At 64.7% G+C, this 59,876-nt stretch overlaps 2 protein-coding genes across 6 annotated transcripts; both read left to right on the top strand.

The window, feature by feature from the left end:
- The first annotated feature begins 509 nt into the window (after nucleotides 1-509).
- SDK2 (sidekick cell adhesion molecule 2) lies at nucleotides 510-45,004 on the top strand. Of its 3 annotated transcripts, none has more exons than XM_048323584.1 (45): nucleotides 510-1,134; nucleotides 18,806-18,965; nucleotides 26,582-26,688; nucleotides 27,671-27,818; nucleotides 28,508-28,641; nucleotides 29,580-29,691; nucleotides 29,914-30,104; nucleotides 30,966-31,049; nucleotides 31,119-31,313; nucleotides 31,476-31,592; nucleotides 31,695-31,862; nucleotides 32,055-32,157; nucleotides 32,388-32,564; nucleotides 32,647-32,783; nucleotides 32,953-33,100; nucleotides 33,169-33,309; nucleotides 33,392-33,573; nucleotides 33,811-33,926; nucleotides 34,565-34,760; nucleotides 34,940-35,038; nucleotides 35,328-35,519; nucleotides 35,609-35,730; nucleotides 35,801-35,910; nucleotides 36,034-36,184; nucleotides 36,282-36,519; nucleotides 36,597-36,712; nucleotides 36,855-37,044; nucleotides 37,220-37,318; nucleotides 37,586-37,780; nucleotides 37,858-38,059; nucleotides 38,243-38,346; nucleotides 38,468-38,538; nucleotides 38,660-38,795; nucleotides 38,974-39,030; nucleotides 39,257-39,358; nucleotides 39,472-39,587; nucleotides 40,210-40,396; nucleotides 40,783-40,920; nucleotides 40,972-41,148; nucleotides 41,260-41,385; nucleotides 41,636-41,800; nucleotides 42,077-42,217; nucleotides 42,753-42,891; nucleotides 43,189-43,315; nucleotides 44,571-45,004. In XM_048323584.1, the coding sequence occupies exons 1-45, from the start codon at nucleotides 1,056-1,058 to the stop codon at nucleotides 44,925-44,927; spliced, it is 6,552 nt and encodes a 2,183-aa protein (XP_048179541.1). In that variant the 5' UTR covers nucleotides 510-1,055; the 3' UTR covers nucleotides 44,928-45,004. The 3 variants fall into 3 exon arrangements, with proteins under 3 accessions (XP_048179541.1, XP_048179542.1, XP_048179543.1); XM_048323585.1 differs by having other exon boundaries at nucleotides 511-1,134; nucleotides 40,987-41,148; XM_048323586.1 differs by lacking the exons at nucleotides 510-1,134; nucleotides 18,806-18,965; nucleotides 26,582-26,688; ... (2 more) ...; nucleotides 29,580-29,691; nucleotides 29,914-30,104 and adding an exon at nucleotides 30,588-30,592.
- Nucleotides 45,005-50,326: 5,322 nt separating this feature from the next.
- Nucleotides 50,327-57,681, top strand: CDC42EP4 (CDC42 effector protein 4). Of its 3 annotated transcripts, none has more exons than XM_048323589.1 (2): nucleotides 50,327-50,349; nucleotides 55,821-57,681. In XM_048323589.1, exon 2 carries the CDS (start codon nucleotides 55,923-55,925, stop codon nucleotides 56,859-56,861), a length of 939 nt encoding a protein of 312 aa, XP_048179546.1. In that variant the 5' UTR covers nucleotides 50,327-50,349; nucleotides 55,821-55,922; the 3' UTR covers nucleotides 56,862-57,681. The 3 variants fall into 3 exon arrangements, with proteins under 3 accessions (XP_048179546.1, XP_048179544.1, XP_048179545.1); XM_048323587.1 differs by lacking the exon at nucleotides 50,327-50,349 and adding an exon at nucleotides 50,726-50,781; XM_048323588.1 differs by lacking the exon at nucleotides 50,327-50,349 and adding an exon at nucleotides 52,028-52,443.
- The last annotated feature ends 2,195 nt before the right edge of the window (nucleotides 57,682-59,876 follow it).

A 59,876-nucleotide genomic window follows, 5' to 3' on the forward strand; every position in this document is an offset into this window, starting at 1 on the left:
GCCTGATGTGGTGGTGTGTTGTCAGGGAGGTGCCGCTGGGTCATCTCTGGGGTTAAACGTTTTGTTGGGTTTTTTTCTGAGAAGCCTAAAATGTTTCCTTTGGTAATCCTGTGTCATTGAGTTCTGCCTTAGAGCTACCTGGGGGATGTGCTGTGTCCTCTTCGCTGGGGTCGAGCGCTGATGCTCTGAGCGCTGTTGGGGGGACTGGAGCAACGAGGGTTTAGGGTGGGAGCTGCAGACAGGAGCCGCTGCTTCTACAGCGGGGGCACCGGGGGCGGGGGGGACCCGCCCGCTCCGCACGAACCGGGGGCGGCCGGTGGGGACGCGCCCGCTCCCTCCGCGGCCGCTGGGTAGCGCTCGGGGCCGCGCCGTCTCCCCGCCTCCCCTGTTCGGGCTGCCCCCGGCTCCGCCGAGCCCCGCCGCCGCCGCTCACTCCGCCGCCGCACCGCGCAGGAGGAGCAGCAGCGGCCGGAGCGCCGAGAGGGGTCGGCGCGGCGCCGCCAGTCCGCCCGCGGCGCACCGCCGGCGGCTCCGAGCGGGACCCCGCGCCGCCGCCCGCCGCTGCCGCACTTTCCCCCATTCCTGCCGGGGACGAACCCTCCCCCTGTCGCCCGGAGCCACCGAGGAGGGGATGTCCCTAGGCAAAAGCTGAGCGCTGGGGAGGGGCCGCCCCCCGCCCCCAAACTTTTCGCTCGGCCCCGGAGCGACGGGGACCCGGCCCCCATGGAGACCGGGCGGGCAGGAGGGGCCGGGGGCGCGGCGCCCTGCGCTTCCCGTCCCCTTCCCTGACGCGGGGGCGCAGCGCTCGGGGAGGGGCTCGGCTGCCGGCTCCGCTCCGGATTTGGTGGTCCCGGCTCCGCACGTCCCTGGGGAAGCTGCCGATGGTGGGGAGCTGCCTGCGGACCGCCCCCAGCCCCACGAGGAGCCCTTCACCCCGGCGCCTTCGCCTCCCCCTGAGCAGCGCTGCTGCGGGGGTCCCTGCGCCAGAGCCGCCCGGATTATAAAGTCGGGGAAGTTCTCCCCCCGCAACCCCCCCAGCTTGTCTCGGCGGAGCCATGGCCCGGCTCCGGAGCTGGGGGCTGCTCTGCTTCGCCGTGCTCGCCCTGCCCGGCCCCCCGGGAGCCGGCGCCCAAGGTAAGGAGATGAGAGGGGCGGCGGGAGATGGACTACGGAGAGATGGAGGGTCCCCGCGCTGCACCCCTCGACCGAGCCTTCTGCTACCCCGGGCTGGGAGATCGGTGTGCCAGCCGGGGGCTGGGAAGGAGGCGGCTCCGGAGCTCCTGCCGGGGGAAGAGCAGCATCCGTGATATTCGCAAAGCCTCCCCGGAGCCAGGACTCGGGGCCCGCCGGTGCCGGGTGCAGCGCGGTGTCCGGGGGGGTTCAGGGGGACGAGCAGCATGGCTCTGCTCTGCCTCCTCTTCCCCATAACTGCCCTCAGGCAGGAGATGGGGGGAACGTGTTGCACTGAGCATGAAGTAGAGTCTGTGCTGGACCACACTGGGAAGGTGAGCAACCGCGGGGGTAGCGTCGCTCATTCTCCCCCACCCCCTCCCCGGGGACCCCATTGTACCCCAAAATCCGGGGTGCAAGTTTGGGGGATTCCCAGGGAGCAGCTCCTACCCTGATGTTGGTCCATCGACTTCCAGCTGCTGGTACGAGCTAGCAGGGGGCTGGGGGAGTCTGCACCCCCGAGCCCCTGTGGGTGCCTGGGGCTCCCACTGCACCTCAACAACCCTTGGGGGCTGCAGGGCTGCTGGGCAGGGTGAGCCCCTCTCTGCTCCTCGCCCTTGGGGCTCGGGCACAGCACAGGCTGGTTTTAGCTGCTCCACTACCCCACAGGGATATAAAAATAGTTTGTGGCCCTTTGGGGTGCAGCTGGGGTTCAGAGGGGCCGGGGGGACCCTGTGGTCCCCTTCCTGGCTGTGAGGGTACCTGCGGGCCTGGAGAGGAGGCTCCCGGCTGGCAGGGCTGCAGCGTGGCTGCCTCTGTCCCTGCGCTTGGACTGAGCAGATCCAGACTGGAAACGGGGGGGGCACAGCTGAGCGCAGCGCCGGGGGTCCTCACCCACGACATTTCTTGCCCTTGTTTGTGGCAGCAAGTGGAGCCAGAAGTCCCTGTGCGCTCCCGTGCTCCCGCTCCCCCTGAGCCTCCCCCAGCACTGCTATAATTTCTCAGTAATTAAGTTCAGAACATAACATCTAAAGCGGCAGTATATTATCCGGGCAGGCCCTGTGTGGGGAGCTCTGAAGGTCTCTTTGATTGATTCACTCCCTTGCCGAGTTTCTCTTCTCCTGGCTGGCGTCTCCGGCTGGCGGGTCCCCTGTGATCCGTTTGTTCCCTGCCTGCGGGACGGGCTCCCGGGGTGACCCAATCTCCTTCCATTCATGCGTGGGGCTCCGGGGTCTCGCTGTGGGGTGGATGATATGGGGCTGCCTGTGCCCCAGCCCTCTGGAGGGGTGGGGAAGGGGCTTTGCTCTGCTCTCCTGGCGCAGGAGCCGAGCTTTGCGGCTCTGGCTCTCTGCGGCGCCTGTCACGTCCTCGCGGGCGCTGTGACATTGCTCGGTGCTCGGCCCCGGCGTGGCAGCGGCCACGAGCGAGCTGGATCTGCTGGAGGGATCATTCCCAAAGCCTGGCACGTGCCCGCCTCCCCTGCCGCGGGTGGCACTGGGGACGCGCCAGCAGGGTCACCTCCCGGCTGCGGTGCCCGTGGGGTGCCGGCGCTCTCCGCTGCATCCCGCTGGGATGGACAGGGAGTGGGATGATGGGGCTGGGAACAGCCCGGCACAGGGCTCCAGGCTCCGGTTTGTCCCCACTGCGGTGGGGCAGGCAGGGCTGGCAGCGAGGGGCAGCAGCGCTTTGTGCCGGGGCTATTGATTCTGGCAGCCAAAGAGAACGGGATCAATCGGGAAGGGAAGGAGGAGGCGACGGCGCGAGACCTCCCCGGCCGGGGCGCAGGGGCTGCCCGGGCACGGGGTGAGGCACCTCCATACCTGTGGTTGGTAGAAAAAAGGCCCCTCGCTGCCCGTGAGAGAGGGGATGGAAGTTTAATTACAGCCCGTCTGTGCTGTGTGATTATTAATTACCCGTGGCAAAAAATAACTTATTGATTAGGGGCCTCGTGCTAATTACCCGGAGCCCAATGCGGAGCCGGGGGAAGGCTCAGCCGGCAGCGCTGCCCGGGTGGGAGCTGTCGCAGTGCGACCTGTGCCGGGCCCGGGGGCTGTGCCAGGGCTGGGGGCACGGGCAGCCCACCCTGCCAGCAAAGGCTCCTCTGGCTGAACAAGGCAATAAAGGGCTCCCCAAGAGCTGGGGGGAGCCTGGGGGTCCCTAGCCCCCTCCTGCTCACTGTTTGTAGATTTCCTGACACCCAGAGATGTGGTTTCCCCACATCCGGTGCTGGGGGCACAGCCCGGGACCCCCCGTGCTGGCACAGCACCTCTAATGGGATTGAGAAGGCTGCGGCCAGTCCCAGGAGGGATTTGGGAGGCTTAAGGTTCCAGACGGGATTTGGGGCAGGGGCCTGCCATGGGCAGCTTCCACCAAAGAGGCTTATTAGAGGTGGCAGCAGGGGAGTTCCAGCATCTTCTCTCCCCGTGTGTGGGGCCTGGGCACGTCTGCACACACGGTTCCCTGTGGGGCTGGGCGGGAGGGGGACAAGGACAAGTCCCTGCCCTTCCTGGGAACGTGATGCTGGTGCCGGGCTCACGCCGGGACTTCGGTGACAAGAGCTGCTGGTTCCTCTGTGCTGATGGCATCAGGGCAGGAGGGGATGGCTGAGCCCAGGGTTTTCTTCCCTGGCTCGCTCGTCCCTGCCAGCGCTGCCACATTTGCTGGTGGCCTCGTGCAAGGCTCCGGCTCGGGAAGGAGAGTGGCTTTTAGGGGAGAGGAAGGGAAGATTAAAATTTGATGCTGCTTGGGAAGCCATTAGTGCTTGGGCACAGAGATGATGAAATTTTGATGACCTGATAACGATAAGGGAGGGGAATACAGTCCTGTCCCAGGCAGGCGGTGTCACTGTGCCCTGTCACTGCGCTGGTCCCCAAAGGTTTGGGGTGCCAGCTGAGGAGAACAGGCAGGATGAGAGCTGCCAGTGGGATGGTGATGGGAGCTCGTACTCACCTCCAGCTGGCAGCGCCGGTGGGAAGGGAGAGCTGGCGGCGGCTGAACAGCTCCTGCCCCGATGCCATCCGGGGACCAGGGTGAGTGACAACGTCGAGTGCTGCTCGTCCCTTAGTGACGGGGACTGGGCTGCGGTGGCATTTCCGCTCAGCAGGAGCACACGCAGGAGCTGGAGGAGAGCGGGAAGGAGGGAGCAGGCGGATGCTCGGCTGCTTGAGAACCTGGGAAAACGCTGATAATTAAACCGGGAGGAGGGAGGCTGGCGGGTGCTGTGACGAGGGGTGACCCTGCCCCCGCCACTCCGTGAGCCGTGTCCTTGTCCCCAGCCCGTGCCTGTGTCTGGTTCCTGCCTGGGGATGAGCTCCAGCCACACACGCATTACTGTAGGCCCTACACAAACTGGTTTGGGGCTGTGTTGGTGTTTGCAGCAGCGGCACAGGCAGTGCCTGGGGAGAAATGGTCCCGTGGGGCAGCGCCGTGTGGGAGCAGAACCCGCTGGGTGCTGGGAGGGTGGGTGAGCGGAGGGTGCCCTCCTCTCTGAGCCCTCGTTACTGCCCCGAGCTCATTAGCGAGTGGCTGGCGTGTGGCTGGGTGAGAAACGGCCGGGGAGAAATATGCTGCTGTCAGAGGTGATGTGATTGTGCTAACGAAGGGCGAGCTGAGCCCCCGCCGTGCCCGCGGTTGTGCCAGGGCTGGTGGCTCTGGTGCTCCACTGGTGCCCCATGGCACTGCGCCTTGGGCTTCCAAAGCACCCGAGGGGATCCAGGAGCCCTGGGGGGATCCAGCAGCCCTGTGGAGCTGGGATGGCCCAGGGTGGGGGGCACTGGGGTGTCCTGGGAGCTTCTCTGCCAGTGTAGCGGAGCGTGGCATGGAGCTGATGGATAGGACATGGGGTCAGGATCACTCAGATGTGGTGGTGATGCCAGGGACCACCCTCATCCCCACGGCTGCTGCTCTGTTTTGGGGTTCCCCCATCCAGGGAGGTGGATCCAGCCTCAGGACCTGTTTCTGTCACTCCACCCCGCCGGCAAGCAGGAACGTGCTGGCAGCAGCTCCCTGCTCTGCTGGCCACGCTTGGCATCCCTCACATCCTGGGCATGCTGGCGACGCCACTGGCATGGGCACTGCCCTCAGCACCCTCCATGGGTTTGGAGACTGGCTCTTGGGGTGCATGTCCCACTCCCAGCTTTGGGGATACATCCTGCACCCCCCTCCCAGTGCTGCCTCACCTTCCGGTGCCTCTCCCCAGCCTGACTCCCAGCACCTGCCAGTGCCCGGGGCAGGCAGTGGCCCCCTTGGAGGCCCCCTCCCCACCCTCCCCTCGCCCCCAGCCCCGGGGGTGCAGGAATGCCTGCCTGGAAAGCCATGCCGGGCTCGGGTTGCCTGGGAACTGGGAAACCTGATCCCTGGGAACGGGGGCCGAGGGCAGGGGACATTCCCGGGCTGCAGCTGGTCCCCGGCCCCCTTTGTCTCTCTGCTCTGATGGGGCCCCCAGGAATGGAGACTTGGGGCGTGGGGGCTCTCGGCCTGGAGCAGGGCCATCCCTGGGGACGCTGCGACTGGATGTTCTGGGCTGTCACCTTCCCGTGTGGATCGGTGTCACCACCATGGGCTGGGGAAGGGGACCAAGGCCAGGCTCGACGGGGCTTGGAGGAACCTGGTCTATGCAAGGTGTCCCTGCCCATGGCAGGGGTGGGACAAGATGAGCTCTAAGCCTCTTCCAACCCGAACCATTCCATGACTCCCTGAACGCCCTGGGATCAGCTGCTGCTGCGTGCCAGCAGCTAGGCATCCCGGCTGGCCCTGGGATGGCATGGTGGCGATTCCAGGAATGCTGGGGTCCCCTGTGCTGAAGCCACTCTCCCTCCCTGCCGGCCATCATTGTCTCCACCACCCACCCTGACACGTGGCAGCTCCTGAGCATGCCAGGAGCTTCCCTCCAGCCTGGGCAGTGAGGGGAAACCGAGGCACAGGGCAGGGGTGGTGGTGGGGACGGTGGCAAGGGGACTGTGGGGCTGGCTGGTGTCCTGATGCCTGATGGCGCTGGGTACAGTGGGAAGGGGACCCAGGAATGCGTGAGCTGCTCCCATGCCTCCCTCCCTGTCTGTGCCGAGGCCCCGGGTGCAGGGAAGCCTTGATGAGTTTGACCATTAGCAGGAGAAGCCGCTGAACTAATTTTAGCCCTGGTAGCTAATTGCTTTCTGCACTGCTGGGTGAGCCCACAACCTGCGAGTCCTCAGCTGTAACCTTGAGCCCTCCTGGCTCCGTGCACGGCAGCACCGGGGTCCTGCCAGGGCAGAGAGTGGGATGGGGATTTGTCTGTGGGATCGCTGGGCCCTGGAGGGACTTTGGGGTGTACAAAGCTGGGAGGGGTTGGGGTGCCTGGCAGGGTCCTGCTACCCCTGGCTTGGATCGGCGTCCCTTGTGCCTTGCATGGAATGGGCACAGGTGGTGTGGGAGGACTCTGGCCATCCCCTGGGCCAGCAGAGGTGGCCATGGGATGTGGACCCCCCAGTGGTGGGTCTCCTTCATCAGCTTGGTGAAAGGAAGTGCTGGATTTGGACCCCCTTAACCGGGAATTGCTGGATCCAGGGGGCATTTCCCCAGGGCAAGAGGGAGGCTGGGGACACACGCGCTCCCTGTTCCTGCCTGCGGGGATGGAGTTCTTCCTGGGATCCCCAGCTCCTGGCAGTCCATGAAAGGCTGGTTGGGGATGGAGCGGGATGCGGACACGCTTGCCGGCCCCCGGCCCAGCGTGAGGCCGGGATGGATGGGTGGATGGATGGATGGATGGATGGATGGATGGGTGGATGGATGGCCGGCCGGAGGGGGCTGGGACCGGCGGACACAATAGCTCCGGTTTCAGCACCCCGCCTCCTGCATGCCTGAAAAACAGCTGATGGCCGTGAAGGGGGATGAAATGGGATTAGCTGCTGCTTCCAAAGGGAGCGCGTCCTGTGGAGCCGGACAATGCGCCCGCTGCGCCCCCGCGTCCCACCACAGCCCTGCCCAGAGGGGCTCGGCGCTGCCTCCTGCCCTGGCTGGCCCCAGGGGGACCTGCCGACCCTCCGGTGCTCCAGCACTGGGTGCCGCACAGGCTCCCGGGGGTGCTGGAGACTCCGGGCTGGCCTGGGGGCTTCTCGGTGCTGCTTCCAGCGCCGAGCAGCTCCCAGGGGACCTGTTGGGGTGGCAAGGGCTCGGAGCTGTCCCACCCCAGCGAGCTCTGGGTGCCCAGCCTGGAACCCCGCAGTGAAAGGGAGAAGGGAACCTCGTGGCACAAGGGGCTTGGCAGGGTGGGCACCTCTGCCCTGGCCCCCCTGGTCGGTGCCGGGGCACGAGGGGGACCCGCGGGGTGTCCCGGGGCGGGAGCCACGCGCGGCCGCAGCTGCGGCGCTGCCGGGGCGTGCGGTGCCGTGCTCGGTGGAGTGAACTGATGTTTATTTTGATAACGAGTTCCCAATGCATTCGCAAACTAATAAAATCAACTCATTAGGGTGGGATGTTTCATTCCGAGCTCTGCCGCCGTCGGAAGAGCCCTCCCCGCCGGCTGAGCACCGGGAAGCGCTCGGCACCCGGCCCCGGCGCGGAGGGAGGTGATGGGTGCCTTCATCGCCTCCTTGTCTCCGTTCTCCTCGCTGGCAGGGTGGGCAGAGGGGCTGTGCAGGGCGGTGGAAGCAAAGACGCGTGCGGCGAGCAGGGCACGGAGCTGCCGGAGCCCTTCCCCCGGGGCGCCGGGGGAGTCTCGCTCGCTTGGCTTCTCCCCATAAGCTTCACGTCAGGCTGGAATCGCTGGCGCGGCGTTGGCTGGAAAAGCCCCTCTGGCTGCGAGAGCCACAAGTGTGTGAATAAATGCGATGACCAGAGTTTGCTGCGCTGCCATGGAAATTCAGGGCTGGCTGGGGGGGGGGGATGCCAGGCTGCCAGTTCTTCCCCCACCCGAGATCAGGGTTGTCTGGGAAGGAAAAGCTTTGGAAAAAAAGCTTTTCCAAGCAAAACTCATGTTCGCTGTCATGCTACAGCTATTTCTGTTTCAAGTGAGCAATGCAATGACTAATTAATACTTAGGAAAAAGGATGTCTGGGCAACACCCCAGTAAATGGGCGAGTGCCCGGTGCCCGCTGGCTCGGGGCCGTGCCGTGGGGAGGGGGACTGTGGCCGCCAGCGCCTTCATCCCGCCTGGCACGGGCAGGGTGGGAGCTGGCAGAGCATTTTCCATCCCGCGGGGCTGGTGACTCGATTGCGTCAGTGCCCTGGGAAGGGCTGAGTGGGGTTTTTCTTGTGGTTTCTCTCTCCTGTTTTTCTTTCCCCGCCGGTTTTTCGGTTGGGAACGCCGCCTCGTTGGGATTCTCTGGGAAGCGGCTGTTGTGTGTTTGTCTGTCCGTCTGCTGAGCATCCTGCGGGGCCGGGGGTGGCGGGACACGGGTGCCCCTGGCAGGAGGGACATCTCAGGTGCTGCTGTGGCTCCCGCAGGGCAGGTCTGTGGTGGCTTTGCTTTCCCACCCCCTTACGGCCGCTGTGACCCCAGGAGCTGCCACAACTCAGGGCTGTGGTGTCCTTCCAGGAATTCCTCGAGGATACACTCAGCGTGTTCCGTGGGGCCAAACCCAGCCCTGAGCTGTGCTGGCTGCCCCGGGCTTGTGCGTCACTCGGTGGGGTGGGTGGCAGGGGATGACCCCCTGGGGACGGGGTCCGGGCTCTTGGGACCCCCACCTCGCTTGGCAGCTGGGTGCGGAGCCTGCTCCTGCCAAATCCTCGTGGGGAAGCGCCGGGCTCGGCTGGGAAGGGCTGGGAAGGGCTGGGAAGGGCTGAAGTGCAGGAAGGGGGATGCACTTTGACCCCCTCTCGTGCCCGGGGAGCGTCCGGCTGGTGGCCGGTGGGGGGGCGGTGTGGAGGTGATGTCCGTCGATCCTTCCCTTCCTCAGTGTTTTGGAGCCTCTCCCGGGAAAATCAGCCGCAGGATCCGGCCCCTCTAATAGCGTTGAGTCACTCTCCGGGTGTCCGTGACTCACAGCAGTGACCCAGATACGGCGGAGCTGCGTAATCGCGGGCTTCGGAGGATTTCTGCCGTCGGAAGGAGTTTGCTGGGGAATGAGTTTTTGTCCAGGGCCTGGAGCTTGTTAAACGTCCCCAGCTGGGGACGGGGCTGTGCCTTTTGTGGGGACAGGCTCAGCAGGACAATGTCTGTCTGTGCCACCCGCAGCAGGGCAGCCCTGGGGATGTCCCTGGGCTGGGGGGACTCCTGTCCCCTGTCCCCTTTGCTGCAGGTCCCTTCCAGCTCCTGGCAGCGTTTGAGTTTGGAGCTGCGTGCCCTGGGGCCGGGGCTGGGATCAGACTCCGGGGTCCGTGTGCTCGGAGCCGGGTGTGGGGGTCCGTGGGGGCTGCCCGGTGCCTCGGAGCACAAAGCTCTGCTTGTCGGCCCCCCGGGCTCGGGGCTGGGCACGCACAACGGGGCCGTGTGTGTGTGACTGTTTGGGGTTTCCCGGGAGGGAAATGTTGGTTTTTCCAGCGGCAGGGATGGGCAGGCACACAGCCTCGCTCTGTTCCCAGCCACGGTGCTGAATAAATCCCTGTTTCCCGGCCAGGGCTGATGCTTCTCCGTTGGCTCTGGGAGCATTTCAAGCCTTACCTTACCCACGTTGTCACCGGGGTGCACCTCGCTGGGTCCCCAGTGCCACCGGGCTGGCTACTGAGGGCTGTCCCGGGCTGTGCTCCGGGGGAGTCCTGAGAGGATAACGCTGGCACAGCCCTGGCTCTGCTGTGGTGGGCAGAGGAGGGTCTGTCACCAGGTTTGAGACCCCTGATGGCCGGGGACATGGGCTGGGAGCTGCTGAGGCGTTGGGGAAGGGATTGCCGGGGTGAGAGTGCAGGGGAAGGTGGCATCAGCTCCAGCACCGCTGCTGGGAGAAGGGAGATTCTGAGCCTTTTCCAACACCCCTCGTCCTGGGGGAGCCGAGCTCCCCCCTCCCCACATGCCCCATCCCTGGAGGGGTTCACCTGGGCGTGGTGAGGCTGCCCACAGCCCGCTGAGCCTGCCAAGAGCCCCGGCTGTGGAAGAGGAGCTTGTTATGGAGCCATCCTGCTTTTAATTAACAAATTAAAATCCTAGTTAACAATCCAGCCCCAGGGCTGTTGGAGGCTGGGAGAAGCTGGAGCGTTTGTTATGAAAACAGCAGTTAATTAACAAATAAATAAATAAGTATGGGCCTGGAGACAGATGTGGGAGGAGGAAGGGGAGATGGCAGCGTGGTCGGCGTGTCCCACTGGCCTGGCCTGGCGGGATGCAGTGAGGGAGGAGGACATTCATCCATCCATCCATCCATCCATCCATCCATCCGTTTGTCCTGGGGGATGCCATGGCCCTGCTGGGCATTGCCAGCTCCACTCAGAGCCACTGGGTGCAGGGGGCTCGTGCTGGCAGTGCCAGGGCAGATCTGGCCACGTTCTGTGCCGGGGCCACCTTGGCTGGGCTTGGAGCTCCTGGTCTCTGCCTGGGCTTTTCCTGAGCGCCGCTGGCTCCGGGAATCACCCCCCTGCGGCCTCTCCCCCACCTGGGCCTGGGAAGCACCGCGGCAGATCTCCAGCAGAGATGGATGAGGTGTGACACCGGCAAAAGTGCTGTGCAGCCTGCAGGTGACACCAGTGCCGTGCTGGGGACCGCAGGAGGAGGGGGACAGCGCTTGGGGGGCATCGCTGGGGGCCTGCTCCTATATCCCTGTGCAGGGACTGCCATGGTCCCCATCAGTATCACCTTTGCCCCGGGATGGGGCTGTGGGGGGGATCTGGGGAGTGCTGGGCACTTCCAGGAAGGGGGTGCTGCAGCCGTGCCCCCCCTGGCCGTGCCCTACAGTGGTCAGCTTGGATTAGCCACAGGGATGTCACTGAGCGCCCCGAGCGGTGCCTGCTGCCAGCGGGGATTATCGCCACGGCTGGCTGGTGGGTGCTGACGGGGCCCGGGGGGGGTTTGGGGTCACTGTGCTGCTCCCCGAGGCGCTGTGGGGTCACCTGGAGTTCTCAGTGCCAGTGCCATGGGCAGGGGTGGCTGTGGGATGTGACCCAGTGCCATGGGCAGGGGTGGCTGTGGGCACCAGTGTGGGGATATGACCCAGGGCCTGTGTGAGGACGTGGGTGGCTGAGGGGATCACCGTGGGGACGTGACCCCTCTGCCGGCCCACACCGGGGCCCTGCAGGGTTTCCTGTGGGGTGAGGAGGGGGCAGAGCCCACGTCCCTCCTGCAGCTTCACCTTTCCAGAGACTTAAGGGAAGGAAATCAGTTTAAGGTCTGGCTCTGCAAGGCCTGCGGTGTCACACGGGCAGGAGCCGTGCTCTGCTGAGCAGCTCCTCCAGGTCTGCATCTCCCTCAGCCTCCCCCTTAATCCCATTACCGCACCTCTGCAATCATCTTATGGCATGTAGGGAACCCCAAATCCCCTCTGAGGGAGGCTCAGGGAGCAGGGCAGCAGTGCCAGAGCTCTGGGCTTTGCCAGGTCCAGCCCGGCTCCTCATCAGCTCTGGCTCCCCTCCTCTGCCAGCCCTCCTGGGGTCATGGGCACATGTCCTTGCACCCTTAATGGGAGGCGTCCCCACATCCCCAGAGCTACCCATGACCCCAAAAGCCTTTTTCCCGTGTGAGGGAACTGCTGAAGCAGCTGCACAGGGAAGCAGGGGGTTGGATGGAGATGAGGTGCCCATCTCCAGCCGTGTCCCTCCAGCAGGGCAGGAGCCGTGACGTGAGCCCAGGGAACAGCGTGCCCATGGCCAGCAGCCCCCTCCTGCCACCCGTGCCCCTTCCCCAGGGCAGAGCAGCAGCCCCCAGTGCTGTGAGCAGCCCGGCAGCTCAGTGAGGCATCGCAGCAAGGACGGACGCGTTCCGGCAGCAAGGTCATCGCAGGGCACGTGCTGGGGGCAGACGGCTGGAGGGCACTCGGTGCCAGCCCTTGGAGCCTCCCAGCTCTTCCCTCGTCATGGGAAGGACGGGCTCAGCACCTGGCACGGCTCCGGGCTCCGCTGCTGGAGGGATGTGGCCGCTGTGAGATGCTCCCGCATCCCCCAGCGCCGGCAGCGCTTCCGTGCTCCACGAGGGTGGTTCATCCCTGTGATCCCGGTGTGCTTGGAGCCGAGGGACGGGCGCTGTCCAGGCTGCTCTGCCTCGGCTGAAAACCCCCTCAGCTCCTTTTTGGTGGGGCTCCCACCGCAGCCCCCGCTGTGTCCCGGACCGTGGTGCTGTGGGGGGGACCCAGCCCGAGCCCACCAGGGAGGCAGGGCCGCCTCTGCCAAGAAGGAAAATCACGCCCAGCACTGTTTTTTCTGCATGGCAAAGGAGAGGGCTGGAATTCGCAGCCCCAGAAGCTGCAGGGCACCATGTCCAGGTGCCCCTCTGTCCCTGCTGTCTGGGAGTTCTGTGGGATTGGGGAACTGGCAGCTCAGAGGGAAGGGCTGGGGCGTGGGTGGGGACAAGGAAAACCTGGTGAGACAGGGATGGGGAGCCAGGCTGGGGGACTGGAGGGACGCTGTTCTCCAGTAGAAACTGGAGCACTGTGAGCTCACAGGTCCAGGAATTGACCCCCCAAAAGCTGCGCCGTGGCCCTGCTGCCTTCCCACACCCCCAGCTCCGGCTGCAGGACTTCCCACCGTGGCTCTCACTGCCTCAGAGCACCGAACCCCTCCTAAATAATTCAGGAAGGCGAGTGCCGTCCGCAGGGGCTGCGGATAAACGCGGCAAATGGCTGAGAAATGGAGCGTGTCCTTCGGGAGCCACCTCTGCGCGGGGTGGCCGGGCCCCTCTCCTCCCTCCCGGCCCAGGTGGCGACTCCGGGCCCGCACAGGTACAGACGCCGGGGAGGAGGGGACGGAGCGGAGCTGTCGAGGCCACTGGAGCATTGGGAATTGCATTTCACGGCTGGGCAGGCTGGGATACCAACCCGGCCCCGTGCGCCGGGCGCTTGGAGAGGAGATAAGATTTGATTAAGAAGGCTGCTATTAATTTATGGCAAGTACACTCACGGCAGTGGAGAGGTTGCTTTTAATTAATAGCCAGAAGGAGAGTTTTAAAGCTCTTGGTCTCAGTGGGGGGAGAAGGGAGGGAGGGGAAAGCAGGGAAGGAAGGGAACAAAGTAAGTTGGGAGGATTAATGGTCACATCTGCAATTATAAGTCTTTTTCTTAGTAAAAAGGGCAAAAAAACCCACATCAAAAGACCCGCCGTGAGGGGTGGGGGGCGGTGTGTGGGGCAGCCGGGCTGATCCCTGGGGATGGGATGGGTGGGACTGTGCCGGGTGCCTTTGGCACTGCTCCGTGTGGGGAGCGGGGCTGCCCTGTGGCACCAACCCAGCCTGGGGGACAGCAGGGCACAGCTGGGTGTCCCTGCGGCTGCTCCAGGGCCGGCTCTGCCGGGATCGGGACCGAGGGCCAGTGCTGGGCTGGATCTCATGGAAGAATTCTTTATTGTGAGGGTTGGAGGCCCTGGCACAGGGTGCCCAGAGCAGCTGTGGCTGCCCCTGGATCCCTGGCAGTGCCCAAGGCCAGGCTGGACATTGGGGCTTGGAGCACCCTGGGATAGTGGAAGGTGTCCCTGCCCATGGCAGGGAATGGGACTGGATGGGTTCTGAGGTCTTTCCCAACCCAAACCACTCTGGGATCCCGTGACTCTGTGATTTTGGCTTTGGTGGTGATGGGATGAGGAGGATGGAGCCGTCCTGTCCTGCTGCCAACCCTGTGGGATCCCCTCGGAGGCTGCAGGGAGTGGCTCAGGTTGCTCTGCACCTGCCCCGCTGCTGGGAGGAGGGCGAGCAGGGCTCGGCCAAGGTTCCCAAACCACACTGACCCGTTCTTGGCTTCATTCTTGGCACCCCCAGGCGGTTCCTGGACCCCTCGGTCCCCGCCCGGCAGCACCGTCGCGCTCCGTGGCTCCCCAGGTGCCGGCAGCGCTCGGCATTTCAATTCCATGTTTGCTTTTTATTAAGGGGATGGAGCCGTGTCTCAGGAATACTAATGGCTCCGGCAGCGGCGGAGAGAGCCGCTAATCCCCCTGCACCTGCCACCCGCCCGCCAGGGACCCCGGGAGGGCCCTGCCTGCGGACACCGGGAGCACCGGGGGCCGTGCCGGGATGTGGCGGTGGCTCGGTGCCCTTGGGGACACCTGTGCCGTTGAATCGACCCGGTGGCTTTGCCAGCACCCACTGAAAAACTGGTGCTTCCCAAGGGCACCTGGCATCCGACAAGCTGGGAGTGGGACTCAGCCGAGGGGTGGCTGCTCGGGCAGGGATTCGTTTGTCCCCAGGGCCACCGCGTCCCCATCACCCCTTGGATGGCCAGCATGGATCCCCTGGGGCCACCTGTCCTTGCACCCAGCTGAGGCTGTGACCGCACCGCGGTGCTCAGGGATGCTCTGGCCCCCCATGGGTGCTGTTTTTGGGGGCCATAGGTGACGTTCCCCCCCTCCCCAGCCCCCCAGATGTGGTGCGGCTGCGGTGGCGCCGGGGAACCGTGCTGCGAATATGTTCCACAAATGAATAATAAAAACAAAGGAAAATTACCCTCTTATTGAAACTCATTTTATGAATAAAACAATTATTCTGCTAATTGAAAAAATGTGTCGTTAAATTAAATGCAGTGGTTCCTATTAAAATTTTAGTGGATTTCTTCTTCTCCTCTGTTTCTTTTCCCCCCTTTTTCCTTGCCTCCCTCCCTCCTGCCTCCGCTGGCGGCTAAAGGCTGGTAATTATAGCGGAGGGTTTCGCTTTCTCTTTATTGTTTTTTAATCTCTTCATGCTGCGGAGCCAGTGAGAGCCTGATGCCGAAGAGATTTAGCTCCATCTCCCCGTGCTGGGGGGGACGGGGGGGACTGGGGCGGGAGCTGCTCGGTGACAGTGCCAGGTGGCCGTGACACTGCTCCTGGAGGGCTGGCATCTTCCTTACTGGGCTGGCATCTTCCTTTCCAGGCTGCCATCCTCCTTTTTGGGTGGTGATAGCCTGGGAAGGATGGGGGAGCCCTGGGAAGCTGTGGGGGCAGCAGGGACATGGCTCTGTCCCCTCTCTGTGGTCCAGATGGGGTGTGGGCAGTGGAGTGGGCACTTCCCAGAGCTGCACCGACCAGAGAAGGGCTGTTGGGAAGGAGGAAGAGGATGGAGCTGTTTCCCTGAGGCAGTTGCTGGTCCCTGGTGTTGGCTGGGCTCTCTTGGGTACCTGGAGCCCGGAGTGAGGGTGGGCTGGGTTCAGGACATCCCTCTGGTGCTGGTGGGCATCGGCTCCGTTGGGATTCCCGGTGCATCCTGCTGGATTGTGGTAATTAGCAGGAATGGGCGCTGGGCTGGTCACCTCCCGGTGGGTGAGCTGGGGAGCGGATGGGTGTCACCGCTGTCCCTAAGGGCGGTGGCCCTGTGCTGAACACGAGCAGAGGTGGGGACTGTGTTGTCCCCTGGATGGTGGTGCCAGGCAGGAGGGGACCCGGGTGTCCCATGAGCCGCTGGTGCTCCGGGGGTGCCCGGGGGGACCTGTGGAATTGGATCTCCTGCCCCCATCCCCATCTCGCCTCTGAAGGGGAAGGGGAAAGGAGGGGGCTGCACCGTCCGTCCCTACCACCCCCCCGCCAGCAGCTGCCAGGCAGAGCCGTGCCCTTGGCAGGCATTCCGGGATTCCTCCAGGCTTAAAACTCCCCGTCCCTTCCCATCAAGAGGGATTTGAAGCCGGGGAGAGGGGAGCTTAGTTCCCAGCTCGCCCATTACGGCCGGGAATTAGGATCCATTACGGCTCTTTCGGGAGCCCTGCCCTACATCCGCGCCCGCTCCGGCTCTAATGCCCCGCCGGCCCTGATGTAACTAAAGTGCAGAGGCCAAGATTGTGATCCCATTAGGCGGGATTAGTGCCGTGCCAGGGCCTGGCATTAGATTGTCATCGGCAGGGGAGGGAGAGAGCTGGGACCGTCCCTGTCCCTGTCCCCCTTCCCTGTTGCCAGCCCTTGGAATCCCATCCGCCACTGCCGGCAGCTCGGCCCAGCCCCGGGGTCAGCGGTGAGGGCAGGATGGCGACAGAGGGGCTTGGTGGCACTTTTCTTCGTGGAGGGGGCACTGCTGGCATGGGATGGTGTGGCAGGGGGTGGCACGGGAGCTCCGCACCGTCCCGTGCCGCCGGCAGATGTGCAGATGTTCCCGGAGACGCCCCTCGCGGCCGCCTGTGCTTGGAAAGTGATGAATTTCTGCACCAACTAATTAGCCTCTAATTAGCAAGCGGAGTGTAAACAGTCACAACAGATGGGGGAGAGGCGGAATGAGCAGTAATGACCCTTCGTTTGGGAGGGACGTGGCTGTCACCCACCGGGAGCCCTCCCCCTGGGCCCAGGGCTGGGGGAATGGCAGCTCCCATCCGTGCCAGCTCCGTGGTGACGTGGTGGGAGCTCCATGAGCCTGGATTTGGTGATGCCATGGCCTGTCGGGGATGGTGGGAGAGAGGAGCTGTCCCCAGGGAGCAGAGCTGGGATGGCTGGTGCAGCTGGAGAGGGAAACTGAGGCCAGGAGGCTGCAGAAGGGGCTGGGGATGAGGGGTCAGCGCTGCTCAGCACTGAGGCCCCCACTCTTCTCCCCTCCAAGAGCTGCTGTGGGCATCCCCTGGGAAGACCAGGAACATCCGGTCTTGTCCCTGGAGGCCTCTCTGGAGACCTCGGAATTAACGAATCATGTTCCCCTCCCTGGATCCCTCCTCTCCTCCAGCCGCCCCTGCTGCTGGGGTGGGCTCCTTGGAGGGGCACGGGGCTCCCAGGAGGACGAGGATTCCCCTTGAGCTCGGTGCCACCTTCACCCCCCACAGGGGACCCCCAGGATCCCCATCCCCGCTGTGCCCTGCCGGGGTCAGGGTGGGTTTGCCTTTCTGGGGGCACGGGAGGTGCTGGGCGCGAGGCGGCCGCCGTGACCTTCGCGGGCGGATCACCACGGAACGATCCATGTGGAATCAGGAGCCACCTCTCCTCCTCCTCTGCGCCGTTTTTCACCCCTTAATGCAGAACAGATGGCTCGGGCGCTTCAAAGCGTGATGAGCCTTAGCTGCTTAAAATCAAATTAGGATGGATGCGAACGGCGGGCGGGCCCAGGGGAAGGTGCGCCAGCAGCACCCTGCTTCCCAAACGCCTCCCAAACGCCTCCAGGACACCTCCCAGGTGCCTCCCAGGCACGGGGTGCTGGCTGGGCACGGGGGGTGCACTGGGCAGTCCGGTCTCAGTCCCCGGAGCGCTCGGCTGGAACCCGGCAGCACAGCCCATGGGATCAGCATTCCCTGGGGATCAGCCCGTTGTGCCGTGCTTGGATCCTCCCTGCGGCTGCATGGTGCCCAGTGGACCCCAGTCTGGTGCATGGCTCATTTACTGGTTTCATGCAGGAGGTGTTTGGATCCAGAGCTGCCATCTGGCTGTGCCACGTCCCCATCTGGGCACTGCTGTAATTCCAAAGTCTCCAGGGTGGCGTGGGTGAAGCCCCGGCCTTGCAGGTCAAGCTCTGCCATGCTGTGGTGGGGACACGTGTGGCCACCGCCGTGCACAGGTGACACAGGTGCTGCACTGGGATGTTCCCGTGAGCCCTGGGGCACCCTGAGGGCTGCGCAGGGCTGCCGTGAGCTCTCCAGCCAGGGAGCAGCGTGGCCGTGGGTCGGGCTCACAGCAGTGGTGCCAAACCTCACAGCCAGGGCACCGAGCTGCCACTGGGCACCGCTCTGCCCCTGTGCCACCCGGCACACGCTGGGCCGCTGTGCCCTGATGCCCCAATGCCCGGATCCATCCCGGATCTGAGGCAGGGACACCAGGATGAGTGAGGGCTGCCCTGTCCAGCCGGCACTGCTGAAGGTCAGAGAGGAAGATTAAATTAACAAGCCACAAGCTGCTCCTTCCCTTCCTAACGACTCCCCTGGCATCCAGCACCGCCGTGCCCTCCCCTTCGCCAGGCAGGGTGGTGTAAATCCACTGGGCATTCCCATGTGGGTGTGCAGGAGCTAGGGCCGAGGAAGGGGACCCTCAGTGCAGCTCTGGGGGTGTCTCTGAGCTCCCACAAACTCCTGTCACACCCCCAGGGTGGTGGGCACTGCCTCGGTGCTGCTCACAGCGTGGGGATCCACGGCAGGAATTCAGCTTGAGCAGACAAGAAAGCAAAGCCCTACCCCAAAGAAAAAACCCAGAGCTGTGATTGAACGTGCACTTGAAAGCTGCTGGGGAATATGAATGTGCCTTTGAAGTAAAAGGGCTTCCATTTGTTAAGCAGAAAATGGAGCTGTGTGGTTCGATTTATAGTTTTACTTAGCAAATAAAACAGGAGAGGAGTAAGTGGCTCTGCCTCGCTCCGCTCGCAGCCCCTCCGCCCCTTCACCCCCCGAGTTAAAAGCTCGGAGATGCTACAAAGGGAGCCGGGAATAAAGCAAAGAAGCAGCTTAGATAAACCTGCAGCGGGCTGAGCCCTTGCGGATGGGCTGCTGGAATGGCTCAGGGAGGGACAAGGGACAGGGAAGGGGGCTAGGTGGCCTGGCTGGAGCAGAGCGTGGGGAGGTGGCTGCGGGGTGATGGTGGTGCCAATGGAATTGTGGAATGGTTTGGGTTGGAAGGGACCTTAAAGATCATTTTGTTCCATCCCCTGCCGAGGCCAGGGACACCTGTGGTGAGTGTCCATGGGGCTGGCAGGGATGTGGGTCCCTGATCCCTCTCCCTCCTCTCTCCACAGACGATGTCTCCCCGTACTTCAAGACGGAGCCGGTGCGGAGCCAGGTGCACCTGGAGGGGAACCGGCTGGTGCTGACCTGCATGGCCGAGGGCAGCTGGCCCCTCGAGTTCAAGTGGCTGCACAACAGCCGGGAGCTCACCAAGTTCTCCCTGGAATACCGGTGAGTCTGGAAAGGATGGTCAGTGTCACGGTGGGCTGCCCAGGGAGGTTTGGAGTCCCCATGCCTGGAGGTGTCCAAGGAAGACCCGGACGTGGCACTCGGTGCTTGGGCTGGGGACGAGGCGGGGATTGGGCACAGCTTGGGTGCAATGACCTTGGAGGTCTCTTCCAGCCTCAGTGATTCTGGGATTCTGAGTCTTCCTGAGCATCCAGGACAAATCCTGCCTGGCACACTGGTCCCTGGCAGGTGCCAGTGCCAGGGCTGCCATCCTGGAAGGCGACACAGAGGCAGCGCTTGGCAGCCCAGGAGCTGCTGGCTCTGTTTGCAGAGCAAACGGGGAGTTTAAGCAGGTCAACACCGGGGAGAAGGTGTTTGCACAAGCGGATTAACACCTTAACACCGGGCTGCGGATCACAGCCCGCCCGTGGCTGCCTGGGAACAGCCAGACCGGGAAGGGGCAAGGCGGGGAGGCATGAGAGAGTGCCCAGATCCAGCCCCATGTGCCAACTGATCCTGGCACAGAGCGACTCCAGCCCCTTGGAGATGGCCTGTAAATCAAGGCGGGCACCTCTTGCCGTCTCCTGTGAGTGTGTGTGTCATCCTCTCTGTTTCAATCAATAATTCAGGTCGAGACAAGCCGTTCCCCCTTTCCAGGCATCGAATCCAAAGGCTTCGTGTTGCTGTAGCAACACGGAGCTGCTCCGGGATGCCGGGAACGCGGAGAGAGTGGCTGGGTGACGTCGTGTGCCGTGCTGGGATCCTGCAGCCCGGGCCGTCCTTGGGGAACCTGGGGACTGTCCCCCACTCAGGCGTGGTGGCTGCAGCTCTGCAAGGCCCTCCGAAGGGGCTGGGGGCCCTGTGGGACACCCTTGTCCCTTGCCATGGTGTGGAAGTTCAGAGACTTGTTGAGCCCCACAATTCCCAGAGCTCCCTCGTGTCAGGAATGCGGCTCTTTCCCAGGCAGGAGGAACGAGTCAGGACCCTGACCCCAGGCTCTGCTCTGTCCTGGGAGTGGGTTGGGGTGCCTGGGTGTCACCTCCAAACCCAGAATGGGGATTCTGACTTCTTGTCCTGAATTTCTCCTGGGTTTGGCCCGTGCCTCAGTTTACCCTTCAGTAGCAAAGGGGCCAAGCGCTGGTGACTGTGCTCCGGGATGCCCGGCAGCTCCGCATCCCTGCATCCCTGCATCCCTGCTCCAAGGTCACTCCCCTCCCCCGGATCTCTCAGCCCCCAGTTCCAGCTTCCATCCAGAAAGGATGAAGGAAGGAAGCGAGAAACCAAACAAACAAACATGTGGGGAAAACCCAAACAAACCCAGTGCAGCCAATGGAGCCGAGAAGGCCCCGTGCAAATCCCTGCCGGGCTCCCACGGAACCTGCCAGCATCCCTTGGCTCTGCCCGGGGCTCTGTGGGGATTTAGAGTGTGGAGATGAGGGTTTGGCTGTCTTGCCTGGCACTGGAGGCTGCTGGTGAGAAGGCGAAGGACCAAAATTAGTTATGATGGGCAGAAATTGAATTTTAATAGAGCTGTCGGTGGCGCGGAGCCAGCCCGCTCAGGCAGTGGGAAGGTTGTAATTAAAAGTTAACTAGTTTAGAAACGGAGTAATCCTTGGAGAGGGGAGGGCCGGTGCTGATGGCCGGGGAGGCTCAGGGATGCTCTTGGCCGAGCGGGATCGGGGACGGCTCTGGGGGCGTCGGTGCCCTGGGTGAGGGGTTTGGGGTGCACCAGTCCCTCCCAGCTCGGTGCTGCCGTGTGTCCCCCGCTCCAGGGACAGGAGGACATTCCCCAGAGCCCGGCTGTGCCCATGAGGGCAGCTTTGGAGGGGTGGATGTGCTGCGGGGGGCTGTGCCCAGGGCCTGGCTGGACTTGGTGGCTTCACCTCGTGGTTCCCAGCCAGGGCACTGTGTCTCCAAGTATTTCATCCTCATCATCCTCACCGCTGCTCCCCAGATCCCCTCCTGAGCCGGGCATCCCTCTGGCACTGCTGGGCTGCAGTGGCCTTTGTGCATTTTCCCCGTTTTGGGGGGCTGCGGGCAGGGGGTCGCGGTCCCCTCGCCCCCCTCGAGCAGCCCCACTTCGTGCTCGCCGGTGGTCGGAGGAGCTCACGCCATGTTTCCAGGGAAGGAGCCGCTCTCCCAGTTTGGCAGCGTTTCCATGGCGACAGCCCTTTCCTTCCCGCAGCGGTTCCGCCGCCACCGGAGCGGCTCTGGGCGTTCGCCCGGTGAGCGACGGGCTCGGGCAGCTCCTCCTCTGCGTGGAGCTGATCCCCCGGGAGCATCCCTGGGGAGCACGGCGGGATCGCTTGGCTCTGTGAGCTTGTGGAGCCAACCTCCCTGAGGAGCATCCCGGGGGTTTAGGTGTGATGAGGGACTCCAGAAGGACTGGGGACCAGCCTGGGGCTGTGTGTTCGTGGAGACTTCCCCCCCCCGGGAGCCATCCCTGGGGACTGTGGGAGATTGGGCACCAGCCTGGCTCTGTGCCTGAGCATGGACCCATCCCCCCGGAGCATCCCTGGGGATGGGAGCATCGCAGCTTGGTTCCACACGCACGCAGAGCTGTCTTCCCTCAGGAGCATCTCAGGGGATCGAGCAGGATGAGGGAACCTTCGTGTGATTGAGCAGCAGCCTGGCTCTGTGTGTGTGTGGGGGGGGGACATCCTCCCTTGGGAGCATCCCTGGGGACCGTGGCGGGATCAGGGATCAGCCTGTGGCTCTGGGTGTGCCCACGGACCTGTGACCCCAGGAGCACCCCTGGGGATGGAATGGGATCAGGGACCACCTGCCTTCCCCTCTCCTTGCTCTCTCCATTGCCTGCCGCTGGCACGGGGCGCAGGAGGACATTTTCCCATGGGATCCCTGCTGTCTCCCGCTCCGGGGACCCCACAGTGACAGCCCTCCGATGCCCACCGAGGTGACAGTCGTGCCCACACGCTCGGGTGCCCTGGCCCTGCTGTCCAGGGCCAGCTCTATTTCCCCTCTCCAGGGTCTCTCCAGTGCCGGGCTCTCCGCGAACTCTCCGGAGTGGCTCGTACGAGGAATCATAACATGCAAATCAGGCAGCTTGATGTCTTTAATGAAATCCTCGGAAGGGAAGCTCTTCTCTGGTGAATTGAGGATATTTATTCCTCATACAAGAAATTTAACATGCAGATTAGTTGGGTCTGGTAATTTATCACATGAGATTGTCCTATTAAGGGCTGCATCGAGTCCTGCTGCCTTCGGAAATTACCTTACACATAGATTACCTCTGGACAGACTCCCATCTATAGGGATGCATCTTCCAGCTCCTAAATCAGCCCTTGTGCCTCTCCTCATGGCCTCCACAGCTGGTGCAGGAGTCCAGCAGCTACTGAAGGATTCCCCGCCTCCTCTCAAGAGCCCAGATCCCCTTTGCTGGAGCTTGGAAAAGTGTAATTCCATCTCTGACTCCGGCTGGCTGTGCCCCAGCTCCTGCTAGCCAAGCAGGGCTGGCACAGCTGAGCCTCCCAGTGCCACCCGCTGCCAACCCTGGGGTGGGTTTTCCAGCACAGGGTGCCTCTGATCCATCTCCATCTCCTTCCAGGAGCCTTTCTGTGTGGGCTCACCAAGATTTGGGGCAGATTTGGGGCTCTTTCAACCCCCACTCCTTGCTGGGCTGTTTTGGGGTGTCCCCTGGGGGTGCAGGGACAAAACTGGCTGCACATGCAGGACCTCAATGAGACTCTGTGGCCTGGTGAGGATCCCAAATGTTTGATGCCCAGAGTTTATCCCCACATTATGTAAAATACGGAGCCAGGAGCCCCTAAAATTCCCAGACCTGGGGCAAACAGGATGGATCATCCCCGGATTCCTGCTGGAATCTCAACCTGTGCTGCTGCTCACCGGGAGCTCATCCCTGCTCTGGGGGGCCCAGCTCTTTGCCAGCTCAGGTGCAAAGCCCAGCCCTCTGCCTCGGGGAGCTAATTACCATGCAGTGAGTTAATTAATGGGAGCTGAAGAACATTGGAGGGGTTGTATCCAGGCTGGGTGGGAGCCCAGCAGGGCGTTTCTGCTTCTGGTGGCTCCAGCCTGGCCTGTGTCATCTTTGGCATCACCATGCAAGTGGCAAAGCCCCAGGAGTGCCGGTGAGGAGCTCGGGCAGCATGGGGCGGGTTTTCCTGGGAATGCTTGTGCTGGGAAGGCTCCTGCTTGTCTCTGTGCCTTGTTTGGAATTGGGGGGACACTTGAATGTTGGCGTGAGGAGCCGTGGGCACAGGGCAGTGGTGCCAGTAAACCGCAGCAGTGTCGGGGCTGGCAGGAGGCACCTGGTGGGATGGCAGTGGAGGGAAACTCCCTGCTGGGATCTCACAGGGGCTCAGGAGCCACGGCAGAGAGGACAGGGAACTGTCAGGTGAGAGATGCCACCAGAGCTGGGAGGTGGCCAAGCTCGTGGTTAGCAATGCACCAGAGCCCTCCGGATGCCGCAACAGGGATCGAGGCTCGCTCCGTCCCTGCTCTGCAGGAAGGAGGCTGATTAATACACGGGCATTAATTATTAAATGGCTCATTGTTCTGGCAGGGCCAATTGAGGCAGCGATTTACGGGGCTGCCGGCGCCCGCCCAATTCCCACGGCCGAGGGAGGGAAAACACTCCGGGCAGGCGGAGAGGCGGCGGCCACGTGGAGCCAAACGGAGCCTGTTGCAATCGGGAGCTAATTGAGATCCAATAGCCCAGTTAAGAGGGGCTGATGGAGCACCGGGGGGGTGCTCCCAGCCACATCGAGCGCTGGCCCGGCGCGGGGGCCAGGACACGCGCTCGGATGCTTCGAGTCGTTAGAGCTCTGCTAAGTGTGTTTTAATGCTCACTTGACATTTCATTATCCCACAGTAACTATTCAAACACACGTCCCCTCCAGAATTAATTAGTCGTTATACAGGATATTAATCAAAGCGGACTGTGCCAGTGTGCTTCCATCCCAAATCCGATCCAACTGTTGCTGTTACTGGGTGGCACTGGAAGAACCTCACAGATTTCTGTGCTCTTCTGGCTTTCAATTTGATGGATCAAATCCTTTGGCTGATGCTTTTCCCGGCCCTTCTCCACCCCCTCAATCTAAGAATAATTCGGCAGCGTCAGCCCCACGCTCCTCAGCAACCCTACAATAACAGAGCCACGGCAGCAGCCGGAGCTGGGGCATGGCTGTGCCAGAGCGATGGGAGCAATCCTGCAGAACACGGCGGTGCCGTGCCAGGATCGCACGGTGAGGAGCTGGGCACGCTGCTGTGCCCTGCCCTGCCTCGCCGACGGCATCAGGGATGGATGGATGGATGGATGGATGGATAGGTTGTCATTCCTGGCATGCAGCCATCCATCTGTCAGACTGATCTGGTGCCAAAGCTGCTGCTGCAAACCCGCCGGTCTCCCGGCACGGGGCTCCTGCCTCCGGATCCCCCTCCTGACCCCGGGGCCGAGCGGGACACAGCCGCTTCCTGACGGAGCAGCGTGGGTCAGTGCTCGCTCTGGAAGGGCTTTTCCCCACGGACGATGCCCTGTCAACCTCCGTCTTCACAGAGAAGCCAAACAAACCCCTGGAACAGCAGAGTCAGCAGCGAGGGCTGCGCTGGGAGCTGGGCCAGGCTGCAGCTCCGTCCCGGCTGGAGAGGGGGCGGATGGACAGAGCCACCCGGCCGGGGCACCGGGATCGGTCCCAGCTGGAGGAGCGGCTTCCTTGCATGGAACAATGGATCTGGGAGCTCTGGCCGTGGAGCTGTGGCTGTGGCACAAACTGCAGGGCCTCTGTGGGGTGACATTCACCCCTCCTGCCTGCAGCACGTCCCCTGTGAGGGGGTGACAGGAGGGTGACATTGGGGGTGAAATCGATTCCCGTCCCCTTCCAGCCAGGCGTGATGGGGGAAGGAAATCGAATCCGAGTGGTCTTGGATAAAAGCCTCGGTGGAAGGCGAGCGGGAGAGAACAAAGTCTGTGCTGGTTTGGTTGATGACTGCGGGCTGGGCTGCGCCGGGAATTGATTTCCTTTCTCCGGGCTATTTTCAGCTGCTGAGGTGTGTGTGGAAGTGCTGCTGCTTTAATAACTCCACCAGCTCCCGTGTGTGGGGACCAGGTCCCCTTAATTGGATCTGCCGGAGTGTCCTGGGCTGGGGACAAGGCTCCCGGTGCCCATGGAGCTGTCCTGCCTGTGGGGGACAAGGTGCTGCCAGCGCTGTGCATTAAAGGTGCTCCCTGTGACCCCAGGGGTGGGGCTGGTTTGGGTCTCTTGGGCTGTGCTGGTGGCTTTGCATCGTCCCTGTCCTGGAATGAGGGTCTGGAAGGGACATGGCAGCGAGGACACGGATCTGTTTGGGGACACACGTGTCCCTCTGCTGCTGCGTGTCCGTCCACCCATCCGTCCATCGGTGTGCGTGTGTTCGGGAGCCACGGTGTGATTTATTAACGAGGACACCACAAGGAGAGCGGGGCCATTATTCCTGGCGTCTGCAGCCGTTCCTGACAGCTCCGTGGAATTGAAATATCTTATTTAAAGCCTCTGGGGAGCATTTTTAAATATCAGCCGTGACACTCAAGGACTCGTTCCCAAAGGGCACCCTCCCTCCTCCCGCGGGGACGGGTGACCCCGGCACGCCGCGTGGGTGGGCGGCCGGGTGGGTGTCACAGCGGGTTTGGTGCCAGTCCCGCCGTGCCCGCCCCATCTCCGCGGTGTCGCCGGGCCAGGGGCGAGCCCCGTGTCCCCTGTCACCTTCTCCCGCACGGGGAGGGGGGCGCGGGGCCCCACTGCGCTCCCGGCACGGGGAACGCGCTCCTCAGGTCTTATGAAAGTTTAATTTACCCTCAGTTCTCAGAAGAGCAAACAAAGCTCTGCCGAAAGAGCCCGCGGCGGGTTTTAACGCAAGATTAGATTTTGGGCAAGGAGGGCTCAGCTTGCTTTGTTTATTCCCTCTCTGTTTTATCTCGCAGCGCTCCCCGTCGGGGACGGCGACGCTGCAGCGCCTGCCCAGCCCCCGGAGCCTCCCCCGTGTTGTGAGGGGGATGAAACAGGAGCTCCAGGGGTGGGGACTGCCCGGCGAGGTCTGGTGGCAGCAGGGTCCGGCTTGGGGATCGGGGCGATGCTCGGGGGATGGGCGAGTGGAGATGTGGTGATTTCCTTTATCTCCTCACCGGCTGCTGGTGCTGGCGACTGATAAGAGCAGGCGTGGGGGTTATAAGGGGGTTCAGCCGGGATTCATCGGAGCAGTGCCGGACTTGGCTGCTCTCGGGTCCGGGCTGAGTGACACCAGCAGGCCGCGGTGTCACGGCTGGGATGGCGAGTCCCAGGTCCCAGCTCATGGCGATGGGTCACGTCCGGCCTCTGGACTGGGAGGGCGACGGTCACCAGCTCGTGCGCAGTGAAAGCGCCTCCAGTGTGGGTGGCCACGAGTCCCTGTGTGACAGTGAGGGACACGGGGGTGTCCCCCCAGCCTGAGCACACATCCATGCCTGCGTGGCCATGCACATCCACGTAGTGCATGCGCCTCCTTCCTCGGGGAAAAGGAGCTCCTGGCACAGGTGCAGGAAATCGGGGGGGTGGGCAGGACCTGCAGCCTCTCCGGGGGGCTGTGACAGTGACACGAATGTCCCCTCACTGCTGATACCCCTCCCACAGGTACATGATCACCTCGCTGGACCGCACCCACGCTGGCTTCTACCGCTGCATCGTCCGCAACCGCATGGGAGCCCTGCTGCAGCGCCAGACCGAGGTGCAGGTGGCCTGTAAGTGACCGTCCTGCTCTGTGGCGAGTGCGTGGGGACACCCAGCTCCCGGCACTGGGGGGCTGCTCTGGTGTTGGAGCCACTTGTGGCCAGCACGTGTGAGCTTGGAGCATCCCTGGGGTGATTCTGGCAGGGACATCGGAGCATCCCTGCGGCGATGCCGGGAGGGACGTCTGAAGCATCCCTGGGGTGGCGCTGGCGGGGATGTCCAGAGATTTAAGGAGGAGATGGGAGTGCTGAGGCTTGGGATGGTGGTTCTGTCCCCCTAAGGGACCTGCCGCTCCCTGTCACCCCTTGCCTCCGGGATACCCCTAATCCCACGCCCTTAAGCACCTCCTGAGGAGCAGTGACAAATCGGGAGGATAATGAGAAATTAATAAGACAGCTGTGCTAACAACTAATGATAATGGCAAAGTCGTTAAAAAAGGATTCTTTACATGTTTTTAATTACAGCAATTAAGGAACTCAATAAAATCCCCTGTCCCACCCCCCTCCTCCGTGCCCCCCGCTTCCCTCAGTCTCCCACAACTGCTGTGTGCTTCCAGCCTGGGAACGCAGGCTGGGATGGAGGCAACTGTGCCCCACCTTGTCCCTGGAGTCAGGGTCTCCTGCTGGGATGCTCCCAGCACTGGGACATGGGATGGGACACGGAGAGGGGCCGGGGAGCCCCGGGACTGAGCCCTTCCTACAGTGGCTGCAGCCTGTCCATGGTGGGGGACATTCGGACAGGGGTCCCTGACCCAGGACACGGGTGATGGGGCTCCAGGAGCTGGAGGGATGGATCACCAGGAGCAGCTGGTGGGATCTGAGCCACCCCACATCCCTGAGCCACCCCAGCCGAGGAGGGTACCAGGAGCAGCCCCTCTGCATCATCCCCTGGGGAGCCCATCCCACAGAGCCCATCCAGAGCCGGGGCTGGCTCCCTGGGTGCACTCCCAGCCTCTCCCCAGCCCCTGTGACGGTTCTCTCCCCTGCTCTGCAGACATGGGGAGCTTCGAGGACAGCGAGACGCAGCAGAGCGTGTCCCACGGGGAGGCCGCCGTCATCCGCGCGCCCCGCATCGCCAGCTTCCCGCAGCCGCAGGTCACCTGGTTCCGCGATGGACGGAAGATCTCCCCCAGCAGCCGCATGTGAGCAGCCCCAGGATGCCCCTGGGATCCCCCTGGAACCCCCCCAGCATGCCCGGGGCTGCATCTCCCGTTGTCCCTGCACTGAGGATGTTTAACCAACGTCTCGAGCGCGTTGTGCTAAAACCCGGGGACACACTCGGTGACTAACGGCTCTGTTTGCCACCAGAGGAAGGGATTTCTTAACAAAAAATGAAAACAAGGGGGAGGAAGGCGGGGGAGAGGGTGGGAGAGAACCAAGCACGGCACGCACGTGTGTGCCAGGTGTCCCCACGGAGCTGTGGCAGATCCCGGTGCTGCCGGAGCCCCGGCAGCCTCAGCCTGCAGGAATTGAATTTGTAACCCCCATTATGCAGGAATTGAACTGGTCTCCTTTCGATTTGCAGAGCGGGATTGAGGAGATAAAACTCCTTTATCTCATATTTAATGGTAAAAAAATATATTCCCCACAGCATTTTATGTTTCCAGCAGATTAGATTGTTCCATTAAATAAAAAATGGAAAAAAAAAAAAAAAAAGAAATCTTAGGAATCTGCACGGTCCCATGGGCTCTGCTTGGAGAGAGGGGTGCGGGGCTTGGTCCCCCCATCCCGGGGTCGGTGCTTGGGGCAGGGGGGGGGTGCTGGGTGGGGAATGAGGGTCCCAGCTCGATGTCCCCTTTGGCTTCACTCCCACCACCCTCTCCTGCCCCAGAGCCATCACGCTGGAGAACACCCTGGTCATCCTGTCCACGGTGGCCCCGGACGCGGGGCGTTACTACGTGCAGGCGGTCAATGACAAGAACGGGGACAACAAGACGAGCCAGCCCATCACCCTGACCGTGGCCAGTGAGTGTGGGGGGCACTGCCCCCCTCCCCCCATCCCCAGCTTCGCCCCCCCCAATTTAATTTGCAGTAAATCTCTTTGGAGGCTCTGGCTTCTGCTGACTTAACAGTTCAGCTGCCTCAGAATTTATTCAGGCGCTCGGGGATGTGCTGCCGGCGCTGGAGTGTCACAGGCAGATCTCCTGCTCCAGCTGCATCCGGCCGTGCCCCGGGGATGGGCTGCGGAATGGGGGCTGCAGTGTCACCCCATGGACACCCTCCCCCACCCCTGCCCATGTCCCCCTGTCAGCTCCCGGTGCTCTGGAGCTGCCCCTGCCTGGGGGCCAGCCCTGCAACCTCATCACTCCAGTTCCTCTGGGCCCTCCAGGACTTCCAAGGGTCCCCCAGCCCATTTGGGTGGTGACAGCCCATCCCATGGGACATGCCCTGAAGTGGCATCAGTCCTGTCACACTCTCCCCCGTCTCCCCTTCTGCTGCTCCGCAGGGTTAGGATAGGTTATCCCTGTCTGTGGCGGGCTCTGCCTGTCTCCCATCCCCATTAATCTGTTTTCCCATCCCTTGGCGTCCTGGAGCGCCATAAACATCCCGGAGCCCCTGTTTATGGATTCAGCTCTATCAGCAGCTTTCGAGCTGATCGGGTTTTTACAGCGCTTACATGAGGGTTTTTTATTGTTGCCATCATTTTGCTTTATGGACTCCCTGCTCCCTCCTCCCTGCTGCCACCAGCCTGGTGGCCTGCCCAGGGGTGCCAGGGCTCCCACGGGAGGACACGGCTTAGGGACACCTGGGAAGGCACCGTGATGCCACCAGGATGGCATCAGGTCCCTGTCACCTTTGTCTCCTCCAAGCCGAGCAGACGGGGGTGTGGGTGCCCTCTCTGGGGACGCCCCAGGGGGGGCAGGGGTTGCTCATGGCTGTCCCTCTGGCCTCCTTCTCCCCAGATGTGGGTGGCCCAGCTGATCCCATCGCACCCACCATCATCGTCCCACCCAGGAACACCAGCGTGGTGGCCGGCACCTCGGAGGTGACCATGGAGTGCGTGGCCAACGCCAGGTGAGCCGTGGGGTGGGGATTGGGATGGGGATGGGGATGGGGGATCCCCCTGTTGGCATCGCCCAGCCTCGGGGGTGGGTGCCCTCAGATCCCTTCCCACCACATTCCTGGATCCTGCGGGATGGAGGGAGGTCCCTTCCCACCTGAGTCCTGCGGGATGGAGGGAGGTGGGATCCTCCAGGGAAGCCGGAGCTGGCTCTTGAGACACCCCTGGCCCCCCAGGCCGCTGATCAAGCTGCACATCATCTGGAAGAAGGACGGGGCGCCCGTGTCCAGTGGGATCAGTGACTACAGCCGCCGGCTGACCATCCTGCACCCCACACTGAGCGACAGCGGCTTCTACGAGTGCGAGGCTGTGCTGCGCAGCAGCAGCGTCCCCGCCGTGACTGCCGGCGCCTTCCTGTCCGTGCTGGGTGAGCTCCTGCCCACGGGCACCTCTCCCTGTCCGTGCTGGGTGAGCTCCTGCCCACGGACACCTCTCCCTGTCCGTGCTGGGTGAGCTCCTGCCCACGGGCACCTCTCCCTGTCCGTGCTGGGTGAGCTCCTGCCCACGGACACCTCTCCCTGTCCGTGCTGGGTGAGCTCCTGCCCACGGACACCTCTCCCTGTCCGTGCTGGGTGAGCTCCTGCCCATGGGCACCTCCCTGTCCGTGCTGGGTGAGCTCCTGCCCACGGACACCTCTCCCTGTCCGTGCTGGGTGAGCTCCTGCCCACGGACACCTCCCTGTCCGTGCTGGGTGAGCTCCTGCCCACGGACACCTCTCCCTGTCCGTGCTGGGTGAGCTCCTGCCCACGGACACCTCTCCCTGTCCGTGCTGGGTGAGCTCCTGCCCACGGACACCTCTCCCTGTCCGTGCTGGGTGAGCTCCTGCCCACGGACACCTCTCCCTGTCCGTGCTGGGTGAGCTCCTGCCCACGGACACCTCTCCCTGTCCGTGCTGGGTGAGCTCCTGCCCATGGGCACCTCCCTGTCCGTGCTGGGTGAGCTCCTGCCCACGGACACCTCTCCCTGTCCGTGCTGGGTGAGCTCCTGCCCACGGGCACCTCCCTGTCCGTGCTAGGTGAGCTCCTGCCCACGGACACCTCTCCCTGTCCGTGCTGGGTGAGCTCCTGCCCACGAGCATCTTCCTGTCTGTGCTGGGTGAGCTCCTGCCCACCACGTGTGCCATGAGCTGGGCTGGGCTCAGCCCCGGGGCTGGGATGGGAAGTGACAGGCAGGGCACTGGGGGTGTTCCTTGGTCAGTCCAAGGACCACGGCCGGGTTCCCTTGGCAGAGCCCCCGCAGTTCGTCAGGGAGCCGGAGAGACACATCACGGCCGAGATGGAGAAGGTGGTGGCCATCCCCTGCCAAGCCAAAGGTGAGCTGCTCCCCGGCACCCTCCGTGCACTGCTGTGAGCCCGTGCCTGACGTGGCTGTCCCCGTGCAGGTGTCCCCCCTCCCGAGATGGCCTGGTACAAGGACGCTGCCCTGCTCCACCTGGAGAAGCTGTCCCGCTTCCAGCTGCTGGAGGACGGCAGCCTGCAGATCAGCGGGCTGGTCCCCGATGACACCGGAATGTTCCAGTGCTTTGCCCGCAACGCGGCCGGCGAGGTGCAGACCACCACATACCTGGCCGTGACCAGTAGGTGCCAGCCCCCCTCTGCCCTGGGGGTGCCCTGTCTGGGTGGTGGGCGGGATGAGTCCCACAGGAGGCTCAGGGACCCCAGGAAACTCTTCTGGGTCAGGTCCAGGCTGGGCACAGGGAGGGAATTCAGGGCGGGCTGTGCATCTCTGTGCCCCACAGGCATCGCCCCCAACATCACGCGGGGTCCCCAGGACAGCACGGTGATCGATGGCATGTCCGTCATCCTCAACTGCGAGACCTCGGGGGCTCCGCGCCCGGCCATCACCTGGCAGAAAGGTGAAGGGCTGGGAACAATCCTGTCCTCCGAGCCATGGCGTGGAGCTCAGTGACCACCCCACCGGTGGCCGTGGCACTGACGGGGCTCCACCGTGTCCCCAGGGGAGCGGGTCCTGGCCAGCGGCTCCGTGCAGCTGCCGCGCTTCACCCTGCTGGAGTCGGGCAGTCTCCTGGTGAGCCCCGCGCACCTGCCCGACGCCGGCACCTACACCTGCCTGGCCACCAACTCCCGCGGCGCGGACGAGGCCTCCGCAGACCTGGTGGTCTGGGGTAAGGGATTCACGGTGCGCCTGTGTCACCCGCAGCCAGGAGGGAGGGACCGTGCTTGGCTCCGGGCACCACCCTGGGTGGCGCGGGATGGAGCTCGCCAGGGATGGGTGCTGGGTTTCGTGGGTGCAAACGGGGGCTGTCCCTGCCGGTGCCACCCCCACAGTGCCGGTGGCTCATTGTGTCCCCCCGCAGCAAGGACACGTATCACGGACCCGCCACAGGACCAGAGCGTCATCAAGGGCACTAAGGCTGTCATGAGCTGCGGGGTCACCCATGACCCCAGCGTGGACGTCAGGTGAGTGGGACAGGGCTGGGAGAGTTGGGGGGTCCAGGCGCCCCCGGGTTGCTGAGCTGGCTGCCGTCACCGCTGTCCTGTGCCCGGGGAGGGAGATGGGGGTCCTCCTCCTCAGCCCTGCGCTGGTGGTCCTGCAGTGCCACCTGGTGCCCTGCCGCCGGGAGCCCCTGCTCCCCTCTCCTCGTTGGGGGGCTGCGGGGCACCAGCACACCCGGGTTCCCCTGGCACAGGTACGTCTGGGAGAAGGACGGGGCCCCGCTGGGCCCCGAGAGCGGCCCCCGGGTGCGCCTGGACGAGGCGGGCACCCTGCACATCTCCCAGACCTGGTCGGGTGACATCGGCACCTACACCTGCAAGGTGATCTCGGCCGGGGGCAACGACTCGCGCAGCGCCCACCTCCGTGTCCGGTGAGACCCCCCCCTCACCCCGCCGGCACCCCCCCCGCCTGGGGCTGTGCCCCCTCCCTCCCTCCCTAACCCCCCTGTCCAGGCAGCTCCCCCACGCCCCCGAGAGCCCCGTGGCCGCCCTGAGCCCGCAGGAGAAACGGGCCATCAACCTCACCTGGGCCAAGCCCTTCGATGGCAACAGCCCCCTGCTCCGCTACGTCGTGGAGGTCTCCGAGAACAGTAAGGGGCTGCTCCCACCCCCCTGGCAGCGCTGGCACTGGGAGAAGTCCCCAGCGTCACCCCAGCACAGGGGATGCTGCAGGGAGCTTGGGGACCCTGGGACTCGTCAGCCGGGAACCCCAGTGTCCTGCAGGTCACGTCCCCACCCTGCTGTCCACTCTTCCCCCAGATGCGCCCTGGACCGTGCTGCTGGCCAGTGTGGACCCCGAGGTGACATCGGTGACAGTGCGGGGCTTGGTCCCCGCTCGCTCCTACCAGTTCCGCCTGTGCGCCGTGAACGACGTGGGCAGGGGACAGTTCAGCAAGGACACGGAGAGGTGAGTCCCGGCCGGGGGTCCCGGGGGGGCTGGTGGCCCTGGATGCTCACCCTGCCCTGTCCCCACAGGGTGTCCCTGCCCGAGGAGCCGCCCTCTGCACCCCCGCAGAACGTCATCGCCAGCGGCCGCACCAACCAGTCCATCATGATCCAGTGGCAGCCGCCCCCCGAGAGCCACCAGAACGGGGTCCTCAAGGGCTACATCATCCGGTGGGTGCCAGCGGGGGTGCCCAAGGGTCCCAAACCTGGTGCAGGTGGGGACACTGCAGCTCTGACGGCTCCTGGTCCCCAGGTACTGCCTGGCTGGGCTGCCCGTGGGGTACCAGTTCAAGAACATCACCAACGCCGAGGTCAACAACCTGCTCCTGGAGGACCTCATCATCTGGACCAACTATGAGATCGAGGTGGCCGCCTACAACAGCGCCGGCCTGGGGGTCTACAGCATGAAGGTGACAGAGTGGACCCTGCAGGGAGGTAGGCAGGGATGGGCAGGGACAATCAGGGGTGGGCAGAGACTTGGTGGGCACCCCAATTGCAACAGGTGGTGCCATTGGGGCGCTGAGATGGGAGGCAGGAGGATGGGTGAGGAGGTCCCAGGGAGACTGGGATGTGCTGGGCAGGGATGACCCAGGGGGTCCCGAGGGCTGGCACCCAGCTGATGGAGGGGACCTCGTGGAGCTGTCCCTGTGAGCTGTCTCTTCATCCCGGCAGTGCCCACGGTGCCTCCAGGGAATGTGCAGGCTGAGGCCACCAACTCCACCACCATCCGCTTCACCTGGAACCCCCCCAGCCCCCAGTTCATCAACGGCATCAACCAGGGCTACAAGGTGAGGGTGATTCCCAAAAACGGGACAGCTTGAGGGGAGAACTTGGTCAACCTTCACAAACTGTCTTGGCTCCTCCTCGCCAAAATCCCAGATTTTAAGGGGATCTCCGCTGACTGTTAAAATAATATTTACTGTTATTTAACACTTGCATGGGCTCGGAGTCTCCCATGCTCTGTAATTAATTCCAAATTGCAATTAATTCAAATTTACATTAATGAAATTGAGTTAAAACATTAAACTTGTGTCTTAATCCACTCCGAAGAAGTTCGGGAATTTAATTGCCGCTGGATGAGATAACCAGCGTGAGTAGGATATTTCACATTCTTATTAAATGCCACTTAGTATTTTTGATTAGTACTTTTAGGGCCTAATTAGTGCTTAATTAAGTTGCTAGAGGCTATCTTGCACAATACCAATTAAATGCCCAGCCACCCCTCCTGGATGCGGGCGAGGGGGAATCCGACGCCGTTATCGACGGAGTTAATCACAGCTCCGTAAACAGCGCTGGCACAGGCACCGAGTGCTCCCCGCACCGTTAATTGATCGTTAATCAACACCGAACTAATAAGAGGAGGCCAGAGATGGTTTTTTGTGGCCGCGGCCCTGGGAATCCCCATCCCGGCTCCTTTCTCCCGCAGCTCATCGCCTGGGAGCCGGAGCACGAGGACGAGGCCACGGTGGTGACGGTGCGGCCCAACTTCCAGGACAGCGTCCACGTGGGCTACGTGGCGGGGCTGCGCAAGTTCGCCGAGTACTTCACCTCGGTGCTGTGCTTCACCACGCCCGGGGACGGCCCGCGCAGCCCCCCCCAGCTGGTGCGCACCCACGAGGACGGTACGGGGAGGCTCCGACTCCCGCGGGATGGACCCTGCCCACCCCCCGGCTCCGCGCCGCTGCCGAGCCCCGGGGAGCCCCGTCCAAGGGGAGCCCCCTCCCCGCTCGCTCCTCGCGGGGGTTCCGTGGGTGCCGAGGGCTCCTGCACTTGGGTGCTGAGTCTGGGTGTCTTTGGGCAGTGCCTGGCCCCGTGGGACACCTCAGCTTCAGTGATATCCTGGATACGTCCCTGAAGGTCAGCTGGCAGGAGCCGCTGGAGAAGAACGGGATCCTGACAGGTAAGGGACCACCAGCAGCTATCGGCTCCATCATTGCTCCCTTGCCCACACCACAGCATCTCCCCCGTTCCGTGTCCCATTCCCACCCTGCACCATCCCCCCTTTGTCCCATTCCCACGCCACAGCATCACTCACGTGTCCTTTTCCTCCCCCACAGCAACCCCCCCCCCCCCCTTCTCCTGTCCTCTTCCCACCCCGCAGCATCTCCCCCCTGTCCTGTCCCACCCCTGCCCCCTCTCAGCCCCCCGGGGTGGGTGACTGGGGGAGGTGACACAGGGGTGCATTCCAGGGTACCGGATCTCGTGGGAGGAGTACAACCGCACCAACACGCGGGTGACCCATTACCTGCCCAACGTCACCCTGGAGTACCGCGTCACCGGCCTCACCGCCCTCACCACCTACACCATCGAGGTGGCCGCCATGACCTCCAAGGGACAGGGACAGGTCTCGTCCTCCACCATCTCCTCAGGGGTCCCCCCAGGTGAGCACGGTGGTGTTGGGGTGCTGGGGGGCTGTGGGCGGTGCTGGGGACAAGTGGCAGGTGCCACCCGCCCTGCCTTGTCCCCACAGAGCTGCCTGGTGCCCCCACCAACCTGGGCATCTCCAACATCGGCCCCCGCTCCGTCACCATCCAGTTTCGCCCGGGTTACGATGGCAAAACCTCCATCTCCCGCTGGCAGGTGGAGGCACAGGTACGGGGTGGCTCTGGACAGGGCGTCAGGGGGTGCTGGGGGTGCAGCTCACCCCACTGCCATCCCACAGGTGGGCCAGAATGGCGAGGCCGAGGAGTGGGGGCTCGTGCATCAGCTGGCCAACGAGCCCGACACCCGCTCCATGGAGGTGCCCAACCTGAAGCCCTACACCTACTACAGGCGAGTGCCAGGACGGTGCCTCGGTGTCATCCCCATCCTGTCCTCACCGTGACCCCCCTCATTGTCCTCCCCAGGGGACTGGAGCCCTCTCGCCCCACACCGTGACCCCCTCTCCTCTCTCAGCTTCCGCATGCGGCAGGTGAACATCGTGGGCACCAGCCCCCCCAGCCTGCCCTCCCGGAGGATCCAGACCCTCCAAGCACCCCCGGACATGGCTCCTGCAAATGTCACCCTGAGGACGGCCAGCGAGACCAGCCTGTGGCTGCGCTGGATGGTGAGGGGGGACAGGGGGGCTGTGCCTGCATGGGCTGAAGAGGGATGGAGCTGGGGGGCTGTGGGACACCCCGAGTGACAGCGCCTGTCCCTGCCAGCCCCTCCTGGAGCAGGAGTACAACGGGAACCCCGACTCGGTGGGGTACAGGATCCGGTATGCGCGGGCGGACGGGCGGGGGCAGCCGGCGCTCCACGTGATCCGTGACCGCGTGGAGCGGGAATTCACCATCGAGGACCTGGAGGAGTGGACGGAGTACCGGGTGCAGGTCCAGGCCTTCAACGCCATCGGCTCAGGGCCCTGGAGCCCCTCAGTGCTGGGACGCACCCGGGAGTCAGGTACTGCTGCCCACCTGGGCGCTGGGCACCCACCTCGGCCAGTCTGGCCACTGACCCTCTCTGTCACCCCTCTCCAGTCCCCTCCTCCGGCCCCAGCAATATTTCGGCAGTGGCCACCTCCTCCAGCAGCCTGATGGTCCGATGGAGTGACATTCCTGAGGCCGACTGCAACGGGCTCATCCTGGGCTACAAGGTGAGCCCCTGCCCGTGGGAAGCAGAACTTTCCCTGGGGGAGCCACCCCGCAGGCTGCAGGGTCCCCAGCTGTGCCGCCCCCAGGAGCTGGTGCCCGTCAGTGCCAGCCTGGCCCGGCCGTGTCACACGGGCTGTGTTGCAGGTGCTGTACAAGGAGAAGGGCTCGGAGGCGCGTGCCCAGTTCTGGCTGGCGGAGGGCAATGCCTCCCGCAGTGCCCAGCTCACCGGGCTGGCCAAGTACACCCTGTACGAGATCCGGGTGCTGGCCTTCACCAGGATCGGTGATGGTGTCCCCAGCCGGCCTCCTGTCCTCGAGAGGACGCTGGATGACGGTGGGTGACAGCACTTGGGTGGGCTGGGGGTCCCTTGGGTGCCTATTCCCATCCTATCCCTGTTCTCTGGGGTGATCCCTCTCCCCCTGCCAAGGACACGCAGGGCTCCCATTCCCAGGGGATGGGATCTGGCACTTTTCCCCACTCCCCCTGACCCCAATCTCTCCCCCTGCAGTGCCCGGGCCCCCCGTGGGGCTCCTCTTTCCTGAAGTGAGGACCACCTTGGTGCGGCTCATCTGGCAGCCGCCGGCAGCACCCAACGGCGTCATCCTGGGTAGGTGGGGGATATCCCGGGCGTGCCGCACTGGGATGCTCTGCAGAGGGATGCAGAGGTCCTGTGGGAGCAGGGATTGGCGTGGGGAGGCAGAGACCAGCTCCCTGGGATCCCCTGAGCATCTCGGAGCCCTCAGGGTTGAAGTTCGCTGCTCGATGCCGATCCCGGGCTGGGTGTGAGGTCCCCGGTGCGCAGGCTGGGCTGGAGGGGGTGACACGGGGACTGGTGTCCCCTCCCCATCCCCGCCACTCCGCTCCCTCCCCGCAGCCTACCAGGTCAGCCACCGCCTGAACACCTCGGCGGTGACCGCGGCCGCCGTGGAGGTGCTGGAGGCCAGCGCCCGGCAGTTCATGGCCACCGGCCTCCAGCCCGAGGCCACCTACCTGTTCCGCGTCACCGCGCAGACCCGCAAGGGCTGGGGCGAGGCGGCCGAAGCCCTGGTGGTCACCACCGAGAAGAGAGGTAACCACGGGGGGTCCGGCCGGCGGCGGGGGGCTGGCGGTGCCCCCGCAGTGCTCCCAGCCCCTCGCCTCCCCCAGCCCGGCCGCAGCCCCCCGGGAAGCCGCTGGCGCAGCAGGAGGAGGTGCGGGCCCGGAGCGTGCTGCTGTCCTGGGAGCCGGGCAGCGACGGCCTCTCCCCCGTGCGCTACTACACCGTGCAGAGCCGCGAGCTGCCCGACGGCGACTGGGCTCTGCACTCCGCCCCCGTGAGCCACAACGCCACCGCCTTCGTCGTGGACAGGTGAGGGGCGGGGGACACGGTGGGTGATGATGCTTTGGGTGGTTTCCCTGTGCCTCAGTTTCCCCATCTCGGAAGAAGTGCTGGTACAAGGCTGGGAAGCGATGGCCCGGAGGGAGGGAGGGAGGGTGGCTCGGGGGGTCACCCGCTGGCTGCTCCGTCCCCATCCCGCTCCGCTCCCTGCAGGCTGAAACCCTTCACCTCCTACAAGTTCCGTGTGAAGGCCACGAACGACATCGGGGACAGCGAGTACAGCGAGGAGTCGGAGTCGCTCACCACCCTGCAGGCGGGTCAGCACCTCCTGGGGCAGGGACAGGGCCTACCCCCGTGCCCAGGCAATTCCTCCTGTGCCCAGGGCACCCCCACGCCCTGGGCATCTCCGGAGCCTCACCGCCCTCTTCTCCCCCACAGCCCCCGAGGAGGCTCCCACCATCCTCTCCATCACCCCGCACACCACCACGTCGGTGCTCATCCGCTGGCAGGTACCGTCCCCTCCGCCCTGCCCTGGCAGGTGGCACCGAGGCGTACTGGGTGGCACCTCGGGGTGCCAGGGAGCCCTGGATCAGAGCAACCCCTGACTGCCTTCCCTCCCTCCCCTTGCAGCCCCCGGCTGAGGACAAGATCAACGGGATCCTGCTGGGATTCCGGCTGCGGTACCGGGAGCTGGTGTATGACAGCCTGCGGGGCTTCTCCCTGCGCGGCATCGGCCACCCCGGCGCCAGCTGGGCCGAGCTCACCCGTGAGTGCCCATGGCTCCCCCCGACCCTGGGGACGGGGGCTGGGGTGACCTGGGGGTGACAGGGCCCTTGCAGGGGAGCCCTGGCCCGCCTTGGGGTGAGGGCTGTGTTGGGGTGGGGGGCTCAGAGGCGGGGAGCCCACCCCTGCCCGCGCTGACCCCTGCCTGCTCTCCTGACCAGCCGTCTACACCGTGCACAACCTCAGCGAGGTGTCCCTCACCCAGTACGAGCTGGACAGTAAGTCACCACCCCCTGTGTCCCCCTGTGTCCCTCTGTGTGTCCCCCACTGCCCCACCTGCGTGTCCCTGCACTGTGGGGTGAGCTGGAGCCCCTCTGCCCGTCACCTCCAGCTGCTCCTTGGGGACACCCCCATCTTCCCAACAAGGGGGGCTCTGCCAGGTCTCCCGGGGGTAGCGGGGCTGCCCCATCACGGGGAGGGTCCCACTCACCCTTTGCCCCCCAGACCTGAGCAAGCACCGGCGCTACGAGATCCGGATGAGCGTCTACAACGCTGTGGGCGAGGGGCCCCCCAGCCCCCCCCAGGAGGTGTTCGTGGGGGAAGCAGGTGAGTCCTGGCGGGGGTGCCCCTGTTGGGGGCTGCAGGAAGGGGGCTCGGCTGTCCTGGAGCCCCACATCCCCCGGATCGGTGCGGTGACCCGGTCCCCTCCCTCGGCGCAGTGCCCACCGGAGCGCCCCAGAACGTGGCTGTGCAGGCGGCCACGGCCACCCAGCTGGATGTCACCTGGGAACCGCCCCCCGTCCAGAGCCAGAACGGGGACATCCAGGGCTACAAGGTACCTCCTGTCACCGGGAGCGGCACCCGGCCGGGGCTCCGGGACACGGGGGGCTCGGGGGAGGTGCTGAATTCCGGGGCGGTGGCACTGAGGGTGCTGGGCATGCCTTTGGGAGAGGGATTCTGGGAAGATGCTGGTGATCCCGAGGAGATCCCGGGTGTCCCATCCCGGTGCCGAGCGGCGGCGGGGCAGCAGATGGCGCCGTCGGCCCTGGAATGCGGCGGGAATGTGTCGGGATACAGCCGGGATGCCTCGGGTTGTTGTTGGGATGCATTAGGATGCAGCCGGGGTACCCACCCCCATGCTCCAGACACCTCCTGTTCCCCATCCATTGTGATTCGTCGTGCGTGTCCCCATCCCTCGGCAATGAGGCACGGCTCGAAGGTGATCTCAGCACACCGGGGTGACCTGAGCCGTGGCTGATGCCCAGCACAGCCTGCGGCCCTCCTGGAGGAGAGGCTGTTCCGTTCCCTCTGGCACACTCGGAGCCCCAGCCAGGCTGGGACAGGGGCTCAGGAGCCCGGGAAGGGCAGTGTGGGGTGTTTGGGCACAGCGAGAGCTCAGGGAAGGCGAGCTGGGTTGGATCCGTGCCTCACCCAGCTCCCCACGCCCCCTCCCGCAGATCCACTTCTGGGAGGAGCAGCGCCAGAACGAGAGCGCGCGGGTCAAGACCCTTTTCCTGCCCGAGACTGGGGTGAAGCTGAAGAACCTGACGGGCTACACCTCCTACTGGGTCAGCGTGGCCGCCTTCAACGCCGCGGGGGATGGGCCCCGCAGCCCACCCGTGAAGGCACGGACACAGCAGGCAGGTGGGGCCCGTGGCACGGCTCCCCCTGCACCCCCCTGCCCCCCGTCTCCGTGGGGAGGGGTCTCCATGGGTCCGACTCCCAGGGATTCCCTCTCATCCTGCGATCCCGAGCAGAACATCCCTGAACTCACCCCGGAGGGTTTGTGGGGTGGGGGCACGCAGGGATGAAGGTTTAAGCTGAGGTTTGAGGGGGATGAAGGTCTTGGGAGGAGAGACAAGGAGAAGGAGACTTATCATTCCCCCACGGAACCTTTGCTGCAGCAGGGATGGGGCACGGGGGTGTGAGTTGATGACCAGCGTTAGGGTGGAGGCAGGGACAGGGGCCGGCTCGTGCTGGGTGTGTCCCCTGGAGCGCTGAGCTGGCCCTGCCACCCTGTCCCCTCGCAGCCCCCAGTGCCCCCGGCTCCATCCGCTTCAGCGAGCTGACCACCACATCTGTGAACGTGTCCTGGGAGCCACCACCGCTGCCCAACGGTGTCCTCGAGGGCTACAGGCTGGTGTACGAGCCCTGCACGCCCGTGGATGGTGAGAGCATGGCCAGGGGGAGAGGGGACGGCTCGGGGGGAGCCGGCTCAGCCTCTGTCCCCGCAGGCATCAGCAAGATCGTGACAGTGGACGTGAAGGGGAACAGCCCGCTGTGGATGAAGGTCAAGGACCTGGCTGAGGGCGTCACGTACCGCTTCCGAATCCGGGCCAAAACCTTCGCCTACGGGCCGGATGTTGAGGCCAACATCACCACGGGGCCTGGGGAAGGTACGGGGGACACGCGGGGGACTTGCTGGGCGAGGGAGGAGATGGGCTGGGGGCTGGCACGGCCCTGTGCCAGATTGTGCCCCCTGCCTCCAGCTCTGCCCTGGTCCCCAGGTGCCCCCGGCCCCCCCGGAGAACCCTTCATCTCCCGCTATGGCTCGGCCATCACCATCCACTGGTCCAGTGGGGACCCCGGCCAAGGGCCTATCACCAGATACGTCATCGAGGCCCGGCCCTCAGGTACTGCAGCTGCCTCTGCTCTCCATCCCTGCCTTGGGGGTCAGGAGAGGGGGAAACTGAGGCAGGGAGTGCTGGCCTGGGTTGGAGGTTAGGACCCGGTGTCTGGGGTGTTGTCCGTGCGCTGATCCATGAGGAAAATGCTGCTGAGAGGAGCTGATGGAAAGGGCAGCGCCTGGACGAGGGAGGGACATCACCCCTGGGGTGTCCTGCAGAGCCAGCCCTCCCCTCCCAGCCCTGCGGTCTCTTCCAGATGAGGGGCTCTGGGACATCCTCATCAAAGACATCCCCAAGGAGGTGACCTCCTACACCTTCAGCATGGACATCCTCAAGCAGGGGGTCAGCTACGACTTCCGTGTCATCGCTGTCAACGACTACGGCTACGGGACCCCCAGCACCCCTTCCCCCTCCGTGTCAGGTGTGTTCCCAGGGAATTCTCTCCCCATGTGCCAGAGGGAGAGTCCTGGTGTTGCTCTGTTCTTGTGGCCATCACTGAAACCCACTCCTGGCTCCTACAGAGTCCCAAATCCCACTGCCAGCACCCCTTTTCCGAAGCCCTCTGTTGTCCCCCTTTCCCATGGATCCAGGACTCACAAAGGCCCCAAGTGACCCCGTGCTCTGCAGGGGGGTGTCCCCATCCAGACTGGTTGTCTGTCAAGCCTGTACCCCTCTGATCCTCCCTGCTGTGCCCCAGCCCAGAAAGCCAACCCGTTCTACGAGGAGTGGTGGTTCCTGGTGGTCATCGCCCTGGTGGGGCTCATCTTCATCCTCCTCCTCGTCTTCGTGCTCATCATCCGCGGGCAGAGCAAGAAGTACTCCAAGAAGTCAGATTCAGGTGAGTGAAGGAGTGTGGTGGGTGGTGACAGGACCCTCCTGCTCCTATGGGAGCTTCTTGGGGGTCTCCTCCTGCCTTTGGGGTCTGGGTGGGGTGGTGGGAGCCTCCCTTCCTGCCTGCCTTGGGGACAACTGCTGCAGAGCACCCGATAACGATGCTGTGGTGTCCCGGAGAGCACTGGGAGCTCAAGATGAAATAAAGGACTTGTCCCACAGACAGCTGCGGAGGCAGGGCAGCCCCGGGGGCTCGCAGAGGTCACTGGGATTAGCCAAACACGGCTCTGTTTTCTTAGCTCTGTCAAGGGCTCAAATTGTGGGGAAAATCCAGAGCTCCTCGTTAAGCAAACAGCCCGGGGTGGGAGCTGGGGGCACTGGGGCAGGGCAGGCGGGCTGGGCACGGCTGGCACCTCCTGGCCGTCCCCAGGCCGTGGTCACTGGAACCAGCACAGTCCCCCCCGGGGCCATCCCCAGCCCCCCCTCGCTGTGCTGCGCTGCCTGGGGAGGGGCTGGGGGAGGCTGAGCATCCCATCCCCCAGGGAACAGCTCCAAGACGGCCGCCCTGAGCCACGGGGAGATGGTGAGCCTGGATGAGGGCAGCTTCCCCGCCCTGGAACTCAACAACCGGCGCCTCTCCGTCAAGAATTCCTTCTGCCGGAAGAACGGCATCTACACCCGGTAGGGACCCCCAGCCACAGCCCCCTCCCCGGGCAGGGGGAGCATTTTTCATCATTCCCCTGATCCGTCATGGGGTGGGGAGGGCGTGGAACCCGAGGGGGTGACCCTGATCTGCCCAGTGTCCCCCTCGAAAGGCTGAGGGTCCCTGACAGCAGGATCAGAGTTCTGGGGAGGGGGTTGGCACAGCTGAGGGGTGGTCCCTGAGCAGTCCCCAGGGGTCTGCTGGGGTTGTCCCCCAGTGGCCCAGCCCCAAAGGAAAGGGGACACGCGCTGACCACCCACCTGCCTGTCCCCGAGGTCTCCACCCCGGCCCAGCCCCGGCAGCCTGCACTACTCGGACGAGGACGTGACCAAGTACAACGACCTGATCCCCGCCGAGAGCAGCAGCCTGACCGAGAAACCCTCCGAGGTCTCCGACTCCCAGGTGACCCCCGGGGCTGCACACGGGGACAGGGACCTGGGGCGGGGCGGAGGGTGCTGGGAGCCCTCCCTGAGCACCAGCCCTTTCCTCCGCCCGCCACGAGGCAGGTCCCGCTGCGCGTTTGGGAGCAGCGCTGCTGCTCCTGCCCCATCCCGCTTTGGAGGCGGCAGCATCCCCGTGGCTTCGTGGCACGGAGCCGGAGCGAAGCTGGCACAGTCCTCGGCCCGTGTGCTGGGGATGTGACACTGCGAGGGGCTGCCAGGGCTGCTGGGGACAGGGCACGGGGGAAGGGAGGTCAGCGGGGCTGGGGGCTGTCCCGCTGCCCGGTCGCTGGTGGCAACGTCCGCGGCTCTGCCAACTCCACAAAATGCCACCTTTGTCTTGTCCCGGGGCCACGGGCAGCTGTGGCCGGGCAGGAGCGTGGAGCCCCAGGGAGGCCATGGGACCATCACCCCCAGGATGGATCCTGGGCGGCATCTGAGAGCCTGACGCCCAGGGAAAGGTCCTGCGGGTCCCTCGGGCTGTCCCCAGCAGGAGGGGACCGTGCTCAGGGGGCCCCCCCGTCGCTGCCCGCACCGGCTGTTTCCTTGGCAGATGCCGGCTTCTCTCGCTGCGGCCCGAGCGGGGCTCGAGTGGCTTTTGAGGAGCTGTGAAGAGCTGCGGGAGCTGGCGCTGGCGCGGGGCAGTTCCCACCGCCCTCAATGGGCCCTTTGTGCGCCGCCGGAGAAGCTGAATCCAATTACCGGCAGAGCCCAAAAACACCCTCCCCGCCAGCCCGGGGGCAACGCGGGCTCGGCAGCGCTCAGGAACCTTTTGTATGAGGTTTTATTTTGTTTCAGCAAGAGGCAGAAATCCCCCAGTGATGCTGCAGCCGTCTCAGCCTTTAAATACTTTCGGGATGTGCTCGCCAGCATTCCCAGAAGAGCACTGGGAAAGCACCGGGAAAGCACTGGAAATCACAGAGCCATTGAGGCTGGAAAAGACCTCTGAGACCATCGGGTCCAAGCTGTGCCCGATGCCCACCTTGTCCCTAGCCCAGAGCACTGAGTGCCATGTCCAGGCCTTCCCCGGAGACTCCACCACCTCGCTGGGCAGCCCCTTCCAATGCCTGGCCACCCTTTCCATGAGGAAATTCCTGCCGATGTCCCGAACTCCCCCGGCGCGGCTTGGGGCCGCTCCCTCTCATCCCGTTGCTGAGTTTTGGGGCTGGCGGGTGCTGTCCCCACCTCACCACACCCCCCCCCATGCTGTTTTTCAGGGCAGTGACAGCGAGTACGAGGTGGACCCCGGGCACCAGAAGGCGCATTCCTTTGTCAACCACTACATCAGCGACCCCACCTACTACAACTCGTGGCGGCGGCAGCAGAAGGGCATCTCCCGGGCACAGGCCTACAGCTACACCGAGAGCGACTCGGGCGAGCCCGACCACACCCCCCTCTCCAACAGCACCTCCACGCAGCAGGGCAGCCTCTTCCGCCCCAAAGCCAGCAGGACTCCCACCCCCCAGACCCCCGGCAACGCCCCCAGCAGCCAGCCCGGGACCCTGTACCGCCCGCCCAGCAGCCTGGCCCCCGGCTCCAGAGCCCCCATCGCTGGGTTTTCCTCTTTCGTTTGATATTTAAACAGAAGAAAAAGAACCAGGAGAGGGGAGGGGAAAAATTCGGAAGAAGAAAAAAAAAGAAACAAAAGAAAAGCCCCAAGAAATTAAGAGAAAAGGAAAAAGCAGCGAGGGGGAGAAGAGGAGGAGGAGGAGGAAGGGGAGCAGCCCCAGGCTCCAGGGGTTTTCCGCTTTCTCTGCAGCACCGGAGCTGGATGCCAAGTGCCGACATCGCCCTTGGCACCAGCTGGGGCTGCCCCGGACCTGGTGCCGGACTCCAGTGGGTGCTGGGGGCCGGGTGAGGGGCTCCTGCCGTGCCAAACCCTGGCCCCTCCACTTGTGGCTCCCCCCGGACCTGGGGACAAGCGGTGACACGGAGACCCCTGACTGCGGAGGGCGAGAGGAGCTCTGCTGATCTTAAAACCTCTGGACTTGACCCCCCGCTCTGGACCCTCACAGCTTTTGGGAGAAGGGGGAAGGATCCCAGGGGACAATTCATTCCTCCTCTCCTTTGTGCCTGGCCCAGCACAGCCCCCCAGGAGAACCCAGGACTGAAACCCCAGGAGAGCCCCGGCGGGGTGCACGTGGTGCTCAACCCCCCTGATTTTGCACCTCGGGGGCTCTGGTGAGGACTTGGATGAGGCGATTGAAGCCTCCCCTTGGCATTTCTGGTGGTTTGGGGCTTTTTAATGGGGTTTTGTGCAGAGGCCTGAGGGCACTCGGGGGTGTTGATGCCCGGGGGGTCCCTGGCTGTGGCTGTTTTGGGGCTGTCTGGACAGCACAGCCCCTGCAGTGCCTATGGGTGAGCCAGCACCAGCCCGGCAGGGCCGTGGCGCCCGGGCTGAGCCGAGGGAGATGCCAATAAACAGCCTGAGGATAAGCGTGTCCCCTCTCTGTCACCGTGCTCTGCCGCAGAAAGGACCGGTGCGATGTGTCCGTGTGTCCTACTGCCCCACTGGGCTGGTGGCAGCCCTGTGGCACCGGGGAAGGACCTGGACAAAGGGTGCAGAGGTGCTGGATGGAGCCCAGAAGGGTGCAGGGAGCTGTGGTGGCCGTGTCCTGCGTGTTCCCATCGCAGTGGGGTCTGGAGCTGCTGGGGCATGGGGTGGTGGGACAGGAGACCGCATTGCACCAGCACTCTGGGCACTGCCAGCAGCAGCCCTGGCACTGGGGATGGCTCCTGGGCTGGTTCACAGCCGCCCTTTCTTGTTCTGCCCTTCAGGCCTGGCAGGAAAATCCAGGTGACGCGTTCAGGTTTCATCACCCGTCACCCCTGGCAGTGAAAGCGGGGGCTGGGGGTGGGGAGGGCTCAGCTGCCGACACCGCTGGCAAAGCACCAGCTCCATGCCAGGGGCTGCCAGGGCTGTGAGGTCTGCACAGTCCCTGTCACAGCACCTGGGAGCCACATCCCGGGACCCTCACCCTGGTGTGGGCAAGGGGCTGCCAGGGGAGCGTTGTGCAGGTGCTGCATTTGTGGACCTGGTGCTGCAGCTCCCCCTTGGACTGGGAGAACTGGGCTGCAGTGGTGGCCTTGCTGCTGAGCCACAGTCACCGTCTGTCCCCCACGCTGGCTCACGGTGTCCCCAGAGCAGAGGGCATTGCTGGTGGGTAACTCCTCTGACCTACCTGGAGCTGGTGCCCAAGGCAGCAGCACCCACGGGTGCCCATCCCCTCCTGGGCAGCGCCCAGAGCCCCAACACCCTGCTCGTGGGGACAGTGACGTGAGACAGAGGGGATTCTGTGTCTGGCTGGACAAATCCTGCTCCTCATGTGCAGCCCCAGGCATCCCAGCTTGTGCAAGAGGGACCTTCCTGCCACCGGGGCTGGGACACAGAGCCGGGGCAGAGCAGGTCTGGGGAGTCGAGCAGCACAGGCGAGTTCCCTGTGCAAGGAAAGCTCCCTGTTCAAGGAACACCACGCGTGGAAGGGACATTCCCTGTGCCAGGGACGCTCCTGGTATCGTGGCTGATCCCTGGGTGAGAGATGGGCCCTGCTGTGAGGGAGGTGCCAGCCCTGCGAGCAGCGAGCACTGAGTTCCTTGTGGGAATAGGGGAATGCAGGTCCTGGATCCCTTCTGTGTGGGATCTCTGGGGCAAAGCAGGGCCCAGGCCCCGCTCACCTGCCCTGACCCAGCTCGTCCCTGGCTGCCAGGAGGAGCCGGAGGGTGCAGCCACACCTCTGGCAGGTTTGACGCTGGCACCGTGCCGGGAGGTGACACCGCTGGCGTGGCTGTGGCCGGAGCGCCTGAGCCCCGCGGCAGCGACGGTGGCAAAGGTGGGAGGAGCCCTTGGAGCCCGCGGTTTCCCATGGCTGAGGGATGCAGCGCCTGAGGAAGCGGGAGAGATCCCACATCCCGCCACGGCAGAGGGTTGGGCCTCTGCTCCCAGGGACGCTGTGCAGGGCCCGGGGCCCAGCTGGGGCACAGCAGGGATGGGCTGAGTGCCAGTGGCACCGTGAGAGCTCTTGCTCACCTGTGCTGCCTCAGTTTCCCCATGGAACAGAAGGAGTGGAATCAACCAGGCTCTCAGGGGAAGACTGAGCACGACCACCTCTCTCCCACCTCCACTTTGAACCAGCTCTTTCCCAAAGTCCCTCCCCACCATCCCGGCCCCTCCAGGCAAGTGTGGGCTGCCCGTTCCCATTCCCGGTGCTCTCCAGGCTGCTCTGTGCCGCAGCGGGGCAGGGCGAGCTGTCAGCACCGATCAGTCCCCGAGGACCAAATCGGCCTTGACGTTTCTCCCGAGCGCTGCTCCCTGGCCTGTGGTTTTCCCAAGAGCAGAGCAGCGCTCGCTGTCAGGGCTGGGAGAGCCAAAGTGGGGCACAGGGGAGATGAGGCACCCCCAGACCTTGCTGGGTGGACAGGGCAGCGTTGGAGCAGGAGCTGCTCCCTGCTCCAGGTGCGATGGAGAAATGCTGATGTGCCAAAAATGAGGACTGTGACCAGTAAAGCTGGGCTGAAACCTGTGATTTGTTTTAATTTATTTCTTTTAGAAGTAGCCCCGCAGCCTGGGCTCTCCCAGTCCTCCAGATATCTCTGGTTCCCTGCCAGCTCCTGGGAGAGAGCCAAGTGTGTCATGTCCCCACCTTTCCCTTGCCTTGGGCCTTGGGGACAGGGACAGCCCCTCCTGCCATGCCGGGGGCCAGACGGGACTCGGCGCATCCTCAGAGCCCCAGTGCCCAGGGCACTGCTCCGTGCTGGGGGTGGCAGGAGAGGAGAGAGATGGCGAGGATGGACCCAGGTCTGTGCCCCCTGTCCCACGCCCCTGGAGGGGTCCCTGTGCCAGGGCGGGGGCTTTCCATGGGCGCTGCAGAAGCCACGCTCCAGGTGGGATCATGGAATCAGGGAATGGTTTGGGTTGGAAGGGACATTAAACGCCACCATGTTCCAGGCTGGAGAGCCAGCTGTCCTGGGAGAGGCCGGGATGGCTGCAGCCCATCGGGGTGGTGGTTTCAGCGGGTTGGGGGAGGCCATTCCCTGGCACTGCTGGCCCGGAGAGGGCTCCAGCTGGGAAAGGTGGGAGGCTGCACAGAGAACCTGCCACGGCAGGCTCCCACCTGTGCCCAGCTCGTGCCGGTGCCCACCTGGGCACCCCTGGGTGCTGAGGTGACAGCGGGGAGCGGGCAGAGCATCCTGCCAGGGTTCACTGGGTAACTGCTCAGCCCCGGGGTGAACGGTGTGGGGAAGGGGCCGAACCCCCCCGCTGTGGGTGGGGGTTACTGGGGAGGTTTCTGGCAGCAGCCAGCGCTGGGCCTGGGGCTGGAGGGATTTGGTGGGAGGCCATGGCGGCAGTGCTTTGTTCTGGCACCCTGGGGTGTCCGGACAGTGATCCCCAACACTGGGGCTCAGGGAGAGCTCCCCGCTGGCTCGGCAGCGTCGGCAGACAAAGCTGGCAGGCGCTGGCAGCAGGAGGAGGGGATGGGGCTGCCGGGAGCTCGGGCGCTTCTCCCTGCCCTGCTTTTCAAAGTGCTTTTCAAGCCTTTTCTTTTTTTTCTTCTCTGCTTTCAAAAGCTGCTGAGAAGCAGCGAAAGGAGCCGGCGATGGCTGAGGAAGGGCGGCAGCGATCCGTGCTCCGGAGCCGCCCCGCACCCCGACCTCTCCTGCCCGGGGCCGGCTGCAGCCGCGGGGCTCTGCGCGGCGGAGGGGGCCCGTCTCTCCCAGGCAGTTTTTCAAGCTGAGTGGGTGCCTGCTCTTCCCAGCCGGAGCCAGGCCAGCCCGCGGGAGCCTTCCCGGCGGCTCCCACCAGCCGGGTGATGCTAATCCCTCCCGACTGCGCTGTCTCAGCCATCTCCACGCTCCCATGACAGCGTCAGGTGAGGCGAGCAGCGCTGCACCGGTGTCCCACCAGCCTCCCAATACACACTGTGTCTCCACGTGAGTGGCTCGAGCTGCCTCTGGGGGCTGGGGCAAACTCTCCTCCTCTTCCTCACCCACTGTTGCATCCAGCAGTGGCTCCCAGGGGCCCCCTGCTCAGCTGCGGGCCCAGGGCTTTGCCTCTGGCCTCAGTTTCCCTGTATGGAAAGTAAAAGTTGCCAATAAAATGGGCTATGGAAACGGCCCTGGAGGAAGGAGCACAGCCCAGGATGGAGACAGGCATGAGCGGGAGGGTGCTGGACACCCGGGCTGGGGGCAGAGGCTGTGCCCTGGGTGCCAACCGCGGCATCTCTGCCGTGCCACGCTGGCCCTCACCGCCCGCCAGAGTGCCAGCTCCGCGGTCACACCACTTCCCTTCCCGTGGAGGGAAGCGTCAGCCCCAGATGAGCCATCCCAGAGCCCGGTGCTGCCCACCCAGTGGGCCCCGGGGTCGGGGACTGGAGCTCCTTGCACCAGCGACGTGAGAAACCTCCGGACCTCACAGTGTCGTGTCCCAGTACCTCAAGAGCTGCATGACCAGAGCATCCCAGCACCCCACTCACCACACCCCCCTGCCTCCCTCCCCAGAGACGCCAGATGCTCCAGAATAGCCAAGAAACGCTGCATTAGGCAGGTTCGGGATAATCTCGGCTCTCCCGCCCCTTTTCTCCCACAAAGGTCTTGTCTTAATCCCCGCGAGCGAGCGGCTGTGCAGCCCAGCACTCTCCCTTTCAGCCCAGTGTCAGTGGGGCTGGGATGATCATGGAATTCACCGCCAGGGCCGGGGCGCCGGGGTGGCCATGGATCCATCCCTGGGGCCGTGGAGCCCCGCACCAGCACCAGCTCTGGAGCTCTGGGGTGGCCACAGAGCCTCTGCCATCGTGTCCTGGCCACCGCCCACCCAACCCACCCACGGCCTGGAGGGATCCCACGGCCCCCCAAAAGGGATCGAACAGTGGGACTGGCTGGGGACAGGGAGATGGGGACAGTGGAGGGAGGTGGGTGCAGCCTCGCGGGTGTCACGGTCACGGGTGGAACGGGGACATCGCCGCTGCCCTGGGGCTGAAGCCGCGTCCTTCTGGCATCTCCGTGAGTTCTTAATTCCCCGTAATTAATTAGAGTCGGTCACCCACCGTCACCTCAACCCCGCCGCTCTGCCAGGGGTGCGGCCAGCTCCTCGCTGTGCCTCCGGGGACCCCACTCGTGAGCCCCGGCGGGAAGGGACCTGTGAACCGCCGCTCCCTCCGCTCCCTTCGTCCCCCCGGGAGGTGCCGAGCCCCCGCTCATGACCCCGCTCATGTCCCCCCCCTCCCTTGGGACCCCCGGGCGGGGCCGTGCCGGGGACAAGGATCCCCCCCCCCCACTCGGGTTTGAATGGAGGGCGTGGGACCGCCCCGTGACGTGGCGCTGTGCCATTGGCCCGGGCGGGGCGATGATGTCATCGCCGGGGGGGGGGCGGGGGGCGCTCCGTTCCGGCGCGGCGCGGCCATGGACCGGCGGCGGCGGGGCCCGGGCGAGCAGGTACCGGGGAGGGGGGACACCGGGGCTCCGGGGGTCGCGGGGGTCCGGGGACACTCGGCTCCGCTCGGCCAGGTCCGGCCCGGCTCAGTCCGGCGTGGGGGGAGCCCGCGGCGCTCGGCTCGGCTATTGTCCGGCGGGCGGGCGGGGTCCCCGGCGCTGCCGCGCTCCGGTACCGGGCAGAGGGGCGGCCGGGACCCCTCGCCTCGTTCCCCGCCGGGCCGTGGGGCCGGTGCGCGGCGCGGGTGGGCGAAGGGGTTAACAGGATGCGGAGCGCTGTTTGCCCAGCGCGGGGCACCGGCCCGGCTCACCCCGCCCCACCGGCGATCGGCGCCCGTTCGCCCGCGGCTCCGCCGAGCCCTGCGCGGGGGTGGCGGTGGCCGGAGCTAGCGGTGGTCGGGGCCGGGGCGGTGGCTGCCCGCGGCCCGTCTCGGGAAGGTGGATCCTCGCCGCGCTGGAGCGGGTCCAGCGGCACTCCGGGGCTGGGCTCCGCCGGGTGCTGAGTCAGAGCTGCCCGAAATCCCCGTCCCGTTCATCTCCCCGGTGGCTCCGGACAGGGCTCGGGGTCCCGGCTGACCGCAGCCTGCCCTCCGTCCTGCTGCCCGTCCCCGGGCGGCACACACCGCTGCCACGGGTGCCCCGGAGAGAGGGACCTGCCCGGCTCTGCCAGCGCTGGGCACGGGACTGGCTCCCAGACCCGCTCCGGTGCCCGTAGAACTGGGGCTCGGTGGGCAGCGACCGCTCGTGGGGCGCTGGACTCGTCCCACGCCGCCCCGGTTTGACCCCGGCAGCAGCGGGAAGTATAGATGTTTCCAAGCGCCGAATCTATGGATCAGGAAGGCTGTTCCAAAGCGAGTTGGGATCTATAGAGCAGGAGAGCTGTTTTAAAGGGATCGTTAATGGGCTGTGGGGGGAAACTGAGGCACAGCATGCGATCTCTGCACCCAGGGCAGGGCTCGCCCCCGAGCCGAGCACGCAGTAAACAAATCTGTTTTGGACGCAGCTCTCTCGGAAACCGTGGAGCGACTCCAGCTGAGGTTTAGCACCGAGGAGGCTCCGTGTGTTTGGGTCTGGGGTGCAGAGCGAGCCTCAGCTGAGCCCCGATGCCCGGGGCAGCCTCCCGGCTCCGCGCCACGGGCTGAGCGGCCGCGGGGCTCCCTCCCCGGCCCCCAGCGCCAGCCCCGGCGTTGTGCTGACCGTGCCGGTCGCTCCCTTTGTTCGCTGGGTTTTGTGCTGTGCACAAACAGCCGCCCTGGGCCCCCGAGCCGGCCGGCTGCGGGCTGCGGGCCCCCGGCAGGTAGGGAGCCGTGGCCGCGCTGTGGGAAGTCTGCCTGTTTACTTCCCGTCCACCCCAGCGAAACCGCAGGAATCCGGAGCCCGGCGCAGGTCGGGAGGTCTGTTCAGCCCCGGTATCCTGTCGAACCCCGGCCGGCCCCTGTTGCGAGAGAGACAGAGCCAGGGCCAGCGAGGAGATAACCTTTCCCCCCGGAAAAGTCCCCTCTTGGCCCTGCAGAGCCGCGGGCTGGTTCGTGGCCCCAGAGCTGGAGGATTTATGGTCCTGTGCGTGTTCTGGCGTGTCCTGCCAATAGTTCCTTGCTGAACTCTGGCTACCTCCTGGCTGCTGGCAGTCCCTCGGGGAGCGCTTCTCTGCTTTTGGCACTGACGGTGAGTTCCCAGCCTGGTGCTGCTCCGTGTGCCGAGAGCCCTGGCGAGAGCCAAGCTTCTCCTCCCGCCCCGTATGCCATCATCTCTCCATTCCCCGGCTCTGATGCTCGCTGGCAGTGGCTTTTCCACTTCCAGAGGCTGCTCCGTGCATCCCACGGTTGCGCTGCAGCGGCGTGGCGATGCCAGGGACAGGACCAGACCTGTCACCGCGCCGGGGTGGAGGCGGTCACCGGGGCGCCGGGGCTGCCCGCACTGACAGGACCGTCTGCCCCCAGGCCCTGGGAAGACTCGCTGGGGAGCCCGACGGAGGGTGTGACAGCGGCTGATCCCCTCCTGGGCCGGCGGTGGCAGGGTGTGATCCGTGCCCTGTCTCCAGCTGCTGTCTGCCAGGCTCCGACATCAAAGGATGAAAGGATCCCCGAGGGACAGCGCACCCAAAAGTGGGGCTGAGCAGGCGGGGTGGCCTCCCTGTCCCGTGTGCGGGTTCTCCCTGGCCCTGGGCAGCGTGGGGAACCCGACCAGTCCAGCACAGCCCCTGTCCCAGCGCCCGACAGGGCGGGGAGAGCATCCTCTGATCTCGGAGTGCTGCCTGGGGGGCTCTGCATGGCGAAGCCGGGGAGCTCGTTTGGAGCCGGCTGGGCCGGCCAGGATGCTTTCCCAGTTTGGCTTTCCCAGTTTGGCTTTCCCAGCCTGTGAGCGGGAAGAGCTGGGGGCAGGATGCATGGGAATGTGGCTGGACTCGGCGTTTCTCCTGTGTGCACTCGTTCGCTGGCCTCCTTCTTTGAGCCACTTTCCCTCTGGTCCCCACGGGTGACTGATGCTGAGCGGGATGAGATGAGGAGGATTGGGGCAGGGGGTCTCGTGGGAAGCCTGCACCATCAGGGCACGTGGGCCTGGCCAGGGCTGTCCCAGTTCTGTGCTGGCTGTGCTGTCCTACAAGCAGACATTCACTTACAGGGACAGTCGTGTCCCTGGGCCCCTCAGGTTCTCACTCCTCGGAGCTTGTGATCCCAAGGGGCTCAGAGGGCAGGTGGGAAGCAGCACAGGGCTGTCAGTACAAGTTACCCCTCTTGTCCTCGACCCATGTGTGCAGGTCCTGTCCCCTCCCCTTGTCCCAAAGCCCTGCTGGGGCTTGGCTCTGCTCTGGGCTCGCTGCCCTGGGATGGTGCCTGCGAAGTCTCTCGGGTTACCAGCAGCTTCCCCTGGTAGGTGGCTGGAAAGGCAGCACCAGCGATGCCTCCCTGGCCTGGTTTCCTTTGTGAAAGCGCCAGCAGTGGGAATGTCACAGGATCTGCTCTCCCCGAGCAAAAGGAGGAGAAAAGGGCTCTGTGTCCAGCTCCCCTGGGCCGGGCTGTGTGGGTAGCAGTGTCCATCTGTGCTGCCGTTGCCTCTCGGGGCGAGCTGGGAGCGAAACATCGAGGAATGGGGGGAGATTTTGGCTGCTGTGCAGAGGCTCGTGGGCTGCAGCGTTCAGGGGAGGGGGACACGGTGCTGGTTTGGAGGCTGTGACGGTGATGGAGCATTGCTGGCCCGGCCGGTCCCGCTCCAACCTCCCGGTGGCCCCTTTGCTGCGGCTTGCAAAGTATCTCACAAATGCTGAACTTGGCCCCGAAATCTAAATACAAGGGAGGGACAGTCCCCAGATGGCCTAAATCAGCAGCACGGTTGCCTGGCCCAGCTGGGGAGCTCGCCGGGAGTGTTTGTTTTATGGAAAACCAAAGGCTGGAGGAATGCTGGCCTGGAAGGAGACGTTGGAAAGGGGAAGCGTTTGTGCCATGCACACGCGCCCGGCCGGGCGTGCGGGAGATCCCGGACAGGGAGCAGGGTCCAGCGAGCTGCTCATCTGCGCTGGGGCTGGCTGAGGGTGGAAGGAATTCCCCCGGCTCCTGGTTTGAGGTGCGGGGAAGCGGGTGTGGCTCCTTGCTGGCTTCCCCCGGCTGCTGGGAACGGACTGGGGGCTCCTCCAGCCGGCCCCCCCATGTGCCATCATCGCCCTGGGTGGCCGTCCTGCCGAGGGGGCTCAGGCTGTGCCTCGCTGGGGTGGTGGGATCCTGCACGGGGCTGGACAGGGAGCGTGGCCGTGTGCCAGCGGTGCCGTGCCACGGGGCACTCCTGCCCTGGCCGGGCCCATGCGGGACCCATGCACGGCAGGGTTGGGCAACGGGACTTTGCCCCAGCGTGGGGCCAGAGTCCATCCTGCCCGGACACAGCCTGCCTGAGGTCCTGCTGCTCCTGTGGGGACAGCGGGGTGTCTCAGGGTGGGTGTGGGGGGGCAAGGGGGGGTGGACCCCTGGGCTCGCTTTCAGCTGCACCCTGGGGCCGGGTGGGCACCGGGCGGGACGTGGCCCCCGCCCCGAGGCTCGCTCCGAGGACACACGTCCGGCCCTTCCCGTGCGTGTCACGGGGCGCAGTGTCGCCGGCGGTGCCCGGAGGGAGGAAGAGGGCGGCCACGAGCCCTTCCTCCCCGGCAGCCTCTGCCGGGACCACCTGGGGCTGCCTGGCGCCACGGGATGCAGGGACACGGTCGCTGTCCTTGTCCCCTCCTGCGTGGCTACGGGCGCTGGGCTGGACAGGTCGGCTGGTGGCCCCGAGGTGGCCGAGGGAAGGAGTGAAGTGCCCCTTCACATTCTGGTCAGCCGGAGCCCTCGTCATTTCTGTCACCTCTGAGTCACAGTGGTGAGGATGAGGTGGCCGGGGAGGGTGGGGATGGCCACGCGTGGGCTCAGTTCCGAGCAGCAGCACGGAGGGTTCTGGGGGGCTCCAGGGCAGCAGCAAAGCTGTGTCCCCACGTCCCCGTCCTGCCAAGCATGAAGGGGTCCCCATCCTGGTCCCCCCGTCCCCCTGCTCGGCTGGCGGTGCCTCCCGGGGGCTCTAGGCCCTCCTCACACACTTCCTGCCGTCTGTTTCCAATTCCTCCTGGCGTCTGCTCCTCCCTGCTTTCTTCCAATTAAAAAAAAAAAATCCCAGGCATCTTCTCAGCGTGCAGCTCACAGGGGCTGGAGCTGCTGTGCCCCTCTCCAGCGGGCTGGGGCTGCATGAGGAGGGGACAGAGGGTGCCCACGGTGCCCTGCATCTCTTTTGGTGCCCATTCATGTGGGGCACAGGGTCAGGGATCATCCTGAGGGATTTCTGTGCCCAGGTCTTTCTCCTGAGGTTCTCTCTGCTCCAGGGATGGGTCTGGGACCCGCTTGTTCAGGGGGTGTGGGGAGCTCAGGGGGGGTCTGAGGATGTGTCCCATGTGGAAGGATGCCCTGCATGGGGGCAGTTCCCGGGACAACCAAGCAGCTGGTGGGCACAGTTTGCAGCTTGGTGGGATGAAATCTGGTGCCCTCCCATGTCCTCGAAGCCTGACCATGTCCCTCCCTCCTCTCCCCTAGGAGTGAACCATCCGTGACGCCGGTGAGGTGCTGGCCGTGGAGCCCCAGCTGTGAGCGCCAGGCACGGGACCCAGCGTGGCACAGCCTCCTCTGGCCACCACCATGCCGATCCTCAAGCAACTCGTGTCCAACTCTGCCCACTCCAAGCGCCGCTCGCGGGCCGACCTGACGGCCGAGATGATCAGCGCGCCCCTGGGGGACTTCCGCCACACCATGCACGTGGGGCGCGCCGGGGACGCTTTCGGGGACACCTCCTTCCTCACCAGCAAGGCCGGGGAGCCGGTGCCGGACGTGGGAGAGGAGCCGGGCGCCTCCAAGCCCAGCCTGCTGTCCCGCCGCTTCCGCAGCAGCAAGCGCTCGCAGTCGGTGACGCGCGGGGACCGGCGCGACATGCTGGGCTCGCTGCGGGACTCGGCGCTCTTCGTCAAGAACGCCGTGTCCCTGCCCCAGCTCAACGAGAAGGACGTGGACAGGAGCGCGGGGCAGCTGCCCAAGAGCCTCTCTTCCAGCCCCGTGAAGAAGCTGCCTGAGGAGATGAGCCCCGAAGAGCAGCAGCGCCCGAACGGGGCGGCCGCGGGGCCGCTGAGCCCCGGCTTGGACGAGCGCGACTTCGGGGACATCACGGACCTGCCCGTGGTGGTGGCCAAGAGCGGGGCGGGCTTGAAGCACGCCGAGTCCATCATGTCCTTCCACATCGACCTGGGGCCCTCCATGCTCGGAGACGTGCTGAGCATCATGGATAAGGATCAGTGGGAGCAGGACGAAGACCCCGATGTGGAGGAGAGCCGCGAGGAGGAGGAGGGGGAGCCCGCCCCGCCTGGTTCCCCACTGGTGGCCGTGGCGGCCCTGCCGAGCCAGAGCCCGGCCCGCGGCGCCGGTGGCCGCAGCCCCAGGGACAGCAGTCCGGCGTCCAGCTGCACCTCGGGGCCCGAGGAGCGCAGCCCCGTCCCCAGGCCACCGAGCCAGCGGGGGGGGCCCCTGAAACGCCCCGACAAGGAGTTCTCGTTTGCTGATGAAGACGATGACGAGATCCGGGTATAAAGGCGGGCGGCCGAGCCGAGGGCCTGGTTCTCACTGCGGTTGCTTGGACACAGGGCTGAACACCCCAACAGGTGGCACTGGGGACCACTCGACTCCTGCCTCGTTCCCTCTCTGTGCTGCAGCAGGACAGCGCTCTGCTCCCGGGGCCAGGGGCGTTCCTGCCGTCTGTCAGACCCCAGAGAGCTCCAGCACTTCCTGGGAGGGGAAGGCAGACTCGATTTCGGTTCTTTCTGTTGGACTTTGGATATTAGCTCCTTTCTCCTGCCCCCTGCCCATGTAAAGCGATTTAGGATCTGACAAGACGAGCCTTTGGAGTTTTAGCCCCTTTAGTAATATATATATATTTTCCGCCGTACAGTTTTTACTGTTTTCTGATTTGTACTCACCTTTCTCTACTCTCTTTTGGTTTTAACTGAGGGAAGATTTCCCGTGAGGAAGAACTTGGCTCTGGAGCTCAGAGGTGGCCTGGGACTATGGGCAGCTCCAGCTTCCTGGGTTTCTTGGGGGCTTTCTGCAGACCAAGAGCCTCCCAGTGGCGTGGTGGCTGCTCGCTCCCCATCCCTCGGATGGATGGATGGATCCATCCCAGATGCTTGACCCTCTAACCAGCCCGGGGGTCGTGGGGATGCTCCCAGCCAGCTCCAGGGATGCTGATGGAAGTGTGGGTCTGTCTCCTGTGGGAGGAGCACCTGGAAGCCACCGGAGCCAGGGAATTCCGGTGTCCCGGTGGGGCCGGGCGGTGCCGGGAGCAGGCGGCTGGGACAGGAGGTTTTATACTGTGTATGTACAAATGCAAGGAATAAAAGGAAATGGTAGTGACCGCAGTGGCCTGGGTTCCTGAGGGGTGACACGAGGGGGGGACCTGCTGCCCAAGCAGGACCAGTGTCCCCGTGCTGCCGCCAGTCCCAGCCCCGTCCTGCTGCCTCCACCTTCACTGCCCATCCCTGGCCGTGCTGCTGGCTGCAGTTTGGGCACCTGCCGTGGCCGAGCTTTCTCTGCCCGTGGCCTGAGGAAGTGGGAGAGCTCCTGCTGGCCGGATCTGGCTCCAGGCTGGGACCCTCGGGCCAGGCGGCTCCTGCCAAGGGACGGCTCTGCCAACGCTCCCCTCTCCTCCCCCAGCCCTGCTCCTGGCCAGCCGGGGAGGAGGGGACGGTGCTGGGGGGGCAGGACTGGCTGTCCCTGCTCCCACGGGCTGGGGGCCAAGGGGTGCCCTGGGGGTTCCCGGCCCTGTGGGGCTGCCGTGGCCCTGGATGATCCCGGCATAGCGAACAGGGCAGGTCACTCCCATCCCACAGCCAGCTTCCCACAGCTCGGCCACTGGTGAAATGGGGCTCTGCCAGTGCTGGGAATGACTTCCCTCTCCAGCCCCTTGGATGGAGCTGGGCTGAGATGGGGCAAAGCGCCAGGAACAGCCCCACAGCCCTTCCCTGAGCGGGTGGAGAGCATGGAGCTCTGGCCAGGCTCTCCTCTCTGGAGAGAGGGAATGATTTATCCCCTTCAACATCTCCCTGCCCTGGGAGGGGCTGGATGCCCCTGTCCTCCCAAATGGATCTCCCTGGTGAAGCCAGGGGAGCAGGCAAATGCTGTGCCACAGTGGGGACACAATGGGGTCCTGTCCTGTCACCCCAGGCAGGGGACATTGGGCCATTGTCTGGGACAGGGAGAACAACAGCAGCTGCAGCTGGAGGCTCTGAGCTCACCAGGCTGCCTCTGCCCCGGTCACCGTGCCCCCGTGCCCTCTGCCAGGGTCCCATGTCCCACCCCCTGAGCCAGTGGCCCTGGTCGCTGTCACCTGGGAGGTCGCCAGGCTGCTGGGGGACACCTGGCTCCTCTTGTCCCTTAGGGGTGCACTGGCACAAAGCAGCGAGGCTCGGTCCCTGGGGTTTGCCCGCCTCGTTCCCCGGGGCTGTGGGGTGGGGAGAAGCCTGGGGTGACCCTTCACGGGCCGCCTGCCACTGTCACTTGGCCGTCCTGATCTTTGTGACGCCTGTCGGCTCCAGGCTCGGGCTCAGCAGCGCCGCGGTGCCGCGAGGTGATGGGGCAGAAAGCGTGTGGGGCTGCTGAGCACAGCCGGGACACGGCCCCGCCGCACGGGACAGGGGATGACCCTGTAACACCGGGAGGGAGCGAGGACAGGGACAGTCCCACGGGTCCTGGGCTAGTGGGCAGTGACACCAGCACCGCCAGTGCCCGGCCAGTGCCGGCTGCAGGGAGCGAGGCTGCACCCCCAGCCTCCCAAACCCCTCGGTGGGCACAGTGACATCGTGTCACATCCCCGGGGTTGGCACCTGGGATGTCCTGCACGGCTGCCAGCTGGGCGGTGGGTGCCCAGCACCCTGCAGCACCCACGGGCAGCGCTCTGGCAGCGCTGGTCCAGTGGTTTGATCCCAAGTGACAGAATGGGAGCAGGGCTCCATCGGCCGTGTCAGCCCACGGCGCCCCGGGCGCTGAGCGTGGCCACGGGAGCCGCGTGACGGAGCAGGGATGGAGCTCTGGGATAAATCCAGGGGCTCTGGGGCTGCTCCAGGTGGGCTCCGGGAAGCCTGTGGAACCCTGGCCATGCCTGGAATGTGCTACTGGAGCCTGGCACCTGGGAAAGCCCAAAAGCAGGGATGGAAGAGGCTTCTGGGCAGCCCGGTGGAAGTGTCCCTGCCTGCAGATGGAACGAGATGGGCTTTAAGGACCCTTCCAGCAGAAACCATTCCATGCTTCCATGATTTATTGGGATGCAAGTTGTGACCCCTTCCAGGAGCTCAGGGATGTGGGTCTGTCCTGCCAGGCACTGGAGAGCAGGCCTGGGGTGGTGCTGCTGTGCACTGAGCGATGCTCACAGCACCCAGAGCATGCCAAAACACACCCAGGATCCATCCTGTGCTGTTGGAACGCTCAATCCCATCACTCCAACCATATTTGGCTCCATTTAAGGCCTCGAAGTGAGGGGTTAACCCAGCTCCCAGTCAACCCCAGCCGCTTTTTCTGGAGGAGAAGCAGATGTGGGAGCGGGGAGGCTGAGGG

This window comes from Corvus hawaiiensis, chromosome 19 (genome assembly GCF_020740725.1).
Source record: "Corvus hawaiiensis isolate bCorHaw1 chromosome 19, bCorHaw1.pri.cur, whole genome shotgun sequence".
Classification (NCBI taxonomy): Eukaryota; Metazoa; Chordata; class Aves; order Passeriformes; family Corvidae; genus Corvus; species Corvus hawaiiensis.

What these genes read in the sequence shown, in the direction of transcription:
- CDC42EP4 (XM_048323589.1), top strand. Translation starts at nt 55,923, where the DNA reads ATGCCGATCCTCAAGCAACTCGTGTCCAACTCTGCCCACTCCAAGCGC.
- SDK2 (XM_048323584.1), top strand. Translation starts at nt 1,056, where the DNA reads ATGGCCCGGCTCCGGAGCTGGGGGCTGCTCTGCTTCGCCGTGCTCGCC. An exon ending in GAGTGCGTGGCCAACGCCAG is followed by an intron (nt 29,692 to 29,913) that starts GTGAGCCGTGGG and finishes CTGGCCCCCCAG; the next exon opens with GCCGCTGATCAAGCTGCACA. An exon ending in CCGAGGTCTCCGACTCCCAG is followed by an intron (nt 43,316 to 44,570) that starts GTGACCCCCGGG and finishes GCTGTTTTTCAG; the next exon opens with GGCAGTGACAGCGAGTACGA.